Genomic DNA, 71,192 nt, shown 5'->3' on the forward strand with positions numbered 1-71,192 from the left:
ATCGGGGCCTGGAGCCTGGGGCTCGCTCGGGCCACTTCGGAGGTGGGGTGCCCCCGGCCTCTCGGCCTGGGGCTCGGTCACTCAGGCGCAGCTGGCTGCCGGCGGAGCTCACGGGCGCGTCACTGCAACTCCCCCTGGCTTCTGCTCCGCGGCTGCTGAGTGAGCCCTCATCTGGGACTCTCCTCAGCTCTTTCCGGGACAGTGGCGCAGCTGCCCCTCTGTTGGTCTTCCTTGGTCTCTTGTGTTCTGGGGGCCTCTGGATGTCTGGAGTTTTGATCTCCACACCTGCTTCACGCCCTGGAGGACGGGGCTGTGGCCCCCCCACACCCTCTAGCAGATTATTACATGAAGGAACCTTTTAAAAAAACAAAAAACAAGCGCATCCATGCTCACAGGTGTACACACGGGTGATCACACCCACAAACTACACCCTTTTTGGCTCCTACCTCAAAGCACACTGTGTTCTGTTGATCTTATGTGCTGCACAATAATGTTTAACATTTAGTATTTACTGTCATATTCCCATATATCATTGTGATGTTGTTTATTCTATTACTCTTGTTCTCTTCTGCTTGCTTTCTTTTTTCTTTCTCAGCAGGTGATCCAGGTGATTGATATATGCATTTTTTTTTCTCTGCCCGTTCTGTTGGTTTTTGTCTTTTGCCCTTCTCCCCCGTCCCTCTTCTCAGCTGTTTCTCTTTCCCTCTTTCTTTCTCCCCTTCTTTCCCCCAGTCAAGTCTGTCCCGTATTCATTAAGTGAAAATAAAATAAACAATAAAAGGTGAATCAAATGGACCATTACGGCAAGGCTGGGATGGTCAGTTTGGTAAAGTAAATCCGTTGGGCATCTTTCTTTGCCTTTAGACAACAATTCTGATGGCAAAAGAGCCAAACGGGACAGGCCAAAAAAAAAAAAAAAAAAAAAGAATAATAAAAAAAAAAAAAAAAAGGTTTTGCCCGGGAGGAAGCGACGATCGCGCCGTCGGCGCGTCGCCCCACAGCTGGAGAGTGGGACTTCGGAACTGCCGGAGAACTCACCAGAACAGTCTCGGCTCTCAGCACCCCCTGAGAGTTCAAGTGAGTTCACCCGTCCGCCTCAGTCCTCTGCTGAGTCTATTGGGGAACACTTTCAGCCCTCTGAGGACTGCATCCCACTGTTGCTGCCTGAGTCTAGCCACTGTGCTGCTCAGTCCCAGCCAGTGTCCACACTGGCAGAGGTCTCCGTACCTGCTGCTTCAGAGACTGGTTCCACTGGAGGGCCTGAGGAGCCTGTCCAGTCTCAAGTCATGTTAGCTGGGGGTTCAGGTGAACCCAGCCAGCGTCCTGCCTCGTCGGCTGGAGGGCCTGAGGAGCCCGTCCAGTCTCACGTCATGTTAGCTGGGGGTTCAGGTGAACCCAGCCAGCGTCCTGCCTCGTCGGCTGGAGGGCCTGAGGAGCCCGGCCAGCCTCAAGTGTCGTCTGCTGGGGGTTTAGGAGAACCCAGCCAGCCTCATGTTTCGTCTGCTGGCGGTTCTGGAGAACCCAGCCAGCCTCATGTTTCGTCTGCTGGCGGTTCTGGAGAACCCAGCCAGCCTCAAGCCACGTCTGCTGGAGGGCCCGAGGAGCCCGCCCAGCACCACGCCTCGTTAGCTGAGGGTCCTGGAGGACCCAGCCAGCATATCCTCACATCTGCTGGTGGTCCGGGGAAGTTTGTTCAGCTACCATCTGCTGAATCATCCCCTGTGACTCCTACACCGTTGCCTGCATCCACATCACCGCCTGCAGCATTCACGCCACCGCCTACAGCATTCACATCATCACCATTCGCATCACTGCCTGCAGCGTCGCTGCCGTCAGGTTCCGCAGCCGTCCCGCTGCCGTCAGGTTCCGCAGCCGTCCCGGCCTCCGTGTCTTCAGCCACGCCTGGTCCGGCCTCCGTGTCTTCAGCCACGCCTGGTCCAGCTTCAGCTCCGCCTTCGTCTGGTCCTGCCTCGTCTGGTCCTGCCTCGTCTGGTCCTGCCTTGTCTGGTCCTGCCACGCCTGGTCCTGTGGTTGCCACGCCGCCGTCAGTGCCAGCTCGACCCGTTCCGCCTCGCTTCTGCCGGCCGTTTTCCGGGCCTCTAAGATGGCATCATGGCCTTCGGAGACTGCCTCCGGAAAGAGTTCGTCGCCGCCGCTGGCATTGCGGCCGTCCTCCGGACCTGCTCAGTGGCCGCCACTACCTTCCAAGCGGTCGGCCTCCTGAACTGTTTGCCCGTCGCCGCCGTTGCCGTGTGCACGGTCAGCCCCCAGAACTGTTTGCCCGTCGCCGCCGTTGCTGTGTGCATGGTCGACCCCCGGACTTTACTGTGGACTCGTGAATGGTCTTGTTTTGTGTTGGCCTGTTTTTGATTTGGTTCTGGACTCTCGTGCTCCTGGTTTTTTGTGTTTCGGGCCCTCCTTCCTGGGCCAGTTTGTCTTGTAACTGGAAGATTGCCGGTTCGAGCCCTGGCTTGGACAGTCTCGGTCGTTGTGTCCTTGGGCAAGACACTTCACCCACCGCCTACTGGTGTTGGCAGCCTCGCTTTCTGTCAGTCTGACCCAGGACAGCTGTGGCTACAACCGTAGCTTGCCTCCACCAGTGTGTGAATGTGAGAGTGAATGAATAGTGGAATTGTAAAGTGCTTTAAGGGTGTCAAAAAGTGCTATATAAATGCAATTCATTATTTAAAAAAATTTGGTCAGGGCCAGTTTTTACATAAGTGGATTTTTTTGCGTTACCTAATGGCACACCTTCCAAGATGACAATGTCAGGAGAGACAGAGACAGACAGACAGACTTTTATTTTTAACAACACACTTTTTACCAATAAATAAACATCAAGACATCACAAGTTTTGTCACAAAGGGAAAAGAAAACAAAAAACAAAACTGTCACATGAACATAGATCTGAAGTACAAATGGCCATCTATAACAATGCCACTACTCATTCACTCTCACACTGGTGGAGGCAAGCTACAGTTGTAGCCACAGCTGCCCTGGGGCAGACTAATAGAAGCGAGGCTGCCATATCGCACCATCGGCCCCTCTGGCCAACACCAGTAGGCAGTAGGGTAAAGTGCCTTGTCCAAGGACACAACAACCAGGACAGAGAACCCGGGGATCGAACTGGCGACGTTCCGGTTACAGATACGCTTCCCAACCCCCTGAGCCATGGTCGCCCCAGCCATGGTAGTTTATAATCTAAACCCTCCCTCTATATGACATCTGGGGTAATAACCATCTCCACTTCCCTAATTTCCCCTCAACTGTCCCCAACACCCCTTCCCAGTTCTTGTTTACCATATCCTCATCCCCCAAGTACACACCCAAATACTTTAGACCACCCCTTTTCCACTTCAAACCACCTGGAAGTTGCGGGAGTCCAGTGCGCCAACCCCCTATTGCAAGAGCTTCGCTCTAACAAAAACAATAACATCATCAGCATGCAGATAGGTTAAAAAGCATGTTAAAACCTGCTAAACTCATACCAGCAATAGAACACCTAACATTATGTAACATCGGTTCAATAGACAGAGCATACAACATACCAGAGAGCGGACAAAGGAGAGGGAGAGAGAGGTTTCTGCCCGGATGGACCCTACTGTTTTCTCGCCCCTGACTGTCTTCACTACTGGTGAACTAACTGCTAACTGCCCGTTTCTGATTTCCCCACTAACAAACTCATTGGACTCGTGAGTACTAACTGGAACTAAAGTGCACATATTTTGTTTATTGCTCAGCTTGAGTGAAACGGCCAACAGTTTTAAGCCTCACCGCACCCGAACTTCGAATCAGGCCTGTAACAAGCACTGTGCTACCGGTGTAGTGTGGACAGGTTAAATATTCAAATGTACACTGTCTCCTGACTGTGCGCAACAAGCTTGGTTCCTTTTAGAGTTTTTCTTTGACTTTTAACTTTATGACTGTTGTGTTTTTTTTATTAAAGTGCACTGAGGACACACCAGTAGCCGTGGGACCTTTGGTGGTGGTTATTTTCCACACTTCCTTTGCTGTACAGCACCTGGGGTGTAAACTTAATTTTTGTGTGGTTTTCAGCTACTGGTAAGTCCAGTTCAATGTATGGTTTTATGTAATCCAGGACACTGTTAAAGAATAGGCGGTGCCACAGTCAGATTTCATCTTTTTTATTTGTTGTTTAATTGTGATAAATACAAATAAATGACATATTAATATTGGAGCCAATCTGCCTCGGTGTTGAGTCCTTAAACCTGTATCTTTTCTAGTTTTTAAGGAGATTTTATATTAACTGGGGGTGAAATACCCCTTGGTGGCATTGTCATTGTATTATTTTGATATAACCCTTGTTGACCACTTGGTCACATATACTTGTGGCCACACCACCATGAGCACACCTGATCTCGATGTTATGTTGCATCACCATGTTGCATAAATGTTCCCACTGTAAACCTTCACCAAAGTCCACAGAAGCAAATTTAACCACTCAGCAGCCAAACTGGTAATACCTGTCTTAAATATGGGCTACCAAACAGAAACTGGCTGTGTGCAGGCAGGCAGGGAGAAAGGACCCAAAATCTAGGACTCGGAGGCAAAAGTAAACTCAACAAGACTTTATTGCTGATAGCAACAGAACAGGAACTTCACTAAACTGAGAATCCAAAACCGAACTAAGCAGGCAGACAGATCACAGTTAACGTGAGAGTACGATGCGACACCGAGCAAAGGCAAAATAAAACAGGAAACAATACACAAAGACGGAGACTAAGAAACATGGACTTTAAACGGGCAGAACTAAACCTAAACCAGAATAAGCTGGAACATACTAAATAATACTAATCATCGTCATCATCATCATCTCCTGACAATAGATCAAGAAAATAACTAAAAATACAAAATCAAACCAAAACATGAGAACTCGAAATGTTGGGTCAATTTGACCCAGAACCGTGACACTGCCAGAGCCAAAAAATGAACTGGAAAAAAAAGTGCAATTACTCTAATGTCCACTTGAGGCTCCAAAAGCGAATTGGTTCCCACAGACAACCACGTTGTCCAGTGCAGTAAAACAACAAGTACACGGACCATCATCTTTACTATGATAACAATGAGCTGAAACTGTCTGACCCTCATCTTTGACCTCCCCACCCCCATGAAGAAAACACAACATTACCTGTGCTTCGTCTGTCTGGTTGTTTTTGATGACTGGATGCTTTGATGTTGTACTTGACATGAGTCAGGATGTCATCTTCTCCAGTTTCCTCTTGATCTGCTGAAATGATCCAACATAAAAAAAACTGTTCAATTAAATATCTAAACAGAGATTACATTTAAGAAAGCACAGACACTGTGCTCCATCCCCGCAATTTGGACATCACAGAGTTACTCGATAAACTGAGATTTTCATCGAGCATGGTGCTCAGACTTAGCCAGCATGTACTGTACATGTTTGGTTGTAAGATTGTAACCCCTTTGTAGTGGAGACCTGTGTTTGGACATTGAGAAGAGGTAATTTCTACATCTCTTAGTACTGTTTTGCCTGCGTTCTGCCTCTCTCTGTATGACCCACACACAGAGGGATTCAGTAGCTCTGAACATGCTAATAAGCAAGACGTCTGGGCAAAACTGCTTTCCGCTGATTCTCTGCAGCTTTATTTCTCTCTGTGCAACATTTCCTGGCATTTGGAGGTTGTCTGTTAAGTCTGCCTCTTTACTCGGAATCAATGAGATGTCACGGAGGTTGACACGCAACATGGCGCCTGTGTTCGGCTTGGCCGCTGTTGCTGCTCCGTGTGTTTGTCGACTGCTTCAGTCGACACCAAAGTCCTTAGAAGCAAATTTAACCATTTAGCAGCCAAACTGGTAAAACTTGTCCACATATGGGTGAGGTTCTGTGCTATAAAGTTTAATCAAACTATCAAACAAACTTCCAGAGATGGAAAAAACTGACAAAAAATGCAATTACTCTAATGTCCACATGAGGCTCCAAAGGTGAATCAGTCACCACAGACAACCATATTGTCCAACCCAGTAATCCAACAAAACAACAAGTAAAATGATCCCCATCTTTACTACGATAACATGGAGCTAAAACTGTCTGAACCTCACCATGAAGAAAACACAAAATTACCTCTGCTTCGTCTGATTGGTTGTTGTTGATGACTGGATGTTTTGATGTTGTACTTGACATGAGTGATGATGTCATCTTCGGTTTCTTCTTGATCTGATGAAATCATTCAACATAAAAAAATTGTTCAATTAAATATCTAAACAGAGATTACATTTAAGAAATTTGTTACTGCACAAACAGAAAACTCCATGGCTGCAATGTCACATTTTCAGAGAGGTAAGTAATTGATAAACTGAGCTCCATGCAGCACAGTGCAGAGACATATTGCTCACATACCCTATATCCACTGTTTAGGTGGTGGTAACCCCTTTGTAGTGGAGACACGTGTTTGCTCATAAGTAAGAGAACATTTATACATTCCTTAACTCTGCTTTTCCTGAGTTCTCTCTGTATGACCCACACAGAGACATCCTCTGATGCTTTTTATCTCTTTGTATGACCCCAATGGGATTGGGTAGCTTGGAGATCATTTGGAATGCTAAATAGTAAAGTGGCAACACTACCGTGTTTGGAAAGACTAGATTGGGCTTAGTTCTAAAAATGAGTCAAGTAACATGCAAGCATGCATCAAGTAACGACCGCACACATAAAAGTGCAGGAAGTTTGATTCTCACCTTCAGGTTTTCTGTGAACACATTGTTTCACCAGCAGAACCAGTAACACCAGTAGAACCACAGCACAGACTGATCCAACACATGACAACACAGGTATGAGAGGGGAACCAGGGCTAGCAATGGAGGCAGGAGGAGAAGTGGATGTAGGCGGAGGTGTGGATGTAGGTGGAGGTGTGGTGGTGTGTTTGCCTAAAATAAAGCAAACACAGTCATTAAGTTGTCGTCACATTGTGAATGTTGAAAGCTGCAGAAACACAGACAGGTGAGTGTGTCACCTGTGACAGTGATCCAGCTGGATGGAGACTCTCCATGACCGCTGATGTCACACTTGTAGAGGCCTTCATCAGACCTGGAAACATGCTGGATGGTCATGTGACCTGTAGGCTGCTTCCTGATGAGGGAGCCATCTTTATAGAAAGCAGCTGGGAGGTTGGAGGGAGTGGTCTCTGTTTTACAGAGCAGAGTGACGTCATCTCCCTCCATCACAGGGAGGACAGGACTCTGCAGGATCACTGATCCACCTCAACACAGAGACAAACTACAGCATTTCATCCATTTACACACAGCTTCATCAACACTAACTCCACACACTCAGCTTACCAGTGACTGTCAGGTTAACCATGTTACTGATGGGACCCTCTCTGGACTCACACCAGTAAACTCCACTGTCCAGTAGGAAAACAGTGATGTTACATGAAGAACCATTTACTTCTCCCCACCCATCTCCACACTGAGTCCTCTGTTGTTTGCTTGTGTTTCTCCTCAGAGTCCATCCAGCAGAGCTGTCGTCCTCCTCACAGCTCAGAGACACAATGTCTCTTTTAAAGAACTGAGAGCTGCTGGGACTCACAGTCAGACGAGCTGTGAGGGTTACAATGAAAAACTTATAATTTTATATGTGATAAAATGGTAAAATCAATGTTTTGCAGAATCCTCATTTCATCACTTTATATGTGAGCTACATTGTGAAACATGAACCCAATCAGGTCATATCAGTGAGCATTTATCAGGTTTAAACGGTGACAGAAGAAGGTTACTGACCTCGGTTTGTTGTGCAGCTCAGCAGTGAGATCAGAACTAAAGAGAAATGACACTCAGGTTGATTCGAGGTGAACATAAAGAACAACTCCACACAAACAGCTGACAAACACACAAACAGCTGTGTTCATATATCGAGTGAATGATTTGATCTTTTCACTGCCTGCTGTGTTTCCTCGACTCCTGAGCAAAGATAAAGAGTCAGTTCAGACCTGCAGTTGGTCCTCGTGGTGTTTTTAACGCTGATAGAGCCTCTCAGTCTCGCTATTGTTCTCTGAAATCTATAGAAGAACTATGGATTTGATCAACTGGTCCCTTCATGCAATTGACACTCTATTGACAAGAAGCCTAGGTGCAGGAGCGCCTGAGTATCCTGGAGGGATGTTCCCTGCTGGATACATGATGAACAGGTGTCAGAAGTGATGTGTTGTGTTCCTGGCGGGACTGTCTATCAAGGATACTGAAGACATCTACCTATTCGGCACCATGATAACGGGGTTCTTCCTGTTTGGAGCTGGCTTGGCTTATCAGAAATTGAAGAAAGCTGTAACTACTGTTGAAAACCCACCTGGCTTGCAACTATGATCGAAAGTGTGGGAAGAGTGGTGAGAGCTCAGACTGTTCTTACTGAACGAAAATATGGGAAAGATCTTGGAAGAGCTCACAGCTCTTAATTCACTAGCTGGGCCAACATCCTCATTTCTGTTTGACAGCGTTTTAGTAGGAAAAAGTGATGCTTTGACATGAAATGAGCTGTGGTTTGGGGAAGGGCTCAAAAGGGGACTGGCGATGGCTCCCGGGCCTGGCAGATCCACATTTACTAAATAGAAGTGAAGCAGTTGAAGAATGGAGACGAAGGGAGGGAGGGTGGGGCACGTAAACGAGAACGATCAGCTTGCAGAACTAGGGGAGCCTATAGAGATGACAGCCGGAAGGAGCGTGTTTGGAAGCGTGGTCCTGCTCCTGAAATTCTGATACATGCTCTCCAAAAGAGAGATACACCTGAAGACCAGTGATGGACATTAAAACGACTGAAGAATTAATGCAGTTTGTTCACCCTATTTCACATAACCAACATCTCTCATGCGGATACACCTCCACCCCAGATGGCACCAGCTGCTTAAAGGTTGACAACAACATTCTTCCAAAAGATAGGATAACGAGACTGAACTGACTCTCTGCCCTATTCCTCAAGGCCGCCTGCGTAGGCCGTGGACTTTTGGTCTTTGAGTAATAGGCGAAAGGACACTTTCTCAAGCTGAACTCAGGAAACAAACGCACAGTAATACTGATACGCCCTCACCATTGCCCTCCCTTCTACGGATCCAATGCCTCCTCCCACGCTTACCTTACATCGCGCCTCCGGCTGAGCAGCTGTCCAGCTGCTCAGCCGGAGGCGCGATGAGGTAGCAGCGTCCATGATATCTGTGCTTCTTTGTGTGCTATGGAGTGGGTTTTTTTTGTTTTCTGCCAACAGGGGAGTCATTATGAGCAGAAATCCTTATTTTTTCTCCTGAATTGCCCCTATGTGTTACATATTTCATTGTCTATCCTTTTTTGCTACTTAGCCAGGCCTGTCTCCCCACCATAGCTGGACTGGCCATCGGGCATACCGGGCATTTGCCCGGTGGGCCGCTGGCGATTTTTTGTTTTTATGGGCCGATGGATTATTATTATTATTATTTTTTTTTTAGGAAGGGTATATATAATGAAAGGTGTTGGATTGGCCAATTGGTCATGATCGACTCTGGGCTGGACCAATTACAGCCGAGGAGGCTGGATGCACCCTCCCCCTTGTTTAACAATCACGTGATTTTCGCGCATTGCATGCCGGGAACTCGTGGCAAAACAATCCAAGTACCGCATCAAATGCAAATATTTGCAGCACCGCAAAACGTTCATTCTCCGGTTCCAATACCTTCTTTTTTTTTCTTTGCCGCACAAAAAAGGAATGTACAAAACAAAAGGAGAACAATGCCGGTCCGTACAAAGACAGACTCGACGAAAAGACAAAGAAAAGATACGAGGAAAAAATCAAAGGAGTGAAAGAGTGGACAAAAGACGTCAGCGTGCTGCCCAACTTTCACCACGCTCAGATTTATAATTATACGGTTCTTGGAGTGAGTGCATACACTCATGAAGTTTAGTAACTTCAGGTCACTGCAACAAGCCCAGGTACAGTTTACCGACGGATGGGTGCAGGACCTTGAAATGCACCGTGTAGAACGAAAGACTATTGTACGTATCATAAGTTTACCAGTCTCACAAATCGTCTTCATAAATACACATTCATTAACAGTTTATTAATAGGACCTTTGAGCTCAACGGTAATTAATTAGTAGTGGAAATAATTTCTGGTAGTGTAACAGTGTTTATGTGGTATTATTCCACTTGCCACAAATATCAGTGTAATGGGGAAACAGCGCCCCCCTCTCGGTGTGGCTGGCTGCAGTAATCGCTGCCAGTCTGCCGTAGCCATACGAGAGGTGAGTTGTATTGTTCCGCACACAATATAGCTAAGTAGTACAGACACATAAAACATGTTTGATTATCTGACGAGCACCGAGTGTAATAAGTGCTTAGTGGACACATGTCCAACACCAGTTTTATGTACTTTTCATTTGTTTATTAATGTGTGAAACTGTATGCTAAAGCGGAATGCTAATGAGATGTTCTGCCGTAGTGTGCTGTGCGGAGTGGTGTGTGGCGAGCCTGTGCACTGATAATACACCGTTGTTTCCATTCAGGTACATCATTTGTTGTTGCTGTTATTTTATTGTATATTAGAAATTGTAATATTGCTGCAGTAATCGCTGCCAGTCTGCCGTAGCCATACGAGAGTGTGCTGTGCGGAGTGGTGTATGGCGAGCCTGTGCACTGATAATACACCGTTGTTTCCATTCAGGAAATAAAGTGGCAACGATCGATCAGAGACTCCTTGTCTTTTTAAAAACACTACACAACGCAGAGTCGAGGAGTCTGTTTGGGCCGAACTGTTGCAGCGGGATGAAGCAGAAACCGGTTACAGTAGCATTACAGAAATGTAGCAGTGACAATAATATTGTATGTTGTAATCGCAATGGATAATTAGTGATACAAAACAACTGTTTTATCCTGTGAATAAAAGTATATGGTTTTGTCAGTGTACCATGGTAATAACAGAAGCGAAACGCAATATTGTGTCAGGACAATTCACTATTTATGCACAATAAATAAAGGAGCATAGCGCCACAATTTCTGTTCAGCGCCAGACTTGCTTGTAACCTATATCACCAATTATGTTAAGAAAAATGACGCATTAACTACTACAAAACTCTGACCTTTGTGGGAATGCTTGGAGCAGACTAACATGTGAGCTGGAGTGTTCTGAGATGTTATATTTGGTATATCCAGACCATCCGTCGGCTCTTACTTCGGAAACATGGCTTAAAAAATTTCACTTCAACGACGTAATCCGATAAAAAAAAAACGATCTCTTTACCCGTCGGCTTCCCGTGGCTGTCATGCGACCGACTATTGCAGTTAATAATACAACAGCTTCTTGGCATTTTTTGGGTTTCTTTTTATCGCTGTGTAACTGAGTTCAATTGAAAGCCTGCGTGCGCTAGTACCTCTTGCCACAAGTTCCCAGAATCCTTTGCGGTTTTATCCCTGAATGACGTCACATTTTCAATCTTTATCCTGGTGGGCCGGTCTCTAGTCAAAATGCCCGGGCCGATTTTTTGTCCCAGTCCAGCCTTGCTCCCCACTGTTTGTATATTGTATGTATGGTTGACTAGGTCTGTCATCTCAGCTGCAGGCAGCTGCAACCGACAAATGCAGCTTATCCTTATTTCCTTAACTTGAATTCAGCCTGATTTGTTTTTCATGTCTTCTCCTCCATCATCAGTTATCAGGAGAGCAGACAGTCAAAGTACAAGAATTCAAACAAACACAGAGATTCTACTTACAGAGCAGACACAGCACAGATGTTTCCTTCATCGTCCTTCTCACTCATTTGAGCTTCTTTTCATTTCTGTCACTGACACCAAGTAAAGCCCGTCCTCTTCCTCTGAGCACCAGCTTTCTATTGGTTCAAACACTGAAGTACAACACAAACATTTTCCTTTGTGTAAAAAACCCTGAAATTAAAAGATAGTGGCTTAAAGCTTCTATGCAAACAAAGACCAGGAAAACACAAGTGTATACAGAAAATCCACTGTTGTCTATAAAGCAAAACATATATACATAAGAAATGTTTTCACACAGTCTGATTATATTTAATATCAGTGATGCTCTCTATCATTCATTATTTCACATAAATGAAAATGAAGAATTTCAAAAAGGAAAGAGAATGAAGTCCTTTCTGCTCTCAGTGATCTGTAGTTTGGTTGATGAACAAATCCATGTCCATGTAGTTACGTCCCCCTCAGTGAGAGAGGCAGATGTGAGCTGAAACACAGGAATCAAACCAGGGACGCTGCTGTTATGGAGCTGAACTGGAACCATTCAGACACTGAGGCCCTCTGAACACATTTTAATTACAGCTGTGCAGAGACACATGAACAGACCTGAACCGCAGACTACAGATAGTGACACGGTATGCTGGTCGAGTATGACTGAGCTATGACTGTTTTGGATTTCCAGATCAGGTTGTAATAACTTTAATAAACTAAAGAAGAGCTGATCAATTTTCCAACACAGTGTTGACTTCAGTTTGATTGAACCAAAGGTTAATTCATCTAAACATTACAAAAACAGACAAAAACATTCATTTTCCTTTATGGGTGATTATAAATTAATGAATAATGAACGAATAAGCCTTTATTTGTCACATGAGAACAGTTTGAGAACAGAGAAAAACAAAACACCTCAGCACAGAGAGCACGTGAATCTTCACACCTTACAACATATAAAGGATGTGCATTGGAGGTGTTTTGAGAGGGGTAGGAGGGTGTGTGTGTGTGTGTGTGTGTGTGTGTGTGTGTGTGTGTGTGTGTGTGTGTGTGTGTGTGTGTGTGTGTGTGTGTGTGTGTGTATCCTGTGTCAACTGAAGAGAGTGTCATTTCACCCACTTTTAAGAAAAAGTCAACAGGCCTCCATGTTGCGTTCTGTAGCAGTCTGAGTACTCACAGCCCGTCCACAGCAACACTAGATGGAACAGGATGATAGAATCACAAGATGCAATGGATATGTGCAAAATGCTGAGTATTGTGCAAAAGTAACTTAGTCTCTCTCTCTCCCTGTGTGTGTGTGTGTATGAGAGTGAGAGACTGCAGTTAAGTGCTTGGTAGTCATGAGTATGGAGGTGTGCGAGTGTGTGTATCATTCCAGTCACTGAGTGTTCAGGAATCTGACGGCTTGGGGGAAGAAACTGTGTGTGGGGTCCTCCACAATGCTGGTGGCTTTGCCGATGAAACAGGTGCTATAAGTATCCGTGATGGAGGGAAGAGGAGCTCCAATGATCTTCTCAGCTGCTCTCACGATCTGTTTGAAGTATCTTGTCTTCAGTGTCTCCATCGAGAGTGCCGCCAGGCACACGCCACTCCCCCATCCAGCCAGCCTAACAACCTGCATAACAGACTATATCAGCTTCTGTGTGGATAACACTGTATTGACCAGGAAAGTAGACCAAATTAAAACAGTTTAACAGGTTTGATTCAGAAGCCCTTCCCTCCCCATCCACCAGAGCTCTTCACACCTCTCTGCAACCCCCAACTGACTATATTCCTGAGGCTCATAGCTGGACTGGGCATCAGGCATACCGGGCATTTGCCCGGTGGGCCGCTGGCGATTTTTTGATTCTACGGGCCGATCGATTTTTTTTTTGGAAGGGTATAAATAATGAAAGGTGCTGGATTGGCCAATTGGTCATGATCGACTCTGGGCTGGACCAATTACAGCCTAGGAGGTCGGATGCACCCTCCCCCTTGTTTAGCAATCTTATAGATGAACTAAAGAAAATGGAGAACAAAAACAGGAAAGGAGGTGCAGAAAAGATTAGGGCCAAAAAGAAACAAGCCCTTCAGGCAGACGCTGCCAAATGTGTAAAAATAAGTGAATTGTTTGGCGGTAGCTATGGCATAGCTTCCACAGATTTAGCAACATCAGCAAGTGGTGGAGGCCAGCAGGTGGATAAGGGAAAGGGGAGGCAAGAGGAGGAGAGACCCGAGGCGGCCGGTCATAGTGGCAGAGTTATGACCTGCTGTCTATCTGTGTCACATATGAACCAAGTTCAGTTGTAGTTTGTTTTCGTTGTGTTGACTTTTTACAGTCGCTTAGAATAACTGGTACTGCGTACTAGCTAGCATGACGGAGTTTATATACTGCTGGGCGGGTGCTATGAAGTTACTGATAGTAAATTTTATTTTATGCTTAAGGTTAGTTTCTCAAACTCCTCAAAATGTTAACAAATTGCACCAATCCTTACATGTTGCACCAGGCTGATTTATCATCAAAAGTGGAGAAGTCTGTGACAGAGGAGACAGAAGAGCAGCAGAGAGAGATGGAGAGATGACTTTATGTCATCCATGAGGGATGCATTTGACATATGTTTCACATATTATAGCCCAACAAGTTACTTATAGCAATTTAAATACGAGCAATCAGTTTTTGGCAGACAATCACTTTTTGGCACAACACCGGCTATTGCAGTTAATAATACAACAGCTTCTTGCCATTTTTTGTGTTTCTTTTTATCGCTGTGTAACTGAGTTCAATTGAAAGCCTGCATGCGCTAGTACCTCTTGCCACAAGTTCCCAGAATCCTTTGCGGTCTTACCCCTGAATGAGGTCACATTTTTGGTGGGCCGGTCTCTAGTCAAAATGCCCAGGCCGATTTTTTGTCCCAGTCCAGCCCTGCTGAGGCTCATTTACTAATTAAGTAGTACTTCCCACGGGTCACATCTATACCAACATATTTTCAAAGTACAGCTGCAAAATGTCAGATATCAGTATCAAACACACTGAAGCTTTTCAGTGTCATTTGAAACTACCGAGTGACACTTCTGCTGTCTTTAGTCTCACACTTTTCTGCACTGAATAGAGGTGTGTCAGTTAGCCAAAGCAAACTCAAGTCAGATTTTCCATCTGATACCTCGGCAAAACCCACAGAAACACACATGGAAAATAAGTGAGAACAAACATTTATTAATCTTGTAGAGGAACTAAATTGCTACTTCAGCAACAAGATCAAGATGTAACAAACATGAATAAAATATAAATAACAGTGATCTTACTGAGGACTTAAAAACATTTGTAACCATACTGTTGATTTTGCAGCAAAATACACTTTAAAAAACACAGATAAAAGATAAGACATTACGCAAAATACACACAAATCTGCATACAAATCTATTTAGCATGTACATATCCTGTGTCTGTGGTGCTGGGGGGACCAGTTAGACACCAGCGGTTGGACCCGTGGACTACTTCATTGAAGAGTAGACAACGTTGGGCTCTCGGTTAAAGTCTGAGTACAAAGACACACACACACACACACAGTTTAAACAACAGGGAGCCTAAGGAAAGCAACAGAAAATACTGAGAGAAATAATAAACTAATATGATCAATAACTAAAACTAAGGACTAAAGACTCAAAATACTAAGGAAATGCATGAAGATATAAATGTAAATCATAAACAAACATTTAAATACTGACTCAATAATAATCAAAAATTCACAAGTTCAACTCAGAACCATGGCTACAAAACCAGGACCATGCCAATCCCAAATTATTTATTTCCACTTACACCTGCCGTTTTGAGTGTACAAGTGCATTCACACTTAAACGTACGGCTACTTGTGATGCACGAAATATCTTCATTGTTTGCTAATAACTGTTTTTTTTAATGTGTGTGTGTGTTGGAGTACGCTGAAATGTTGCTGAACTAATCAAGTTAATGTCTGAAAAGACAATTGCTATAAACTGTGGCAACATAAAAATAAAACACATGAACTCTGACTTTGTGTCTGGAATTCACGCTAGCAACATAGTACTACAGTGGTGCCCAACTTCACCCAACACACAGAACTAGGTTGGACTGAGGCTGTTCAGCCAGTGCAAGCCCTGGCCGAAATCACGGCAGAGCATCAAGAGTAGGCAGTAGCACATTGTATCCCTGCAGATTACCTACAGTGATTTCTAGGCTTGTTTGAGGCCATGCAAGTGGCATGTAAATGTCTGGAAGCACAATGGGCGGTGTGGTTACTTCCTCTGCTGTCTCGGGAGGCCCAGATACCAGTGCTCAGCCTACTGTCAGTATCTTTTGGAAGTCCATAATGCTGTGCTGGATCACTTTAGCTATTCTCAAGAACTACTGTCACCACCTTTGCAGCTCTTGTCTGAAAGTGGGGAAGTGACCCTTCTCCTACAAACAAAAGATGAAGAATGTAGCAATCAGGGAGCTGCAAACGGGAATGGCTGAGGAAGGAACGGACATGCTACAGTTAGATCCTGGAGCAGGTGGTACTGTGGCTTCTAATTAGAAAGGTGGAGTCGATGGACTGCCACTGGCCAGTGAGTGTGAAGACAGCCAAGACCTTCGTAAAAGGGTGGATATGTTGGGACATCCAAAGGGATTGTGGGCATTCTCACAGGAGGAGGCAAGCCAGTGCTGGCCCCAAGAAAAAAGCCTTTTGGCCCTTCATAGACACATCCATTGAGGTTAAATGCAAAATGTAATTCAAAATCCTGCTCCTCACAGTCAAGGTCTAGAATGATCTGGTCCCGTCTTATCTTAATGACCTTATAGTACCACATAACCCAGTTAGAGCACTTTGCTCTCGCTCTGCAGGCCTACTTGTTGTTCCTAGAGTATTTAAAAGTAGACTGGGAGGGAGAGCCTTCAGTTTTCAGGCCCCTCTTCAGTGGAACCAGCTTCCAGTTTGGATTCAAGACACAGATAGCATCTCTATTTTTAAGGTTAGGCTTAAAACTTTCCTTTTTGCTAAAGCATATAGTTAGGGCTGGACCAGGTGACCTTGAATTCCCCCGTAGTTATGCTGCAATAGATGTAGGCTGCTGGGAGATTCGTATGATGCATCAAGTTTTTCCTTTCCAGTCACCTTTCTCACTCACTATATATTAACAGACCTCTCTGCATTGAATCATATCTGTTATTAACCTCTGTCTCTCTTCCACAGCATGTCCTTTATCCTGTCTTCCTTCTCTCACCCCAAACGGTGGCAGCAGATGGCCCCGCCCCTCCCTGAGCCTGGTTCTGCCGGAGGTTTCTTCCTGTTAAAAGGGAGTTTTTCCTTCCCACTGCTTGCTTTTCTATTTTTCTCTGTATGTATAATTGTAGGGTCTACCTTACAATATAAAGCGCCTTGAGGCGACTGTTGTTGTGATTTGGTGCTATATAGATAAGAACCTGTGTGCAGATAAAGATAGTGTTGGGAAGGTTTCTTTCTGAGATTAGAAGTTTAATATCCTGAGCTTGAGTCAGGCTGGCTTAGCTACCAACTAACATTCAGCACTGTTCAAAGTTAAAGAGCAGCCGTACTTCTGGGCCTCTTTGATCTGATGTGTGTTTGTCCATAAGTGGTGCCTTCCTAGTTGCTGCAGATACAATAGTAGTAGTAATGGAATAGTATTAAATAGTTGCTATAGCAAAATGTTATTTATACTTGTTTATGAAGAAAATAAGTCCCAACCTTTACAAACATCAGAAGCTTTTCACAGTTTTTTTCCAACTTCTTAACACCTCTGCAGAGAAACGCTAACAGATGACAACGATCTGCGTGATGTTTGTGTGAAAACTGAAGGTGAGCAACCACAAAGCTGCCATTTTCTCTCAGTGCAAAGTGACACATTTCACCACAGAGCACAAAGCAAACGTATTCTAACAACAAGCTGAGTATTCTTCATCAAACTAAAGAAGGCTTCCTATAGATAATTGGAATCATTAAAGCGTGGACTGTCATGCAGAAGTTTAAAGTGAAAATGATGAAACCAAATAAGCTGTTATTTTTGGGGGGAGGGGTGTCATTCATTTTGGCATTTAAGATATACGATCACTAGTCACAAGTCAAGGTAGTGCTGATTACACCACTCTTTTGGAACATTGTAGATTTATTATTATAGCAGTTGTCTATGTGACGAGAGAACATGTAATGATCTGACATATCTGTCATAAAGTCTGAAGTGGAATGAATAACGATGGCTCATTCAGCACCAACAAGCTGCATCTCCTACGGACACATGTATAGTTGTCCATGGATGCTTCCTGTTACCTGTAACAGTGACACATTCAAATAACGTTATTTAGAATAAATAAAAACTTTTGTCCAACCACATACTAGTAAGCTGCACAAAAGTGGCTGGTGAATGTAAACTGGAACTCCTTACATGTCAGGCCATGTGTCATGGGCTGTATCCCAATTCAGGGTCTGCAGCCTTAAAGTACGCATTTCAAGGCCGATTGCATCACAGCGGCGTGCGACAAAGGCTGTCCCGATTCAAAGGCTGCTCGAAATGCGGCCCTGAAATGCGTCTTTCATTTCCCTGAATTTTAAGGCTGTGGCAGTGTAGACTTTGTGGCCCAACATATCCCAGAATGCATAGCGCGGCAGTGGGTGTGGATGATTTTACCGGAAAAAAAAACGGTGGATGAGGGGCGGCCGAAGAGTAAACTTTAAGTAAGTACTGAATATTATGTCACTTATTTATGTGCAAATATTTAATAACGAAGAACATTAAAACATTACTGTTGGCCACATGTCGGCAAAGTTATGTGACATTAGTGACGTTTGTACTAACTTGGTTTTAAAGCCTTTACTTTAAAATATACGCCGTTCAATCGCTGAGCTTAATCCTGCAGAGAATGATCAAAGCTCATGTAGAAACAAAGAAAGAAATGAACAAAAGATTTTCTCCTTCATTTCTGTCAAACAAAGCTGTATGACACGTTTCCAGCTGTTAGTATCATGGTTGCTAGGCAACCTGGGCAGCGCAACGGAGGCTAGACCGTCCCATTACACAAACCTCGCACTTCCGGCCTTAGCGATCCTCAAGTACGCGGCCCTTGAGGATGGTTGAGGCTGTACGTACTTTAAGGCTGCAGACCATGAATTGGGATACAGCCATGGTCTCCATGCCTGCCCGGCCGGCCCCACAAGGCTATTGGTTCTCTCTCTCTCTCTCTCTCTCTCTCTCTCTCTCTCCCTCCCGCCCTTGGCCCACACACCTGACAACAATCAGCTGTCATCACCTGGAGCACTATTTGAGGCTGGAACACAGATCTTCTTTCTAGTATCTGGAATATATATTTTCCACAGGTTTTTTTTCCACTCTTCCTCTTAAAGCTGTTTTATTGTGTTTGAGCTTATTGATCATCCACCTCAACAGCGTCACTTTTAACTGGGTTTCCTAACTTTGTGACTTGTATTATTAAAATGGGTGAAGTGATTCTAATTGGAGGTTTTAATTTGTACACTGATGAATCCCATGAGCTGCCCAACCACGGACCTTCTTAATATCATCATATTTAAGCAACATGTTTCCAGTGGGTAAACACTGGCCCTTGAGGTAACTTATTATTACTTAGTTATTCCAGTTAAATAAATTGATCTGTCCTCCTTTTAGAGAAATCAAACCTAGATGTTTCTGTTCAAAGAAGCTGGGGACACCAAGTTTGACTGGACCATGTTCTGTATCTTCATTGCTAAGTTGGCTGTTCCCTTGGAGGCTTTGAGACCTTGGAATAAACTCAAAACATGGTGGAGAGATAATTTCTCTGTGAGAGATTTTGTCTTTCTGTTGGCTTGGCTTGGAATTCCTTTACAAGAGTTAAAGGAGGTGGCTCCAGAGAGAGAGGTCTTGTTATCTTTGCAGTCTGGACCAAGAGAAGCAGGAGAAAATGGATGTATGCCAATAAATGGTGCATGTACGAATTCTCTTGTGGACACACAATTATAATTGTTTGCGACTTTGTTCCGAAACAAGGTTTAAAAACAAGTTTAATCGTTCAGTTATGTCACATTCTGTTGCATTTCTAAATGCAATGACAATAAAGGCTTTGAACTTGTGGTATCACATCAAGAAATTAGTTGGTTATATAAATATATGAGTATGCATAATAGTTATTATTCATAGATACCTACATCCTAAGTTCCTGTTATTCATCTGAAAGAAGCAGAATGAGAATGAGTGTGTCGTTACAATGGTAATGCCAGGAGAGGCAGTATTGGTTCTGTGTTACATTAATGTTGTAAGGAAGTGGAAGAAGAGTGTGTCCTGTAGGAGGCAGTAGAAAATGGATACTGATGTTCTGTACATGCGCTGAAAAGAAGGTTCAGTAAACCATTTGCAACGATACTCCATTGTAAGTCTCAGTTATTTCATTTTTAATTTTTGAAGATGCAACAGAACTGAATTGAATAAATGTCAAATGTTCACAAATGTTAAATGTTCACTTGAGGCTCCAAATGTGATGTTAAAATGTGTAGGCTTACTTCTACTTATGAAATGGTTTTCTACTGTTCTAGAGTAGAAAAGTAGCAGTGCTGCAACTGTTGCAGGATGGAGTCAAAATGATCTCCCTTTGGTGGTTGTCGTGTTGTAGTGTGTGGACTACCTCCTGAGTCACCCAGATAAGGAAATCCCAGAAAGATTTCAAGGTTTGCCTGCTATAATTACATTAAGGCTTAACGTTTGCATTATTAGGGGGCGTGGCCTTTTGACTGGCAGGGAAAGCTGCCTGTAGCTGCTAGCTGTCTGTTAGCCTTCACCTCAGCTCATTATCCCAAAACTGGATCCCTGAGACTGTGGCTGTGCTGTTGGAGGTTTTGGGGGCATTTTAATGTAAGTCTGTACAGTAATATGGCTGCTTTGGGGTAAATTGTACAAGAACACTGAGCTCCAGTATTGGTGAGTTAGCATCTAGGATGTTTGTGTCTCTGTGATGCTCCCATACAGTTCACGGAAGCGGATTTAAAACCAAGCTAGCTAACATTAGCTGATAACTTTACAAAAAGCTGAAATGGTCATAATGTTGCTCATTTGTTTCCAAAAATAACTGTTGATTGAGAACTATTTAAAAACATTATTTAGATTTGTTTCATAGTAATAGCTTTCTCAAAATGTCTTTCTTTCCTTAGTGGAGTGGTTAACACAGTGTCTGGGTAAGTGGAAGACAATTGGTTTGATTGGGAAATGGTATCCCCTGCAACACTTTGAAAACAGGTGGAGGTACCCACTTGTGACAAAGAAATGGCAAAAATAGTTTCTTTATTCATTATCTCATGTCTTCACAGTCTCCTGAAATTACGGAATATTTCAATTTGTATATACTTCAAAAACCAAAGTAATCTTGTCCCCACCCCGGAAGCTACTACAAAAACAAACAAAAAGAAGACGAGACCAATATTACCTCTGCTTTGTCTGATTGGCTGCTGCGGACAGTGTGATGTTTTGATCTCACTGTATATGATGTCATCAATGACTTCATTTTCTAAAGTGTTTTCTTGTCCTTCTGAAATTATTTTTAAAAAAAGAACAATTTACTGTATTTAATGTACTGTACAGAATTTAATTGTTAAAAATGTGAGGAAATTATTTAGAAAAATCATTTCTACATTTTACAATGTCCAGAAATAATGACTGTGCACATTATTCAGCAAAAGAAAACCATGGATGTAAGATCAGGAAGTACCTACAGTACATTGCTGTGCTGTCTCTGTGTAATCATGATGAATGTGAACTTTATTCTATTAGTCTGAGACTCACCTGCAGGTTTACTGTGAACACATCGTCTTACCAGCAGAACCAGTAACACCAGTAGAACCGCAACACAGGCTGATCCAACAGATGACAACACAGAGAGAACAGCAGGAGAGAGTGATGGAGGACGAGTGATGGAGGTGGAACCAAGAGGAGGTGTGGATGTAGGAGGAGGTGTGGATGTAGGTGGAGGTGTGGATCCAGGTGGAGGTGTGGTGGTGTGTTCCCCTAAAACAAAGCAAACACAGTCATTAAGTTGTCGTCACATTGTGAATGTTGAAAGCTGCAGAAACACAGACAGGTGAGTGTGTCACCTGTGACAGTGATCCAGCTGGATGGAGACTCTCCATGACCGCTGATGTCACACTTGTAGAGGCCTTCATCAGACCTGGAAACATGCTGGATGGTCATGTGACCTGTAGGCTGCTTCCTGATGAGGGAGCCATCTTTATAGAAAGCAGCTGGGAGGTTGGAGGGAGTGGTCTTTGTTTTACAGAGCAGAGTGACGTCATCTCCCTCCATCACAGGGAGGACAGGACTCTGCAGGATCACTGATCCACCTCGACACAGAGACAAACTACAGCATTTCATCCATTTACACACAGCTTCATCAACACTAACTCCACACACTCAGCTTACCAGTGACTGTCAGGTTAACCATGTTACTGATGGGACCCTCTCTGGACTCACACCAGTAAACTCCACTGTATGATTGGTAAACCGTGATGTTACATGAAGAACCAGCTGGTTCTCCCCACCCATCTCCACACTGAGTCCTCTGTCGTGTGCTTGTGTTTCTCCTCAGAGTCCATTCAGCAGAGCTGTCGTCCTCCTCACAGCTCAGAGACACAAAGTCTCTTTAAAGAACTGAGAGCTGCTGGGACTCACAGTCAGACGAGCTGTGAGGGTTAAAATGAAAGTTGTATGATCTGTTATGTTTGTCTTATGATGAAACAACAGTGAAAATAATGTTGCATTAAAATTAGTTTGTATTTAGTTATTTACTAAAAGTAAACAACTAAATACTTGAGACATGAGAACAATTACATAATGTGTATGTGTGTGTATTTGAGGTTTTGGGGTGAATTATCAGTCCTGATAAAAATTTTGCCTGCCACCAAGGTGCAAGGTGGTGACATGGCTCACTGGCCAAAGTGCTCATGGCTAGACAGAGTCTACCATCATAACAATGTTACCGAGTTGCAGTGTCCTTCTGCCCTGAATCATCATACACCTACGATTTCCACTATGTTTCCTCAGAGGCCCACTGGGCTTGTTATAGGATCTCTGTTGCCCAATATTCAGTAGAGGGGAGAAAGTAAGTGCTGCAAAACTTTGGCTTGGCATGGATTTCTGATTCTTTGGAGCCACTCTTAATCATGCAGTTAGATATGAGGCATCTACTTGTCTCGCATTGGTCTTCTCTACACATAAAAGCAACTGAGCTGATATAGCAGTCAGGGAGGGATATCTGCTTTAGGTGTTCTAACTGCCTTCAAGTCCACATCTGCAGCTCTGCTTCTGACAGCACTGGACAATCCCAAGTTCTGGGTCTCCTCCACATGTCTTCCACTGAGATCTTGGCCTCAGGGATAAAGGGAAGGATGAAGCCCAGAGATGTGAAAGACCTGTATAGATATTATTTAGTGCATGTAGGTACAAGGGGATCATGTGGGCAGTATTTGTATCCAAAAGTGTCTGAGTGGCAGAGTCCATCCACTGAATCCAACACTTTGCTTTGGGCCTTGCTATTGGTGATACCAAATGGAAGAACCTCCAACTCATAGATGCAGGTAGAGGCAGATCTGTTTGCCTTTATTTATGAAAATAAAATATTCCCAGAAGGATAATAGCACTCCAGGATGCACTATCAGAAGAAGGCAGTGATGCTTAGGGCCAGTTTATCCTGGGAAACCTTGGGTTATCCCATCCCTGTGAATTTTACTTTAACATGCACTGACCTAAGACCCTGTTAAAGACTAACGGGGTCTTAGGTCGGTGATGATGTTATTTTGTTCCTGTCGAATCCTGAGCGATCTGTTCCTGTACTTTTAGACCTGGTGAGGTCATTTGGGGAAATCTCAGGTTATACAATTAACTGGCAGAAGAGTGAATTTGGGACTTTAACTGCAAACCTGAATGTTGACTTTTTGAAAACTTTAACTTTTAAAATTATAGACAGTGTGAAATACCTGGGTGTTATTATGCTTCTAATTAGTTATTAGTTCCTTGGTGGGACGCATCAATGCAATTAAAATGGTTTCTCTCCCTAAATCTTTTTGAATAAACAGTTTTTCAAATTGATCATCTCAGTGGTATTATCATTTGTCTGGGGCTTGAAAACTTATAGAATATCAAAAGCTCATCTATGTAAGTCTAAAGATGAGGGTGGATTTGGTCTGCCACATTTTCAGTTTTGTTATTTTTGTTATTTTTTTTATATTTTTATTTTATATTTATTATTATTTTATTATTGGGTTGCAAATTTGCACTGCTCTTGCTCTTGATGAAGGCGGTCGCACTTTTCTCTGGAACATTCTCTCACAGTCTGTTCTCTAAAACCTAAAAGAGGAATTGTGGATTTGATCAACTGGTCCCTAAATGCAATTGACACCCCTTTCTCAACGAGAAGTTTGGGCTTGGGTGAGCCTGAGTGCTGAAGATATCTACCTATTCGGAACCATGATTGCTGATCGGAGCTGGCTTGGACCTGACTTATCGAAGAATTAAGAAAGTGGAACCGGCTGTTCAAACCCCCACAAGGCTGCCCGCTGGGATTAAAACGATGGGAAGAGGCGTGAGTTTCTCAAATGGGCTCATTGGGTGCAGCACGGATAAGATCTTGGAGAGGCTACGGCTGCTGTGAATATTCAGAATAAGATCGCTGACTGCAGACTGGATACATCTCAGAAGGGCTAGCCCGGAATAACATCTCTGGGCACAAATTGGATGACATCTCGGGGAGGCACACTGCCGTGAGTTCTCAGAAATCGGCTCCTTGAGCACAAGAAATGACAACATCACAGAAGGCAAGTATGGCGAAGCTCGCGGCTCTCCAACGGGAGATTGAGAGACCAGTGTTGGACTGTAGAACTGCTTTGAAATTCATATGAGCTGTTCACACTAAAGTAAAAAATACCATCACTTATGCGGATACCCCCTTTGGCGCCAGCTGCAAGGCTGGAGCTGAACAACAACACCCTGATAACGACTGTGTTTAGTCTGTTCCTTCCCATTCCATGCAAGGCCACCTGGGTTGGCTGGAAGACTGTTTACTTAGCCTGGCAGGGTGAAGGACACTGTCTCAGCTGAACTATGGACACGCACACACATACACTGATATGCACACACTCATCCCCCCTCCCTTTCCAAACGCCTTCGATGCTTATTCCCTTCCGATGCTGCACCCTTTACCCACCCCTGTTGCTTGTCATGTGTTTCTTTGGTGTATTAAGAGTTTTTTCATGTACTATGTGCAGAGGTGTTTTTTTCTGTTCTCAAACTGATCTCCCTGTTGGAGCTCAGTCTGGGGGGAGTTATTTTTCTCCTTATCTTTCCTCATGTGGTGCATTTTCCATTGTGATACCTCTCTGACCTCTCTTCCCCATGTGATGTTTGTGTAATGTATGTATGGTCAGAGGGTAAGATGGCGCCACCATTGCGTGCAATAGGTCGGCAGCCTTATGAAATTTCCCCTTGTGGGACTAATAAAGGTATATCAAATCAAATGCCAAAACGTTTGCTTATTGGCAGGAATGGTACAAAAAGGTCAAGTCTGCTAATACCCTCCCTTGGGTGGTCATAGAGAGTGGTGGGGTTGATAATAGTTCCATTCCAGCTCTTCTCTTTTTATCTTCAAATACACGAACCAAGGTCAATAATTTTATAGCTTCGAACTTCGCTAAAATCTTTAGTCAGATCAAAAAAAAAGGCTGCGCTCTACCAGAAACTTGATCCATACTCCAATATATTGTAATAATGCATTTCCACCCTCATGTTTAGATCAGATAAAGAGAGATATTAACAGGAAATTTGTGTCATTTCCCCAGTTGCAGAACAAGCTCTCTCCCTGCGTCACATTTTTTCTTCATTATTTACAGATGAGAAACTATGTTCGACATCTGTAAATTCAAAGTTTTATTTGTCACGTACACAGTCATACACAGTACGATATGCAGTGAAATGCTTAGACAACTGCTCGTGACCTAAAGAAAAAAAAAAGGAAAGGGCTATGAATAAGATAGGAAATAAATATGAAAATTAAAGTGTAAATTTAACTAGGAAGGAATAAAATATAAAAAATTAAGGTTAAAAATGAAATAACTGTACAACACAAAATTAAATTATCTTTTCAGGAAGAGGGACCAATTTTTTCATTTCTTTGGTTTCCCGGGTTCTAGAAAGTTGGTTTCTGGCTTTGTGAACGCTTTTTCAGGATATTTGAATATTAAATCTGACTGTTTGAAGACGGCATCGGAGGAAGAGTTGGGTTTGCAAATTGGAGATGAGGTGTGAGAGAGGAATCTGTGTAGGATCCACTCTTGCTCTATAAACACCAGTAATTTCAATTCAAAGTGCTTCACAGTCTTCAATATCCAAAAACTAAATTGCAGAGTGTCTGTGAAGGTTCTCAGTCATCCAGGTCATAAATTGCAGAGGATTTTTCCTTCTATTGGTCCGATACGTGATCGTTGTAAACTTGAAGAAGGCTGTCTTATGCATCAATTTTGGACATGCCCCAAATTGTATAATTACTGGCTGGATATCTTTAAATTGTTCTCTGATATGTACAACTGCACATCAGAGCCGGACCCAGTAACTGTGTTGTTTGGCTCTTCCTCTTCTCTTCTATAGCTCTGCTGCACAAACTACAGTTTTGTTCAGAATGGTAATTGCTACGAAACACATATAATAATTCTCTGGAAGTCTGTGTTAGATTTGTGTTCTCATGAGTAAATATATTAATTTATTTTATGTTGTGAAAGACGTTTTCTGATTGTCATTTTATTTTGAAAATAATTTTATTGTGGTGATTATAGATTACTTCACTTCCTGTTCCTGTTGTTCCGAAGCGCGAACTGCTGAAGTAATGTATGGTTTTCCCTCCTGTGTTGTTAACAATTAAAGAAACGGGAAAAGTAATCAACCACCAAGTGTGTGCATTATTAAGAGAACATGACCGAAGAAGAAGAAAACTCTTCGAGCTCAACAGGTTATGGGCCCAGGCGTGACACAACAGGAGGAAGATGGCAGAGGTTAGTTTTCAATGGAGACGAAAACAGTTACGAACTTTGGGAGACAAAGTTTCTCGGCCACATGCGGATCATTGGCCTAAAGGACACTATATTATCAGTCTGTCTGTGAAGGTTCTCAGTCATCCAGGTCATCGTAGTCAAAGGAGCTTGCAAAGAAAAGCGTCTGGACTTCTTTAAGTGGCTTGAAGACGTTTCACCTCTCATCCGAGAAGCTTCTTCAGTTCTAAGGTCTAATGGTGGAGAGTCCCAGATATAAACCTAGTGGGAGTAACCCCCCACAGAGGGACAAAAGGACCCCCTGATGATCCTCTAATCGCCTGAGCCAAGGTGGGAAACTGGGCGTGGGTCCCAATCAGCCAGAGTTTCGGGTGTGTTCATTGTGAAACCTGGCCCCACCTTATCATGCGAATTCCTGAGGTCAGATGGCCCAGGATGTGAGTGGGCGTTAAGGCGTCTGGGAAGGGATCTCAAAACTGGATTATAGATGGCAGAGAGTTGGTGTCGTAAACCCCCGCCTCTGTTCAAAGATGGTCGCTCACAGTGGACATAGATGGCTTCTTTCACTCCTCTTTCAAACCATCTGTCCTCTCTGTCCAAAATGTGAACATTGGCATCCTCGAAAGAGTGTCCTTTATCCTTAAGATGCAGATGGACTGCTGAGTCTTGTCCTGTGGAGGTGGCTCTTCTGTGTTGTGCCATGCGCTTGTGAAGTGGCTGTTTGGTCTCTCCAATGTAGAGGTCTGAGCATTCCTCGCTGCACTGTACAGCATACACCACATTGTTAAGTCCATCTGCATCTAAAGGTCAAAGGTCACTCTTTCGAGGATGCCAATGTTCACATTTTGGACAGAGAGGACAGATGGTTTGAAAGAGGAGTGAAAGAAGCCATCTATGTCCACTGTGAGCGACCATCTTTGAACAGAGGCGGGGGTTTACGACACCAACTCTCTGCCATCTATAATCCAGTTTTGAGATCCCTTCCCAGACGCCTTAACGCCCACTCACATCCTGGGCCATCTGATCTCAGGAATTCGCATGATAAGGTGGGGCCAGGTTTCACAATGAACTCACCCGAAACTCTGGCTGATTGGGACCCACGCCCAGTTTCCCACCTTGGCTCAGGCGATTAGAGGATCATCAGGGGGTCCTTTTGTCCCTCTGTGGGGGGATACTCCCACTAGGTTTATATCTGGGACTCTCCACCATTTGACCTTAGAACTGAAGAAGCTCCAGATGCAGAGAAGAATGCTGAATGCTACGCTGAACTGATACAGTTTCTCGATGATAAAAGTCTGTCACTGGTAATGAGAGATGCGACTGACGACGGAAGAAAAGCTTTAAAAATACTACGTGACCACTACGATAGTAAAGGCAAGCCCAGAATCATCGCACTGTACACAGAGCTGACGTCTTTACAGAAGAAACCAGATGAGACAGTGACAGATTATATTATCCGAGCTGAAAAAGCAGTGACCTCCCTAAGAAATGCAAAAGAAGTCATCAGTAATGGACTTATTATCGCTATGATTCTAAAGGGGCTTCCTGAAACTTACAAGCCATTTGCTATCCACACAACTCAAAGCAGTGAAGATTTAACATTCACACAGTTCAAAAGCAACCTACGAAGTTATGAGGAAACCGAGAAATTCGACAACAAAGTAAAAGCAGATAATGTGATGAAGGTTGATTTAACATCAATCACCTGCCATGGATGCGGAAACCGAGGACATTTTGTAAAAGATTGTCGCCAAAAGGGAACACCTAAGTGGTGTAGCTACCATAGAAGCTCGACACACAGTGATGAGACATGTAGAAGAAAAACCAAGTACAGAGATGATGCGAAACTAACTGTAGTAAAACAAGAGGACAAGAAAGAAGAGCAGACTTTTGTATTTAAAGTTAGTCAAAGACTTCTGCCTACTGACATAATAAGAGAAGGACTAATGGTGGACTGTGGTGCTACTTCACACATCATTACGGAGAAGAACAAGTTCATAAAGTTTGATGAGACTTTTGATCCTGAGAAACCCTACATGGAGCTCGCTGATGGATCCAGGACAAACAACGTCGCACTCAAGAGGGGAGACGCCAACGTTTCTCTACGGGACATACAAGGACACTGTACCACCATCACACTGAGAGATGCCCTGTTCATCCCATCCTACCCTCAGAGCATATTTTCAGTGAAGGCAGCTACAAACTATGGAGCACAGGTGATCTTCAAGAAGGGACAGAATGAACTGGTGAACAAAGATGGGACAGTCTTCTCCATTGAAGAATACAACAGACTCTACTATTTGAAAACGGTAAACAATGAAACATCATACAATGACATGATGTCCTGTGACACTGTTAATCTGGCTTGTGATGTGAAAACATGGCACGAAATTTTAGGACATTGTAATGTTAGTGATGTGTTAAAGCTACCCGATGTTGTAGATGGCATGAAAATCACAGGCAGTGGCATGTTAGATTGTAATGTGTGCACAGAAGGGAAATTCACTAACAACAGAAACAGACAAAGCGACCCAAAAGCGAGTGAGCCATTACAGTTGGTGCACACTGATCTAGCGGGCCCCATTGAACCAAGTGGCCAAAGTGGTCATAAATACGCTATATTATTTACAGATGATTTTTCAGGGGCAGTGTCAGTTTACTTTCTAAAACAGAAAAGTGACACCACAGAGGCCACAGCAAAGTTTCTAGCTGACTGTGCACCATACAGCAGTGTTAAGTGCATTAGATCGGACAATGGCACCGAGTTCACAAGCAGTTCCTTCCAGTCTCTTTTACGGAAAAAGGGCATAAAGCATGAGACATCTGCACCATATTCTCCCCATCAGAATGGCACAGCTGAGAGGCAATGGAGAACTCTCTTTGAAATGGGGAGGTGCCTTTTACTAGAAAAGAGCTGCCAAAAGAATTATGGCCTTACGCCATTCAAAATGCAGCACACACCCGCAACAGATGCTACAGTAACAGGACTAAAAGTACACCATATCAGATGTTAACAGGGAAAAGACCAGATCTCTCAAAACTGTGGATATTTGGGTCAGACTGTTATGCATACACACATAACCACAAGAAACTTGATCCCAGATGTGAAAAAGGAATATTTGTGGGTTATAGTAAAAATAGCCCAGCATACCTGGTTTATAACCCTCACACAGGAAAAGTGTCAAAACACAGACTCGTGAGATTTATCAAGAAGAACACTGTTGAACAACAAACACAGACTGATGAATATAACACAGAAATTCAGACTTATGAACATGTAGTGCCTTTAAAAGAAAGTACAGAACAACAAAATGAAAATGCAGCAGAGAACAGACCTCCTAGAGAAGAGGAAACCAACACAAATGAACCAAACCCTGACATAGAAAGAAATGAGGGTGATGAGCAAAACCAAACTGAGCGCTATCCTAACAGAGAAAGGAAACCTCCTAAATATTTAGAGGATTACACATCTAACTGCAAAGATTTAGCGAATGTAACCTCTGTAAGTGTTGATTATTGTTACAGAGCAACCTGTGGAATCCCCCAAACCTATAAAGAGGCGCTGATGTCACCAGAGGCACCAAGGTGGAAACAGGCAATGACAGACGAAATCAACTCTCTGAAAGAGAATGACACATTCGAACTGACTACTTTACCTACTGGTAGAAATACCATTGGAGGAAAATGGGTCTACGCCCTCAAAGAAAATGAACAAGGACAAATATTCAAAGCCAGGTTTGTAGCAAAAGGTTACAACCAGACACAAGGAATAGATTACCAAGAGACATTTGCACCAACAGCAAACATGACATCTGTGCGAACCCTAATGCAAATAGCAGTCCAGAATGATCTTATTATCCACCAAATGGATGTTAAAACTGCATATTTGCATGCTCCCATTGAGGAAGAAATATACATGGAACAACCAGAAGGTTTTGAGCAAACAGAGTCAGGAGAAAACTTGGTGTACAAATTAAAGAAATCCCTTTACGGGTTAAAACAATCAGGTAGAAACTGGTGCAAACTCTTGAATGACTACCTTGAACAAAATGACTTTGAAAGAAACCTTTCTGATCACTGTGTATACAGAAAGAACATTGGACATGAAACTCTACTGGTTATCATCTGGGTAGATGACTTGATCATTGCAGCTAGCAATACTAACTTGTTAAATACATTCAAAGAAACAATGAGGTCAAAGTTTAACATGAAAGACCTGGGGAAAATATCCAGTTTTCTTGGGATACAGTTTATACAAAAAGAGAGTGAAATCAGGATGAATCAGAAGAGGTACATTCAAAGAATGTTGGAACGCTTTGGGATGTCTGAATGCAAACCCAGATCCACACCGTGTGAACTAAAAATGGACACCACTACATGTGGAGGAAATGATGCAAATGAGACTGTTAACTCAAGAGAGTACAGAGAAATAGTGGGCAGTTTGATATATGCCATGACGTGTACGAGACCAGATATAAGCTGGGTTGTTAGCAGACTATCTCAAACACTAGCTCAACCCACGAGAGAGGACTTAGTAACGGCAAAACAAGTCCTCAGATACCTAAAAGGCACAAACGACTTCGAACTGATCTTTAAGAAAAGCAGTGAGGATCTAGATCTAATTGCTTACAGTGACTCTGACTGGGCATCCTCTGTAAAAGACAGACGCAGTACAACAGGCTACTGTTTTGCACTTACTAAAGAGGGACCAGTAATATCTTGGAAAACAAAGAAACAGCCTACAGTGGCACTCTCAACATGTGAAGCTGAATACATTGGTCTTGCAACCACTACTCAGGAAAGCATGTATTTAACCCAACTGTTAAACGGCATGGACAGAAAAAGGTACACATGTACTAAACTGTTTGGGGACAACCAAGGGGCCATTGCATTGAGTAAAAACCCAGTGAACAGACAGAGGTCAAAGCATATTGATGTGAAATATCACTTCATTCGTGAAGCGGTAAATGAAAGGAAAATCTGCATTGAACACTGTCCATCAGAAGAAATGGCTGCAGACATACTAACAAAACCAGTTACAAGAGTGAGACTCAGAAAGTTTCAAAAATGGTTCTTTGGAAATGCATGAGATGCTATGGGCTAGCAGCATGAGAACAAGGGGGGGTGTTAGATTTGTGTTCTCATGAGTAAATATATTAATTTATTTTATGTTGTGAAAGACGTTTTCTGATTGTCATTTTATTTTGAAAATGATTTTATTGTGGTGATTATAGATTACTTCACTTCCTGTTCCTGTTGTTCCGAAGCTCGAACTGCTGAAGTAATGTATGGTTTTCCCTCCTGTGTTGCTAACAATTAAAGAAACGGGGAAAGTAATCAACCACCAAGTGTGTGCATTATTAAGAGAACATGACCGAAGAAGAAGAAAACTCTTCGAGCTCAACAGTCTGACATTGTACCTCAATTAAAATGTGGCTAAGAGAACTGACTGCTCTGCTGCACATGGAGAGGATCAGCTATATATTAGAGCAGGTGTCGAACTCCAGGCCTCGAGGGCCGGTGTCCTGCAGGTTTTAAATGTGTCCTTGATCCAACACAGCTGATTCAAATGGCTAAACGACCTCCTCAACATCTCTTGAAGTTCTCCAGAGGCCTGGTAATGAACTAATCATTTGATTCAGGTGTGTTGACCCAGTGTGAGATCTAAAACCTGCAGGACACCAGCCCTCGAGGCCTTGAGTTCAACACCCCTGTATTAGAGGATAAACTTAATAAGATCTTTGATGTGTGGCAAACTTTTTTAGATAAAACACATTTATTTTTGATTGATTGTAAACAACTTGAATAACTTAGTCCACCACCTAAGCGTTGTATTTCTGTTTATTACCAGTGTTGAAGACTAACAGGGTTTAAATATCTGAGACTCTTCACCTGCTGGTTTTTATAACTTAAGAAGCCTCTTGGATGAGAGGTAAAATGTCTTCATCTAAGTCCAGTCACCTTCTTTCCTAGCTCAGGAAAGCTGGAGCAGACCTATATATTCCTGGTCTCACTTGGAGCTTGATGCTGCCATGTCACTTTGTAATAACAACTCAAGCGGACTCCGGCAGGACCACAGTGGATTTACGCTGGAGCCATAAAGCGTCGGGGTGATGAGACGCAGATATTTAAATTTAATTTGGACAACAAGCTGTTGTCCTAAGAGAGAACAGGTCTTCATGTTATGCGTGCCGAATACTGGATTACAGTCAGTGCTTTGGAGTACTCCGGTGTGGCTACTAGAGCTCGCTCAGGTCTCTTGCTGATACTCTCTATGTAATCAGAGAGCTCATCATGTTATTCATCTCTTTTTCAGCCTCACTAAATGGTGTACTGATGGATTGCCACCATTATGATAAAGTAAAGGGAGACTAGCACCCGCTGATGTCCTTAATAAAACAGACTGGGATAGCACTGGGGGTGAGGTCAAGTGCTGTATGATGCCATTTCTAGTGACCTTTCTTGACCTGCTTAATCACATTCAAATTCTCCAGTGACTGAAAAAAGTCATTCCGACTTCAGTCGGCGGCTCTGTTCTCTCAGCCACAGGATGCCCATGTCAGCAACATTACCACACTCACACCCTGTTTGGCTGAATGAGTTGTGCCATTAGGCATGCATGCACCAAGAGCATGACCCAGTGACAGCAAAGGGGATAGTGATGTGCACAATTTTGGTCTGCAATGTCAGTGCTTCATAAAAGGTTGTTTCATTTTTTTACTGACCTTGGTTTGTTGTGCAGCTCAGCAGTGAGATCAGAACTAAAGAGAAATGACACTCAGGTTGATTTGAGCTGAACATAAAGAACAACTCCACACAAACCGCAGAAAACCTCTATGTGTGCTCTATTAAACATATCTGCTAATGCTTTGCATTCTGTGTTTTTTAACATTTCTTAACACATATAAGTTGTTTTTTTCACCACTAACTTGATATTAATGACGCTGCTAAGTTACAGTGTTTCCTCGACTCCTGAGCAAAGATAAAGAGTCAGTTCAGACCTGCAGTTGGTCCTCGTGGTGTTTGAACTTGAATTCAGCCTGATTTGTTTTTCATGTCTTCTCCTCCATCATCAGTTATCAGGAGAGCAGACAGTCAAAGTACAAGAATTCAAACAAACACAGAGATTCTACTTACAGAGCAGACACAGCACAGATGTTTCCTTCATCGTCCTTCTCACTCATTTGAGCTTCTTTTCATTTCTCTCACTGACACCAAGTAAAGCCCGCCCTCTTCCTCTGAGCACCAGCTTTCTATTGGTTCAAACACAGAGGTGGGTAACTGACTTTTTTCCTTTTTTAAGAATAGAAGTTATAAAATAATGTAAACATATATCTAAAGGTACACTGTAACACTTCAATTTTATTTCAGAAACAAAAAAGAATGAATCACAGTTCTGTTCTTTTAAACTTATGTACGAGGACTTGGACATGTAAAAAAAGTTTAAGTTGTGCACTGTTGTGACATAATCTAAATTTGACCAGTGAGATTACAATTCATGTCTATGATGCCCAAAAGCATCATATTCAACTTCATTGAATAAATCAGATGTCCTCTGCTCTCTGTGATCTGTAGTTTGGTTGATGAACAAATCCATGTCCATGTAGTTACGTCCCCCTCAGTGAGAGAGGCAGATATGAGCTGAAACACAGGAATCAAACCAGGGACGCTGCTGTTATGGAGCTGAACTGGAACCATTCAGACACTGAGGCCCTCTGAACACATTTTAATTACAGCTGTGCAGAGACACACTGATGACTGACTGGAACACTATGATTCACATTTTACATGAACACCATCCTCACACATGGTTTATATTTGGCCACTAGAGGGAGATGTTGCACTTTGAATACCAACACAGATACAAGCAGATCACCAGTGATGCTTTCAGAGTTTCTTTTGGCATGCTGTGCATGTACTGTTCATAATAAAATGGTTGTTTACTTTATTTCAAATATAGTCAGAGTTACAATGAGATCTGGACTCTTTGACTGCAGAGTTCATTCTACTTTCTGATCAGGCTGTAATATTTCTACTATAAGCTGTTTATTCTAGAGACAATGAATATATTTCATAAACACAGTCAGCAGTAAAAGTACAGTTTGATTACAGTCTGTACTTTGCTGATCCACAGACCAGCCAAGTTTTAGGTTTCCAGAGTCTCTTGCTCTTGCAAAAGCTGTCAACCCAGCAAATGTATTCATACAGAATTTTTTTTACATAGTTTAAGACATACAATACAGATCAAAGTGATGCTCATGAAATACAGCATGCATATATTTCCCATTTTTAGTTAGAAGGAGATTTTGGGAGATTTTGTGTAGTAAAAAAAAAGGTGCTGACATACAAACTGAGAAATGGAGGTTATCTGTCTTGTACAGAGTCTATGTACAGTCTGTGGGTGGAGGATGACACACAAAGATAATCACCATTAGCTGATAAGTTAGCACTCTCACACTCTAATTCTCATCCCACGGGGACAGTCTCAAAGTTATTTGAATGTTTTGTTACTTATCTTCCTGCCTGTCCATAAGTTGCTTTGGACTGATTCTACATCACATAGCATCAAGATCAGCTGGTTAAACAGGTCCAAAAACGTTTATAGCCACATTAATCAGCTGAATAATGATTAAAAACATTGAGTGCCAGTATATGCAAATCTTAAGTATTAGGTAATTGCATTCAAAGTATGCAACGACGACAAGGATAAACAAAAGAGGGGGGATTGAAGACTCAAATAAAGTTTCATTGATGCAAGAAAGGAAACGTCTGACTCTGCAGCTACATTTAACACATTTGTGTGTTTGGTTTTATGATACTGCACTCTAACACTCAGTGTTCATGATCCATTTGTCTGCTGTAACTCAATGAGTATCACATAGAGTACTGCTGAGCTATAATTCATAGTATTTTATACGTTCATCATCACATAAAGTGTTTCTGTTGTCAGTTGGCTCAGTATCTGTAATTATTCTGTAACAAACGCACTCACTGATTAGGATATCATGAATCAGTGAGAACACTGAACTTCATGAACAACAGTTTTGTTCTTCCTTTAAACTAATTTCATGAAAATCCTGCCGATGAACAGACACAGCAGCTCCCAGAGTGACACTAACACAGTCTGGACAGGTGTCATGATGATGCTTCAGACAGCAAGCAGCCCACAGGCTCAAGAGCCAGTTCTGTGAAAGTATAATAAAATGGATAAACAGTGAGACCAAAGTTATTAAGGTACTGTTAGAAGAATTCTCTTATAAAGTGAGACACTCAGAGTAATGAGCTTCAACGCATTTATTTACTTGCAAGGAAGCAAAAGCATTCACAGTGAAAGACAGCTGAGTTCTATTTATGCACTTCTTACAAAGTTATCCTGGGAACAGATGTGACACTCTCATAGAAAGCAGTTACACAGTGTCCACGAGTCTAACTGTGCTTTGGATGACAGATAGCACAGGGACCACAAGACCTGAGAGGAAGAGATTAGAGGGAAAGAGAGAGCGATGCATTCAGCTTGCTGTAAAGAGTGCTGCGTAGCTCTATTTTCAGAGTGTTGCATAACTGTAACACTTTTCTAGCACTTAGCAATTAATCCATTCACTCAATAATCGACAAATTCACAAGAAAACTCATATAAACCAAAACATTCCACAAACAAAAATGGAGTTTCATACATCATTCCTTCAAAAGCAAAACAATGCAAATCATTTCAAATGTGTGGGCACATTTCAAAACAAATAAACAGCTTTGCTTGTTGTAACAAAAGGATCCTCATAACTCACGTACTTGATACTGTTTGGTTGAAACACCCTAAAACCTCAGGATACACTTTGACCCAGGTTAGCAGCATAACAGCAACTTTTATTAATGTGTGGATTAAGACATATTTTTAATGCTAAAGTATAATTATTGTTGTTATCCATGAAACTTCAAATTTACTGCTTTACAACAAAAGCAGAAATTTTAACAAAACTAAGTCACATTATTTTTTGGTTGATTAAGATGCTAAAACAGGAAACGTTTGTTTGTTTCCCTGACAACATTGGATGAAGATGTAGATGAACAAACACTGTAGTTCACATAGTCTGCAGGAGGTTGGATCAGACCTGCTCAGTGGTTTGTTTGCACTGATTCCAGGTCAGATCAGCTCTGCTTCACCTGTATGGGCTCAAATTGTGGTCATAAATATTTTGTACTTGTAAATCAGGATTTGTATGTGTAAAAACAATTTGTATGTGTAAAAACAATTTGTGTGTGGACTTAGCCAAAAAATACGTGTGAAACTCTGCACTCAAGTTTCATGTAACAAGTATAAATTTTGACCCTGTTTTTCTTCCTTTCATCTGATTGGCCAATGTCAATCACAAATTTAACTATCCAATCAGAGAACAGATGGGTTTGGCTGTCGGAGGGGCGCTTTATGGAGCTTCAGGTCCTTGAAGGGTGATACAGTTTGAAGCTGGAGGATCTCTATATAAATATCTGATAGCAGCTAGGTCCCCTAACTTTCAGCAGCTGTTGAAAGGATAAAGTTGTGGTATATCAGTGGTTAGAAATACCATTATTACTTTAGGATTAGTTTAACACAAAGTCAGGGCTGACCCAGGACCATTGCTGTGAGTCACAGTGCGCAGCATAAAGGTCCTTTCACATCGGACGCAGGATGTGCTGCTAATGCTAACTGCTAACTAAAAGCCAAGGATCCAGAATTTGTTGCTGGCTGCTGGGCTCTGTGGGTGTTTTCAGCAGCTCTACCTGTACTAGATGCACCTGCTTCTTGTCTTTTCTATCTCTGACTTTATGTGAACTACAAGAGTTTGTTTTTTTTTGCTGGTTCTTTAAATGTTCAATAAAAACATGTATGCTAATTCACAACGAAGAAAGCTTTGTAACCATCCCCAATAGTGAAGACTGTCATTTCCACAATACTGCCCCGCCCCCCCACCCTAGGTCCACAGCGCTGTTGAAAAGGCTCTGGAGGTCCCTGTATTAAGCATGTAAACCTGTGACACATAAATCACCAAACTTAGACACCACAGACTGTTTTCCTTCGTGGTGATGAAGGAAAACGCTGGGCTGGGATGTATAAGGGCATTTATTCCCTTCTAGGACCTGAAGCTCCATAAAGCACCCCTTCAATAGCCAAACCCACCTGTTCTTTGATTGGAGAGTTAAATTTGTGATTGACATGACATTGGCCAATGAGATGAAAGGAAGAAAAACAGGGTCAATATTCGTACTTGTAACTTGAAACTTGAGTGAAGAGTTTCACACGTATTTTTTGACTAAATCCACACACAAATCTTTTTTACACACACACACACACACACACACACACACACACACACACACAAAAATCCTGATTTACAAGTACAAAATATTTATGACCACAATTTGAGCCCATACACCTGGTTCAACAAGTCAGAAAACTTCAAATGTAAATAAAGCTCCACAGACAGAAAACAAATGAATCAAGACTGAATTAAGAAAAACATTCAGTAATACTGTTTGTAAAACAATGAACAAACACATTTGCCACATAAGACAAATCACTTCACAGGCTGAAGTGATGTGTGAGCGGTGTTGTGAGAGAGAAATCTGCACCGCTAAGGTAAATAAACCAAAGTGTCTGAGGACAAGGAAAAAGCACAGCTTTCTGAAATGTTTGCGTGATGACTGATATCATTACTTCATCCTGTGAGACTCACTGTGGCTCAAAGTAAGAAGGAAACAGCTGGAGAACAAACTGAACCTGATGTGCAATCGACATGGCAAACAGACAAGATAAGATGTGTTTGAAATAAAATTTTATAAAAACTCTGAATCATTTCATTTAATATCTTATTGTTATGTACTGACTTTATCGCTGCCTTACAGTTTTTGAGTCTCTGTAGTTCACAGAGTGTCTGACAGACAGAGACACACTGACACAGTCTGAACAGCTTTGATGATAATCAGAGGGATTTAACATCAAACCAACTCTGGGCGTGTTTGATGCCTGTCTGCTGGATGATCAGATCCTCTGTCCGTACCTCAATGTTCACTGACAACACAGAGTCTGAACAGCAGCAGGAGAAAAACTCTGAGACATTTCAAACAGGCTGCAGTTCATCAGGACGCTGCCTCTGCTGTTGTTTATGTTTTCTGTAGATCAAAAATCCAACAACAGCAACAACAAGCAGCACAGCAGACACTGACACACCGACTTTCCATCCTGATTGACCTGCAGGTAAGAAACAGATGTTCAGAAAAAACAAGCATAAAAAACAAACAGGAATAGAACAGAACAGAATAGCTCTTTTTAGTCGTTGAACACGTAAAACCAAATGTGCTGGAATAAAATATAAATAGCTGAGAGCAGGAATAAATAGCAAACGGGAGAAATATCTATAACAACAAGATAAAGGCACATATTAGAGAACAACATAGTTGCAGCAAAGTGCTTTAAAGTAGTGCAAAGAAAAGACTTTGTCCGAATAGAGTTCATGTGTGTTTGCCTGAGTGATGATGGAGGTACTCAGACCATGGCTCAGATCGGTGATACGGGTCTGCAAGAGTGGGATGTGGAGGGACAGTGTTGGTTAACAGTGCAAATGGCCGAGAGGAAGAAGCTGTTAGTGAGTCTGGAGGTTTGGGACTTGATAGACCTGAGGGGTCAACCAGAGGGCAGCGGGTCAAACAGGTGGTGGGCGGGGAACAAAGGGTCACCTGTGGTGGTCCTGGTCTTCCTGAGACAGGAGGATCTAGTGATGATCCCCAGGGGTTGCAGAGGGCAGACAATGACTTTTTGGGCAGTGGTAATTACCCTCAGTGCAGCCTTGTTCTCAGTTGTGGCCCTGTGTAGCAAACACCCAGGCAGCAGGAGAACACACTCTCCACTGAGGAGCAGCAGAAGGCCAGCAGCAGCTTCTGGTCCAGGTTATTCTTTCTCAGGACAAAGAGCAAGTGCAGTTGCTGCTGGGCCTTGGGAGTTGATGTCCAGGTGAGATCAGTGGAGTTATGGGTGCCCAGAAACCTGAAGGTGGTGACAGATTCCAAGAATCCATCCATTTTCTTCCACTTATCCTGGGCTGGGGTGCGGGGGCAGCAGCTTAAGCAGAAAAGCCCCGACCCAGCCACCTTCTCCAGCCTTTCCAGAAGAGCACCAATGCATTCCCACGCCAGCTGATGGATATTATCTCGCCAGCGTGTCCTATTTCTACCCTGGGGCGTCCTCCCTGTGGGACATGCCCAGAACACCTCACCCAGGAGGCCTGAAACACCTCAGTAATAAGTAAATAAAAGTTTATTTGTATAGCACCTTTCAAGATAAAAATGACACAGGCTGAGGAGTGTGATCCCCTACAGATGGTCGGTCAGACTGACTGAGGATGCTTAGGAAGTCTGTGATCAAAGAGCAGGTGGCAGAGGGGATCTGAATCCTAACATAACTCTTCCTGATCTCCATTTGGCTCAGTGCTCTGTGAAAGGTGTTGATGCCGGCATCCTCCGTGGACCTACTTGCTCTGTAAGCAAACTAGTGGGACAAGATGGCAGTTCGTATGGTAGTATGCAGTGGCACAGAACTCCCAACTACTGCGCACCTTTTTTGTATATTTGATACCTTTTTCTTACATTTTCCTGCAACACACTGATCACTTTCAGTTGTTAGGAACTAATAGAAATTGCCCACCACCGGAACTTGGACTTTGGACGGACAGTATCCTACCCGAGATTGTAAAAGCACCATGTGCTGTGTGGGTGAGTTTGGGAACAGACGGCACAGGGAGAGAAAATAAAAGCAGGATGCAGAGCTGGCTATCATATCCAGCTGCGATAACAACATAATCACTTCCAACTTATAATCAGTAAACAGCAACCAGGAAGCAGCTTCACCTCTGATCACACACACACTCAACTCTACTCACTCACCTGGAGGATCAACATGCAGGTAGACACTGGTGATGAGACTTAAACTTTCTCTCTGTCTCTGAACACGACAGTCGTATGTTCCAGTGTCATTAATCATCACATCCTTCAGAATCAGAGACGCGTCTCCATCCTTCGTCTGTCTGTCCCGTAGATCCACTCGGTTCTTAAAAGATGGATGCTGGCCATCTGGATCGAACCTTCCATTCTGCTGCAAAAGGACATGTTGTGGCTCCAGGTCAGCTCGGCTCCACTCTACAACTATGATCTTGTTGCTGTTTGGAGCTCGACATGTCAGAGTCACGTCCTGTCCACACTCAGCTGTGATGGTTTTCTGGTCTGAAAGAGGAAACAACACAGGAGAAAGGTTAAAGGTCAAATTACAAATTACAACGGTTCACTTCTACAGCAGCCAAACAAACAAAAACACACCAACACATCACTTTTAATTTAAACATTTGATGAGCTGGGACAACATCCTCATTTGGATTTGACAGTGGTGGATGGTTTCTCAGTTTAGGTCATGCTTCATAATAAGTGCCCAAATGCAGGACTTGTTTCTAGAAGGATGTTAGAGTCACCAGTTCAAGCAGATGATGTTCTTTAGGATTATTTGTCACTCCTGCTTATATGTTGTAGATTGTAGCTGCTTTAATCCACAAAGAGCAGAAAAGCATCAGAAGCAGCAGCCTGATCACAGCCTGAACACAAAGAAAACAAATCTACTGGAGCTCACAACACTGGTTATTATGGGACTCTTTTAGAGGACACTCTTTCCCCACACTGCACAGCTACACCTGAACTTCAGCTTCCTCCACCTAAACCTCCAAATTTGACCCTTATTATTCATAACAGTATAACTGTGCATGACAGTAGCTGTGTTTTGTATAAACACTTATACAGTGAAGCGTGCTGATAATATGAATAGTATGAAAATTGCTCTCAGGGAAATATTTTTAATATGCAGCCATTACTTCCTGTTTTATGTCAAAGTTAAATCTCACCTGCAGACACGAACACGGCAAACATCAAAGTGAATGACGTAATTACAGCGGACATTTCCGGTGTTCTGACTCTTAGTTTGTTCTAAATGTCTCAGTCTGTCCTGGGATTAAAATTTAGGCTGAAAGAAAGCAATTGGATCAGTAAAGTTTGTTTTAAGGAAGTTGTGACGATTGGTACGCTGCACTGCGGGGTCGAGTAGAAACAAGCGCGTCACACCAGAAGAGGTGAAGTCGAAAGAAAGTTTTATTCTTTCTGTTCTTGAACCATCCTCGCAGGAAAAATTTGAACCTGCTTCATGTGTCAGTCGTCATGTATGAACCGTTTTTGTCTTTGAAGCAGAAGTTTGTTTTGTCTCTGCACCGAGTTTGTTTCCCACAGCAAGTTTCGAGCTCACATCCTGCTGCACCTCTTCCTGCTGCGATTTAGGCTTCAGCTCCGAGATCTGTGTCTGCCGAGCAGCTTATCAAACAACACCGCGACACAACTCTGACTAACCTGAGAACCAGCAGCAACTTGCACCAGTTTACAAAACCAGTAGCCTGTAAATCACCAGTCCATCCAGTGCTGTCCGATTAAAGAACAAAGACTCATCAGTTTTAGAATTTGAGGTTTTCTGCTAAATTTCCTCCTTTTCTATGGAGGTGAATTGTAAAGTGAAACCTTCAAACTGATTTTTTTTAGCTTTTCTTTTAGCTTAAAAGACTAAACGTGAGTTTTAGAAAAAGAAAGAAAACACTTACTGTTGTTCTGAAGGACGTCTGGAACCCTCGAAGGCCTCTGTGGTCATCAGGGTGGAAAATCTGAAAGAAAATAAAACACACATTAGATTTCTTTGTCTCTGTCACACAGACACGGACGTCCACACAGCCCCACTAGGGTTGCCAACCGTCCCTTAAAAAACGGAATCGTCCCGTATTGAGCTAATAAGGGACGCACTTTGTCCCGTAATACAGTGAGAATCAAAAGTAGTCTATAACCTTTAATGGAATTAACGCTTTGTTTGAAAACATAATTCCCAGCCCCTCTCCTGCTTTGTGACCAATGAGCTGACAGCACACTTACGAGTATGACAATTCAGATTACCGCTCATCTCATTGGTCAAGGAAAGGTCGCTTACGGAGAAAATACCGGAAGACAACAGATGACCACAACAAGAAGCATGGCCAACAGGGAAACAAACGCCGACACTGCGGTGCAAGTCTCGGACGACAGTACACCTAAAGCTGGGCAGACACTGTGCAATTTTTTCAGTCACGTTATTCAGCTCCTGCTCAAACTGCACGATTGACTCGCAGGGGTTAGAAGTTGGTAGGTCACGATGCAGGTCTCACACTATACCGCCCGATGCTCTGATGCGACCTGAGTGCTCACACTGTGCGTCCATAAAATGAAGGTTATAACAGAAAATCTGTCGCTCGCTCTCTCTGTCTTTCACTCACACAGACACACCACCACCATCAACTTTGCTAAATTGCTAATGAAAAACATGATCAGGCAGCTGTGATTGAGCAGCAGTGTAGATCCAACTATTTTCACGGTTGTTGTGGTCGTGATAATTTCTGAGGCCACATCGAAAAGGCTCGGATGAGCTTTCCAAAGTTCTACAAGTTGTACCTCCATCGCTTGTGTCCAGATCACACGCTGCACAGCCGTGCTGCTCCGTCTTTTTCGCCGACATTTGTGTTTGCGCGTGAGCAGTGTGACAAACTGCGGTGACACCCTCCCGACCAAGCGATTGACGATCGGGAGCTGGTCGTGAGGTGTTAATCGCGTCTCGTTACCCCACGTATACTACACGATACACGACGCACGATGAAGGCCAAAATCGGTCCGATCGCCAAAACGGTCGCACGACTCAAAAATCGGCTCAAAATGGGCCAAAAATCGCACAGTGTAAGCCCAGCATTACACTCACACAGACACACACACCACCACCATCAACTTTGCTAAATTGCTAATGAAAAACATTGATCGGGCAGCTGTGATTGAGCAGCAATGTAAATCCAACTATTTTCACGGTTGTGTGCCTCCATCGCTTGTGTCCAGATCACACGCTGCACAGCCGTGCTGCTCCGTCTTTTACACCAACGTTTACGTGTTTGCGCGCGAGCAGTGTGAGCGGCTGTGGTGACACCCTCACGAGCGATTGATGATCGGGAGCTGGTCGTGAGGTGTTAATCACTTCTCGTTACCCCACGTATACTACACGATACACGACGCACGATGAAGGCCAAAATCGGTCCGATCACTCAAAAATCGGCTCAAAATGGGCCAAAAATCGCACAGTGTAAGCCCAGCCAAATGTTTGTTCCCCTCAGAGAAAGGGAAGAATGGGAAAAGGAAAACACCTGGCTGGAAAAAGTTAATATGGGCATGTGCAGTGAATATCAGCGCTATGTGGCCAGAAGTGTGATAATATAATTTATTTTGTGTAATAAACAACTGCAAGGATAGATGATTACAACAAATTGATGACTAATACATAAAAGTAATACATAGATGAATAATGATGATGAGTTAAGATGCGTAATCATGGGAACAAGCGGGTTTACAAACAGGAGCAGCTGATTAGCATTAGAAAAGCTGAAATAATACCTCAGCTGAAGCCAATTGTACTAAATGCACTAAATGTGCACTGTTACAAGAATATTTTTCTTTCTATTGTTTTCTATTATTTTAAGTTAAGCAGGACAGAGTTCTTTTAAAGAAAGATTTACTTATATTCTCAAAAGTTAAGCAAGACAGGCTTCTGTTTAAGAAAGAGACCTGTTTTACTGTGTTAATGTTGTCATTTTGAGCTAAAAATAAATGGCTAAATGATCACTTGTTTCACATGTGTTCATATCACAAAGAATAGAATATGCATCTACTTAAATCAAATTCAAGTCAAATGGTTAAAAAAATAATTTCACACACAAAAAAAAAGCTAGAAAATTCACCACACTGGGAAGGGTGAAGACAATTGGGTCGCCCGGCCCTGGCCACGAGGTGTCCCTTATTTATTTTTCAGGGAGTTGGCAACCCTAAGCCCCACCCAGCCTCGTGTCTCCTTCACACACACAGACAAACTAAATCAATATAAAAACAATTCTTTGAGAAACATAACAAATTTAACCAGAGTGACACTCAGTTTGTTTTATAACAGTTAAATCTCACCCGCAGAGACAAACATGAAGCCTCATCGAACATCAGCAACGTGGAGCAGAGTGACGCAGTTACAGCAGACATTTCCGTGTCTCTGCTGCTGCTGATCTGACTCTTAGTTTGTCCTAAATGTCTGAGTCTGTCGGTATTTTCACCGAATAACTGAACCTGAGTTTAAATCTGACGACACAAGTTTAAATTTAAGGTTTAAAATAAAGCTGAAAGTCACTGACTGTTAGAACAGATCTGTCGTTCAGCCGCTCGGTCTAACTCCACACTTCAACGGTGTAACGTCTCGTACGGAAGTTAAGTTGAAGTGACGTCGACCAATAAAATTATCGAGCAATGATTTCATGGTTCAGGATTTACAGGTTTAACGTCCGCTAGAAAGGAAATGACATTTTAAATGAAGTCTCACTCAGTTTTGAAACAGTTTTTCTGTTTAAACATTTTTGTGGGTGGATGTTAACCAAACTGTAACCATGACAACTGAAACTTTTTACCTAAAACACTGAAAATGATGTTAGAAAAAGACAGCAAACACTTACTGTTGTTGTATGGAGATCTGTTAAACCCTTAAACACTCTTCTAATCATCAGGATGCAACAAAAATCCATATAAAGATAAAAAATGTGAGGTTGGTATAATCCATCTGCTTTCTCTGTAGGTCAAAAGAAACCTACTGAAGGTTTATTCAACACAAGCAATTAGAAAAAATAGTAAATTAAAATACTGCGTGGGTGAACTCGACTGTGTACAACCAGCTGAACTAACCTGTCGATCGTTTTGCTTTGACTTCCTGTTTTGCAGACATCTGCTTAGCAAAACCATTCAACCCACAGTCGACCACAATTGCAAAGTGACAGACGAATTAAAGTAAGAGGAAATGAACCTGTAGAGAAAACCTTTCACTCTGTCTGTCAGTTAATTGAAATAAACTTGTTCTAATGAATAAAGTCAAAGGTCATGACCTCCTGCACAGCTGTTCTGAAGAACTTTGTCCACCTTTGATTGTCTTTAAGTTGTGTTGGAGCCACAGAGAGCAGATCTTTGTTCTTCATGGAGAACCAGTGAGGCTGTTTGGACTTTCCTATGAAACATCAGTGCAGGAGTCTCTCAGTACATCTGTTTACAGTGAGGACGAAGAAGCAGCAGAAACACACACAGAGGAAACATGTAGAGACAGGCAGCAGCAAATAGTCCGCAGGGAGAGAGGGCATGCATCAGCTGCAGCACTTCCTGGAAATCACATGATTGTAATCACTAAACAGCTAAAAGAGGTCATTAACACTTAATGTTGTTCTGAAGGGTCTCTGAGACCCTCAAACACTCTTCTGATCATCAGGATGGAAAAACAGTTTTGGAAGTTTTATTCCACACAAAGAAAAGTTTTTAAAAAAATAAAAACAGTTCTTTAGAAAGCAACAAGTTCAAATCTGTGGGTAAACTGCACTGTGCTCCAAGTAAGCACAGACCAACTTCCTGTTATCTCCCTTTGATGTTATGTCTATACAGACACGTCTTATATCTGCAGTGCCCATCACATATCTGAGTAAGAAATCTTGATGAATGTAGCTGAAATATGTGTGTGGGTTGCCATGACAACAGCAGAAGAGCGTCTGAGATCGTTATAGTTTTTCTATTTGTTTTCTTTATTTGGTACTCATGTTTATGTGTTATATACTTGTGCACTTTGTGAAAAGAAGTAAGTGGCTGAGATGGATGTCATATTGATAGCATCTTACCTGTTTCTAGTTTTCACGGTGCGCCGTGATTGTGAGAGGAATAAAAAGGAATTGTGGACGTGAAGCGTGGATTCTTTTGACCAGAGTAGATACACAAAGCAACAGGAAGTGAACTTGTTTCCATAAAACAGGTTGAACAGATGTGCAGAGACAACGCCCCACTCTGTTTGTGAATTTAGATCATCTTGGTCTGATTAATAAAAGGTCGTGACCTCCTGTACAAACACAAAATAGAAAAAAGGACAAGACTCTACAGGCCTCAGTGATCAGGGAAAATCTTGAAGTTCATGACACACTTAGAAAAAGACTGCAAGCTGCACTACATGAGAGAAATCTCCATTGGCAGGTAAGATAAAGAAACTATATATATATATATAAACTATTTTACATCTTTATAGTGAAAAAAAGAATATAAACAATACTTGTGTGTGCACGAATATGTTAAGAAGTATATTTGATTGTTTGTTCTACTTTTTAAAATTTGTTTATACAGTAAAACGGTTAATTTTCATTTGTTGCCTCAAGGCCACACTGTGCAGTTAGCTTAATTTTTTTCATGACGTCACCACGTTGCGGAGCGTCATTTACCTGGCAGTAAACACGGCGCCTAACGCTCAAAAGTTTGGTTGTACTTTACGAGAACAGATCACAACAGGGCATCTTGCAATACTTGCAAAGTAGATATTTCATTTAAGGAAGGAAACACTACATATACGCAAAAGCATTTGCTCACAAAACACGTGATGACCTTAAATTAACGTGTTTCTAATTCCGCTCCGGACTCGTGAATCTCAACCCAGCAGCAGCGGTAACGTTTGCACGTCCTCTCCCGTTAATGCGGCAGGTAAATAATCAACTAACAGTGCATATTATGTTAGCGCGATCTGCCTTATTACAAAACCTGCCATTACTGTGCATTTAGGTGACTGTTAGGTATTTTAGTACCATGGTAGCATTTACTGGATATTGTTTTATAGTGACATTATGCAGGAAAACTCTGTCATTCAATAAGGCCCCTTTTGTTTTAGTTATTTTTCTCTTTGACCCAAGAATTGATGTGTGAGAATCACAGGCTGGTACAAGGTTGAAATACCACAGAGATCACTCCCTCAGCTACATTAGTTCCTTAATCTTTTAGACGCCTGTTGAAGGCCAAATGGTTTGTTTCAGATTTCACTAATGAAAGAACTCTTCGTTTTGTGCCTTGAAAATATGTCGCTGAGATAATCACAATTGTAGCTGAACTAATAAACTACACAAAGGATGCTTCTTCACCCAAGGGCAGGAAGACGCTGCCTTATCTTGGTCTGTACTGGTTTAAACTGATAAATCTGCTGTCTCATGAATTTTACCCTCTATATAAACTGTTGTACTTGTGAATAAAGTTGAGTCACTTTGGGAAGACAATCTAAAGCAGTCTCTGTTTTCTTGTTCTCCCAAGCTGCTCCCGAGCTGCTCGTACTAACACGCTGAATGGCATGCTTGAATATTACTTGAGAATATATTTGACTGTGTTACAGACTAAGGGACATTCTCTGCTGATAGGTGAAGGTACATTCTCTGCTGATAGACGTCCACGCCTCGGAGGAAGCCGATCCACGGAGTAGGCCCTGGAAACAGTTTCCTTCAGTGACCATGATGAGAGAGACAGAGTCTGGCTCAGATGCTGGCAGTTCTCGCTGCAGTCTACCGGTAGCGTCCAGTGTTGGGGAGTAACGGAATACATGTACCGCCATTACGTATTTAAAATACAAAATATGAGTAACTGTATTCCGTTACAGTTACCGTTTATAAAGGTGGTATTTAGAATACAGTTACTTTGTTGAAATAAATGGATTACACTGCGGTACTTTCCTGTTTCATTTTGTCGCGGGTCAGGACTGTTTGGGTTTGTTTGACAGCTACGTTCTTTTGTTCCAGGCGGCAGCGTTACGGTTGCCATGGTTACAGGGCGACGCTCTCTCTCTCTCTGCGACTGTGTGTTTCCTGGGTGAGAGAGCGCCTTTTTGTTGTTGTTGTGCTAAGCTAACAAGCAGAATGCTACAAGCATAGCTCTAAAGAATGTAGCATCATGGCCAGTGTAGTCCGTGTTGCAGGGAGAATGGACTGCCATACACGTTATGTGTCTGTGAGCGCGAGGAGGGAGAGAGAAAAAGGGGAGTGGAAAGGTACGAGTTGTCATCGAGCAAAAACGGGAGCTGGAAGCATGTAAATATAATAATAACCACTTCAGCCAAGAAGAGTGCCTGACGAGCCCAGCTGTAAGTAAGCTATTAAGACTCGACTGTACACCGTGTTGGTGTTTTCCTCCGAAACAATAAGTTCCGTTGGAGCAGTCTTTCAACGCCTCTCTCTGTCTCTCACAAGCAAAGTTGACCCACACAACAAAGTAAAGCTATTTTTCGGCTACGAGCCGACAGGGACCCCGCCGTATTAGTCAGAGGTCCCTTTACTACAGTTCGGAGTCGCGGACCTTCAGTAATAGTAATAAATCACACAGCAATAGTACATTCACGTTGTTGTAAAAAGCATGATAATATATTAAGTAATCCAAAGAATTCAGAATACGTTACTGTCATTGAGTAATGTAACGGAATACGTTACAGAATACATTTTGGGGCATGTATTCTGTGTTCTGTAATGGAATACATTTTAAAAGTAACCTTCCCAACACTGGCAGCGTCTCTTTTCAGCATAGACGAATGTCACCGAGCAGCACCCATCGAAGAGCTGTGGATCTCTTAAGATCTCACTGTTGGGTTTGTAAGGCCATGATACTCCTAAATTTCTATCTTGTTCAAAGAGAAGATACAAAACAAAGTTCTAAGCTAATCGACCTTAGTGTTCTCCTTTTTTAAAAAGAATCGATAAAGAATCGAAAATTGAATCGAATCGTGAAAATCTTATCAATACCCACCCCTGGTTGTGGGGACACAAATCTGGTTACACAGTCACATTGTGAGGTCTAGCCTACTAAATCATTCAATGTTATTACAAGCTTTTTTTTTTGTAAAATAACAAAATATTAAAACAACTTAAATATTCTTTATAGTGCTGTTTTTCCTTTCTATAACATGTTAAACACAATATTGTGCTACACTCACTGGTGCAGAAAATGAGACTCACTGAGTCTTTTTTTCCTGTGGATGGATAATCTCAGGGAAATCATATAAAATGTTGATCTGATCTGCATGCACCTCTAAATGCCGACAATGACTTCAGCTGAACTTTGCTAAGGAAGACAACAGAAGCAATCAGAGACAAAGAGTCTGCAGTCAGTGATGCTGTACACAGTTTATCTTTGAGTTACCATGGTAATTCAAAGATGAACACACCATTATTCCCAGTTCAGTTTCAATGTATTCTTCTTTTTTTTTTTTTACTCGAGTGTTTTTTTATGATGTTTTTTTACAAAATAAACGAAGAGCTAAATTATGATGATTGTTCCAAACTAAGAAAATGAAACGATGGACAGAAAATTCAGCAGCAGCTACTAAATTACCAAAGTGTTTCCAGCAGCCCTCCTGTGTGGCTGCAGTTACAGCCACACAGTTGTACAATCAGGTTTTGTGTGCTTTATCCCTTTTTGTGTTTTTGTGGGCTGATCAGCCACTATTTAAGGTTCCCCTTTGTCTCTTAGTTAGGTCCGTTTGTTTGAGTTATCAGCATTGTTTGTTGTCAGCTTTGAGTAGAGTTCTGTTATTTTGACCTAGTGATGGCCAAATAAAGCTTCCTGAAGCACGAAGCTTGTGTTGAAAAAGGGATCATTACTAGAAGCTTTAAAACACAGCCCTCTCTGGTGACATCTGGTGGCCAAAAATATGAAGAGCAGCTTGAATCTACAACAAAAACACCAAAACAAAAACGAACTGCTTCACTATGACTCTTCAGAGTGGAGTTCTGTTTGATATTGGGCCACCATTGTGTTGCTTTGAACATGTATTTTTGGGGTGTGTGTGTTTTTGGGTGTGCTCTTTCTTAACTTCTTGATTTCGGTAAATACAATCATTGAAAAATACAGATAATAATGTACAACACATGGAGCATGCTTCTGCTCTGAGGTCCCGCCTCCAGGTATTTATGCAATTAATTACTGGACAGGTATGTTTATAAATAATGTATATTAGGCCAATTTTCTTATACATATTTTTGACCTGGAGTAGAATTGATTGTAAACTTTAAAGGGAAAATGCTTCTGAACTTGCAAAGTAAAAACACGATGCATTTAAGGTAAGCCTGTTTCATTTCTTTTAAGAAGAGGATTGGCCGACTCTGTTTCTTTTCATGGAGATAATTTCTCCAGCTTTAAAGAAAATCCTCTCACATGGGACAGAAGAGGCTGGAGTGCACAGAAATGCAAGGTGGTAGAAGTGCAGTTATACAGTTGTTCTGGGTCCCACAGACTATCAGCTAAAAAGAATATACAAATTAAATTGCTGCACATTTTGTAGAATAACATTTTAAGATTATTTTAAAAATACACATGTTTTTATTATGTTATTGTTTTGTCAAGTGGAAGTGTTTCTAATGTGAAAAGTAGATTTTTAACACTTTAAGTTTTTCATGTTTTTAGATAAAATAAACACAAAACAAAAGTAAACAACAAGAACTGAACTGAAACACTGACCAACATCAACTCAAAATACTCCCACATGACAGAACCTCCTCTCTTCCTCGCTGGCTCCATATCTCTCAGTAGAATGATCAGTGGTTTGCTATCTCTCACCATCAAAACACTCCAGAAATCCCACAAATGGTTCACTTCCCTAAAAACCACTGAATCAGTTACGTTCTAAACGAAGCCTCAGAAGTCACTGGTCACGTGACTCTGGCCAAACAAATGCAATGTCTGTTCTCTACGCCATGTCAGATCATTATTGTAATGGAGGGAGGTGGGAATGGTAGAATTTGGCACCTCTGGCTCCAACTCACCTCTTTCCTTAAGCAGACTTTTTTTAATGTGTGCGAGACATGAATGATGGGCTCTGGTCAGTCAGTGTGTTTCAGGCTGACAACTTGGAAGATGACCTGAAACAGCGCCTGCACCAGACTATTTGCTGAAATGGTGCATACGGGCACTGCTTCAAGATACGTGTGCATTCCAGTGAAACGGCCCGATGGGGTCCATCCCAACATGTTCAAACCTCCATTTTTTTGTAGGGGTGCAAAAGCGCTTTTAGAAAGACACTCCGGGCAGGACGCACGCCAACAGTGTGCATCCGCTCGATTGCCCGGTCAATAAATCAGGCCTTTACTCACTCCAGAGTTTTATTATATCCCGTATGCCTTTCCAAGGGGTTATCATGAGGAAAATCGTTGTCCGGCAGCTTTTAGGCACCAAGAATTGTGTGTGCTACTCTTCTGTGCACGTGTCACAACTCAGTTGATGAAGCCTATCTTTCATTAATACAAATTTGCATTTGCAGCACTATGGGATATTTATAAATGTCTCCCTGCACACATCTGACCTCCACCCACTCTGCCTCGAGAACTGCACCCAGCCCAACCAGGTTTTTGTGGAGCAGAGTCCGCTTGCTGCCCAAATCCACCATGGCCTGGTGTATAATATGTCAGCAGGACAAATGTGAAGAAACACATCAGAAGGGAAGAGAGGAGGAGCAAAGTGTGACCAAGAGGAACCATCAAATGTTCCCTTTATTTAGGTGTGCACAAGACATGTCTATGGTCATCAAACAGTCAGCAAACACTAGAATCAGTCAAAGGAATTAAAGGAAAGAAGGAAAACGGTTGGATTCTGGAATTTCTTTCACTCATTTGCAGTCGGGCTGTGAGAAGTAGAGGTGCTGAGGCTGCAGCAGCACCCCTGGTGGCTGTTAGAGGCTGTGCATGAACTCAAACCTGCACTTCCTCTGTCATCCACCAGTGGGATCTGCAGCTCCTCAGCAGCCATACTTCCTCTGACCTGGTGACCTTTCAGTGTAAAGATGGCTGCAGTGTGAACAAAGCAGCATGCAGGCCAGAAAGACTGAGGGCTGGTGGGATTTAAACAAATGAGGAACAGCTGGAGAAATTTAAGTGTCAGAATTTTGTATTTAGGAACTTGACAAACTCATTTAGATGAACGGATTATACAGAATCAGGACATTTCAGCAACTCTACATCTAATTTTACAGAACATGTTGATCTCAGTTAGTTTGAAGTGGAGACTTTTCCATATAAACATTACACTGAGAGAAAAACACCTTTATTTTATTTTATGCATCATTGTAGACTTTGTTGTTTCTGCTTACAGGAACAGACTCAGATGTCAGGTTGATCTCTCAGTCTGCTGCAGACAGACTGAAGGCTGAAGTGGAGAAAGCAGCATGATGCCGTGACAGAGAAGTCTGCACCTCTAAGGTAAAATAAACTGAACTGTCTGAGGAGGAAGCCAGAAAACGCAGAGCTTTCTGCAATCTTTGCACTGGAGTGATGACTGATATCTTTGCTGCAGCGAACATCATCCTCACTGTGGCTCAGAGTAAGAAGGAAACAACTGGAGAACAAACAACCTGATGTGCAATTGACAAGATAAGATAATGCTGGATGTATTTGAAATTAAAGAAAAAAAACCTCAGAATCTTTTAATTTAATATCTTATTGAAATGTCCTGACTTTATCTCTGCCTTACAGTTGTTGACCATTGACCTTAAATAAATTATTATAAATAATAACAATAACAGCCAGTTTAAATTTGTGTGTTTAAAGGTTCGTCTTAATGGTTCCTAAACCAACTCTGGACGTGTTTGATGTCTGTCTGCTGGATGATCAGATCATCTGTCTGTACCTGAATGTTCACTGACAACACTGAGAGTCTGAACAGCAGCAGGAGACTCAGAGTTCATGTGGAAAAAAACTAATTTGAAACAGGCTGCAGGTCAACAGGAGGCTGTTATGAATCCTGACTCTGTTGTGGTTTATGTTTATTGTAGATCAGAAAACCAACAACAGCAGCAACAAGAAGAACAGCAGAAACTGACAGACCAACTTTCAGTCCAACAGATCCATCCTCTGTGTGTGTCGGACCTGCAGGTGAGAAACAGGTGTGAGGTGTCAGCTGTCAGGTAGGTGATGAGTGAAGAACAGAACAGAATCCATTTCCTCTTCAAACTGCTGTCAGACATTATCTACTGCACTCTGATCACATCACTCAGACCAGCTGCTTTCTACAAAGTCTCATCAACAACATCTTTAGAAACAAACATCAACAACCAGGAAGCAGCTTCACCTCTGATCACACACACACTCAACTCTACTCACTCACCTGGAGGAACGACAACCAGGTCGGTGCTGTTGATTAGAGTCATAGGTCCTCCCACTTCCTGGACAACACGACACTCGTATGTTCCAGTGTCATTAGTCGTCACATCCTTCAGAATCAAAGACACGTCTCCATCCTTCATCTGTCTGTCCTGCAGATCCACCCGGTTCTTAAATGATGGATGCTGTTCGTCTGAGTGAACGTGCCCATCCCGGTACAAAAACACATATTCATCTCCCAGGTCAGCTCTGTTCCACTCTGCAGCTCTGATGTTGTTGTTCGGAGATCGACATGTCAGAGTGACGTTATGTCCCGACTCAGCTGTGATGGTGTTCTGGACTGAAAGAGGAAACAACACAGAACAGAGAGGTTAAAGGTCAAGGTACAACTGTTTGACCAAAACACCTATTGAGTGGACTCTACCAAGTATCCAACATCATGGGGAATTATTCATAAATGACAGGAGTAATCTTTTTCTTTAACGTCTCAAACTCTACAAGCCTCATCAGCACAATATAGGTTGAAGTTCAGTACAATTAGAAAAAGGCTGAAAAATGCAAAGTTGGATCTGAACAGACAACAGGGGCGGAGACTGTCAGCCAGATCCCTAGCTACTGAATTCACTTACATCCAAGACAACTGGGCGTTCGTGGGCCAAGAGTTGGGAGTTTGCCTTGTAATCAGAAGGTTGCCGGTTCGAGCCCCGGCTTGGACAGTCGTTGTGTCCTTGGGCAAGACACTTCACTCTGTGGTGGTTAGAGGGCCCGGTGGTGCCAGTGTCCGGCAGCCTTGCCTCTGTCAGTGCGCCCCAATGTAGCTTGCCATGACCAGTGTGTGAATGTGGGGATGACTCGGTGTGTGAAGCGCTTTTGGGTCCTTAGGGACTGGTAAACTATACAAATAAAGGCCACAGTGTTGTTGATCCTCCAGGTGAGTGAGTAGAGTTGAGTGTGTGTGTGATCAGAGGTGAAGCTGCTTCCTGGTTGTTGAAGTGTGTTTGTGGGTGTGTGACAGCAAATGGAAAAAAAAAAAAACAACGCGCCTGGTATACTACTGATTATTATGGGACTCTTTTCTAAAAACCAACATAATGTGTGAGAGAAAGCAGCCTCTCATTATAAGACACTGTGAGTCTCTGCATGCTGCCTTTATGGAGCTACAGCTGTTTGTATACACTGAACTAAAAGCTTTGTAGCTGCATACTGACTCCTGACACTACAATATTTCTAATTGCAGCAACCACATTTTTCACTGTTCACTCTTTTATAGCTCTTAGATAGCTTTTCCCACAATCCATCAGACTCTTGTGTGTATATATTCTTTTGTTGTCTTACTATTGTGTCTCCCCCCACCCAAAACCACCACACACACCCAAACAAACCATTTACTAATTGACTGTATAACCCTCCACATAGCACTGCCTTTGTAATGCAGATGCTGCTCTATGAACAATCCTACTCACATGTCTAGCTCATGTTTACAAGCTGCTACGTTTTCTGGTCACTTTCAATCATTCAACCTGTAAACTGCAAATTTATTGATCCTTTTACCTTAGTCTTAATGGCATATAAATTCTCTTCTTATATTTATTGTTGTTTTTTGCACTCAATGGATCTCTATACACACTGTACTGTATATTGCAAAAGTGAAATTTTTGTCTATATACTATATACGATTTCTATTTATTCATTTATTCTTTAATTTATTGTATATTTATATTCTTTTTTTTTTGTCTTAATAGTGTGTCTTTTTCCTTACACTGAACAGGTTTGCATACAATTTTCGTTTTTCTTAAAGCTCAATGACAATAAAGAGTCTGATTCTGAAAAATTTGACAAACTGAATCAATATGAAATCCTTTGGTTAAATTATTAATAATATTTCTCAGAGTAATACTCAGTTTAGTGTCTAACAGTTAAATCTCACCTGCAGAAACAAACATGAAAGTGGAGCAGAGTGACACAGTTACAGTAGACATGTCTCCCCACTTTTGCCAAATGCCCACACAGGCCACATGACATCTCCTGAACACAGCAATTCCCTCCAGGTTGCTGCAGGCTCCAGGTCAAAAAGGGTTGCACTGTCAACCAGCAGCCTCATCAGGCAGTCCCGGTTGTCTGACCAGAGCCGGGACTGTGGCAGCCAGAGGTGGGGGCGTGCCACCCAAAATGAGGCTAAGAAGGAGCTATGGCTTGCTCCTTCATGAGCGAGGCTAGGCGGTTTGGAAGTAGGAACATGAGGAGTGGAGAGGGCACGTGTAGAGCCAAAACATCGAGCACGGGCCTACTCCACTCTGTGTAACAGTATACGTGATAAGCAGGGGTTTCACTGCCTAATAAAGCAAGTTGAGAGCCCAAGCAGAGCAGACATTGATCACTCCAATCCTCTAAAGGTATGGAAATGCCACACTAAACAATTTTGAGATGTAGGGGCTGCCATACTGCATGATCAAAACAAAGGGGCGCAGTGACCTACACCTGTTTTCACACCTTGGCTCATGTGATTGTGTAGAGGAACATTAGGGGGTCCTTTGTCCCTCTTGGGTGGGGATATTCCTACAGGGCTTAAATCTGGGACTCTCCACCATTTGACCCTTAGAACTGAAGAAGTTTCTTGGGTGAGAGGTGAAAGATCTTCAAGCAATTGAAAGAAGTTCAGATGCTTTTCTTTCAAAGCTCCTTAGACTACGATGCCTGAACGATGCCCAGAAGTAGCAGAACGACAGTCTTGACATGAAAGAGAAGTTGCATTAAAGTGATGTTTGATATGTTGGATCAATAAAATGTGAATTTCTTTAGAAATTATTTCATGGTTCAGGATTTACGGGGTTAGCATCCACTAGAAAGGAAATGACATTTGAAATTAAGTCTCACTCATTTTTGTGGGTGGATGTTAACTGAATTGTAACCATGGCAACTGAAACTTTTTACCTAAAAGACTGAAAACGATGTTAGAAAAAGACAGCAAACACTTACTGTTGTTCTCAAGAGATCTTGTTAATCGTCCAAAACTCTTCTGATCATCAAAATGGAAAACAAAGATTGATATAAAGATGAATATAAAAAACAATGTGAGGTTGGTATAATCCATCTGCTTTCTCTGTAGGTCAAAAGGAACCTACTGAAGGCTTATTCAAAACAAGCAATTAAAAAACTAGTAAATTAAAATACTGCGTGGGTGAACTCGACTGTGTACAACCAGCTGAACTAACCTGACTCTTGTTTCGTTTGACATCCTATTTTATAGACGCATCTCAGACATGTCTGCTTAGCAAAACCACTCAACCCACAGTCGACGACTGCAAAGTGACAGACGTATTACAATAACAGGAAATGAACCTGTAGAGACCACCATCCACTCTGTCTGTCAGTTAATTGAAATAAACTTGTTCTAATGAATAAAGTCAAAGGTCATTACCTCCTGCACAGCTGTTCTGAAGAACTTTGTCCACCTTTGATTGTCTTTAAGTTGTGTTGGAGCCACAGAGAGCAGATCTTTGTTCTTTATGCCAGCGGTCCCCAACTTTTTTTGTGCCACGGACCGGTTTATGCCCAACATTATTTTCACGGACCGGCCTTTAAGGTGTTGCGGATAAATACAACAGAATAAAACTAGTACTGGTACCAAAAAAAAAGAAGATTTATTCATAACACACGTGAAAAGACCCAGGAAAACCGAGTTAACACTAAAAACGATAACAAAATAACGCTGAACACCGATAAAAACCCTGAAAACCATACATTTCACACCTGAGCCTCAACTCTCACGGCCCGGTACCAAACGACTCAAGGACCGGTTGGGGGTTGGGGTTGGGGACCGCTGCTTCATGGAGAACCAGTGAAGCTGTTTGGACTTTCCTATGAAACATCAGTGCAGGAGTCTCTCAGTACATCTGTTTACAGTGAGGACAAAGAAGCAGCAGAAACACACACAGAGAGGAAACATGTAGAGACAGGCAGCAGCAAATAGTCCGCAGGGAGAGAGGGCATGCATCAGCTGCAGCACTTCCTGGAAATCACATGATTGTAATCACTAAACAGCTAAAAGAGGTCATTAACACTTAATGTTGTTCTGAAGGGTCTCTGAGACCCTCAAACACTCTTCTGATCATCAGGATGGAAAAACAGTTTTGGAAGTTTTATTCCACACAAAGAAAAGTTTTTAAAAAAATAAAAACAGTTCTTTAGAAAGCAACAAGTTCAAATCTGTGGGTAAACTGCACTGTGCCCCAAGTAAGCACAGACCAACTTCCTGTTATCTCCCTTTGACGTTATGTCTATACAGACACGTCTTATATCTGCAGTGCCCATCACATGTCTGAGTAAGAAATCTTGATGAATGTAGCTGAAATATGTGTGTGGGTTGCCATGACAACAGCAGAAGAGCATCTGAGATCGTAATAGTTTTTCTATTTGTTTTCTTTATTTGGTACTCATGTTTATGTGTTATATACTTGTGCACTTTGTGAAAAGAAGTAAGTGGCTGGGATGGATGTCATATTGATAGCATCTTACCTGTTTCTAGTTTTCACGGTGCGCCGTGATTGTGAGAGGAATAAAAAGGAATTGTGGACGTGAAGCGTGGATTCTTTTGACCAGAGTAGATACACAAAGCAACAGGAAGTGAACTTGTTTCCATAAAACAGGTTGAACACATGTGCAGAGACAACGCCCCACTCTGTTTGTGAATTTAGATCATCTTGGTCTGATTAATAAAAGGTCGTGACCTCCTGTACAAACACAAAACAGAAAAAAGGACAAGACTCTACAGGCCTCAGTGATCAGGGAAAAGATGAAGGGAGATGTGTAAAAATAACTCAGTTGTTTGGTGGCTATTGCGGAGCTTCCACAGATTCAGTAACATTAGCAAGTGGTGGAGGCCAGCAGATGCAACACGCTGTCAGGTGGATGACAGAAAGGCAGGAGGAGCAGAGACTATTTTGAAAAGGGTCTTGTGTTCTGTGTTCATGTGGTTAGTTTTATTCTTTCCTGTGCATCGTTATGTTTATCCTAATCAGCGGATTCCTCATGTGTCTCCACTTCCCCTGATCGCCTCATATTTAGGTCCCCTGTTTTCTAAATGTCTTTGTCAAGTCGTCTGTTATCCCCACCATTGTCTTAGTCATTGCTATAGTCACAGTCCTAGAGCTTCATAGTGTTTGTTTCGTAGTGTTTTTTAGTTTGCTTAGGGTTACATGTTTAACTCCTGCCATCATCCAAATAAAGGATTGCTTTTGTTTAAACCTGCAACTCTTCGTCCACATCTACTTTTGGGTCCTGTTTCAAAAACACACCGGCGCACCCCGCCGTGACAGATTGTCCCGTATTTCAGCTACAATGAAAAAGACACAAAGCTGGAGTTATTCTGTGTTTACGCTGCACAGCTGCCTCTTCTTCTCTCATTTGCCCTGCCATGCTGTTTATTGATGTGGTAAATGAATGGTTTATGAAAATATATCTAAATCTGTCATCAGTAATCAGTAATGGTCATGTCTCACCTCTAGTCTTCTCTGTCTTAATTTCAGGTTTTCACCATGTGTTGTAGATAGTTCAGGAGGTTAACTTGACCAAGCAGTCTACTTTCAGGTACTGTTTAGAATACCAGGATAGGGAGGATGGTGTAGGTTTAAGTTTATTAGACTGATGCATATGTACCAACAAGACTGTACATCACTGTGACAACAGCGTTTGTTTTCATTCAAAGGCTTTATGGTTTTTCCTATAATACCTGGTGGGCCGGTCTCTAGTCAAAATGCCCGGGCCAGTACAGCCCTGTGTGTGTGGACGGGTATTACTTATTGTCCTGGGTAGGGATGGGTATCAAAACCTGGTTCTTGTTGAGAACCGGTTCCCACTGTTTCAATTCTTTGGAATTGTTTGCCTTTTTTGCAATCTATTCCCTTATCAACTCCAGTCTACCTGAATGACGTCACCACGTTGCGGAGCGTCATTTACCTGGCAGGAAACTTGGCGCCTAAGCGGCTCAAAGGCTCAAAAGTTTGGTTATACTTTACGAGAACAGATCACAACAGGGCAACTTGCAATACTTGCAAAGTAGATATTTCATTTAAGGGAGGAAACACTACGAATATGCAAAAGCATTTGCTCACAAAACACGCGATAACCTTAAATGAATGTCGTGTTTTTAATTCCGCTCCGGCCTCGTGAATCTCAACCCAGCAGCAGCGGTAACGTTTGCACGCCCTCTCCCGTTAATGCGGCAGGTAAATAGTCAACTAACAGTGCATATTATGTTAGCGCGATCTGCGTTATTACAAAACCTGCCATTACTGTGCATTTAGGTGACCATGATGAGAGAGACAGAGTCTGGCTCAGATGCTGGCAGTTCTCGCTGCAGTCTACCGGTAGCGTCTCTTTTCAGAATAGATGAATGTCACCGAGCAGTGACTAAGTTCGTAGTAATAGGCTTGCACCCCTTTGCACAGCAGATGCCCCCGATTTGCGGTAAGTGAATGTGTTCAATTGTAGGCAGGGACATTACTGGGTATTCTTGTATAATGCTACTGAATAATTTATGTTATTATTTTACTTTTTTTTTTCCTGGGGACCCCGTGACACCCCATCGAAGAGCTGTGGATCTCTTAAGATCTTAAGATGTTAGGTTTGCAAGGCCATGTTACTCCTAAATTACATTACATTACAAGTAACGCGTTACTGCCCATCTCTGTTTATGTCACAAAGGCACATTTGCAATGTAAACACTGTCACTAAGTAGAAAACCAGCAGAGTGATACACCTCCTGTTGTCAGGCCTGCAGGTTTATCCCTGTGCTGTTCTGTCTTTTGGTGGAAAAACATGTTTTTTACTGGCACACATCATTTGTGGGGCATCTTATTGTGACACCTGATTGTTCTCTTATTTTAGTTTTAGTAATATTTTTAAATGGTTGTACAAAATGACTTCTCTGCTAATCACAGTTTGGCCATAACGAACACCCTGTTCGAACATAAGAGTGTCCATAAGTGCACGTGGCACCAGGGTGCTCTAGGCCGTAGGTCGATGATCGATTTTGTAATCGTATCACCAGACCTGCGACCATATGTTCTGGACACTCGGGTAAAGAGAGGGGCTGAGCTGTCAACTGATCACCACCTCGTGGTGAGTTGGATCAGGTGGCGGGGGAGGACGCTGGACAAACCTGGTGCACCTAAACACGTAGTGAGGGTGTGCTGGGAACGTCTAGCAGAGGCCCCAGTCCGCGAGATCTTCAACGCACACCTCTGGCAGAGCTTCAACAGCATTCCGAGGGAGACTGGGGACATTGAGTCCGAATGGACCATGTTCAGCGTCTCCATTGCCGAAGCTGCTGCATTGAGCTGCGGCCGCAAGGTGGTTGGTGCCTGCCGTGGTGGTAATCCCCGAACCAAATGGTGGACACCAGAGGTGAAGGGAGCCACCAGGCTGAAGAAGGAGTCCTATCGGGCTTGGTTAGCCTGTGGGACTCCGGAGGCAGCCAACAGGTATCGACAGGCCAAGTGGAATGCAGCTCGGGCAGTGGCTGAAGTAAAAACTCGGGTGTGGGAGGAGTTCGGAGAGGCCATGGAAAAAGACTTTCGGACTGCCTCGAAGAGATTCTGGCAAACCATCAGGCGTCTCAGGAGGGGAAAGCGGTGCTCTACCTGAACTGTGTATAGTGCTGGCGGAGTGCTGCTGACGTCGACTGAGAAAATGGCCAGGCGGTGGAAGGAATACTTCGAGGACCTCCTTAATCCCACTGACACATCTTCCGAGGAGGAAGCAGAGTCTGGGGATGAGGGGAATGACCCGCCAATTTCCGGGGGCGAGGTCACTGAGGCAGTTAAACAACTCCTTGGTGGCAGAGCCCCTGGTGTTGACGAGGTCCGCCCCGAGTTCCTGAAGGCTCTGGACGTTGTAGGGCTGTCCTGGTTGACACGCCTCTGCAATGTTGCGTGGAGATCAGGGGCAGTACCTGTGGACTGGCAGACCGGGGTTGTGGTCCCCATCTTTAAGAAGGGGGACCGGAGGGTGTGTTCCAACTACAGGGGGATCACACTCCTCAGCCTCCCTGGGAAAGTCTATGCCAGGGTGCTGGAAAGGAGAGTTCGTCCGCTAGTCGAACCTCGGATACAGGAGGAACAATGCGGTTTTCGTCCTGGTCGCGGAACACTGGACCAGCTCTTTATCCTCTCGAGGATACTTGAGGGTGCATGGGAGTTTGCCCAACCAGTCTACATGTGTTTTGTGGACTTGGAGAAGGCATTCGACCGTGTCCCTCGAGGTGTCCTGTGGGAGGTGTTGCGGGAGTATGGGGTGTCTGGCCCATTGCTATGGGCCATTCGATCCCTATACAACCGTTGCAAGAGCTTGGTTCACATTGCCGGCAATAAGTCGGTCTCGTTCCCGGTGGATGATGGGCTCTGCCAGGGCTGCCCTTTGTCTCCGGTTCTGTTCATAATTTTTATGGACAGGATTTCTAGGCACAGCCAAGTGGCGGAGGGCTTTCGCTTTGGTGGCCTCAGAATCTCATCTCTGATTTTTGCAGATGATGTGGTTCTGTTGGCTTCATCGGGTGAGGGCCTCCAGCTCGCACTGGAACGGTTCGCAGCCGAGTGTGAAGCAGCGGGAATGAGGATCAGCACCTCCAAATCTGAGGCCATGGTTCTCAGCGGGAAAAGGGTGGAGTGCCCACTCCGGTTCGGGGATGAGTTCCTGCCCCAAGTGGAGGAGTTCAAGTATCTCGGGGTCTTGTTCGCGAGTGATGGGAGAAGGGAGCCGGAGATCGACAGACGGATTGGGGCTGCAGCTGCAGTAATGCGGACGCTGCACCGGTCTGTCGTGGTGAAGAGGGAGCTGAGTGTAAAAGCGAAGCTCTCAATTTACCGGTCGATCTACGTCCCTACCCTCACCTATGGCCACGAGCTGTGGCTAGTGACCGAAAGAACGAGATCGCGGATACAAGCGGCAGAAATGAGCTTCCTCCGAAGGGTGGCTGGCCTCTCCCTTAGAGATAGGGTGAGAAGTTCGGCCATCCGGGAGGGGCTCAGAGTAGAGCAGCTGCTGCTCCACATCGAAAGGAGCCAGCTGAGGTGGTTTGGGCATCTGACAAGGATGCCCCCCTTGTCAGATGCTACAATGTAGCTTGCCATCACCTGTGTGTGACTGGGTGGATGACTGAATGTAGTGTAAAGCGCTTTGGGGTCGATAGGGACTAAGTAAGGCCCTATACAAATACAGGCCATTTACCATTTTAAGTTGTGTTGGAGCCACAGAGAGCAAATCTTTGTTCTTCATGGAGAACCAGTGAGGCTGTTTGGACTTTCCTATGAAACTTCAGTGCAGGAGTCTCTCAGTACATCTGTTTACAGTGAGGGAGAAAAAAGCAGCAGAAACACACACACTTTCATCTGAATGAAAAAAAACCAAACAAAATTATAATGTATTTAAAAATAAACCTAATATACACCCCCTTGGCTAGCCCAACTGCAGAAACACACTGGTGATCCACAGCTAGACAAAGGGCCTCCTCCGAGTGGTGTAAAACAAAAACAAAATATACATTAAAATAAATGAATCCTTCAATCTAGAGCATGTATCCAAGTCCTCTAATTGGATGATTCAGTCCATTAATGCCTTCTATATCTGGCATGTACGGCGCCACTGTGCTCTAGAATGTTAACTTCTAGGAAGCTGGCAGCAGAAAGTATTACATATATTACTTATATTACAAAATTTTTTGTAAAATGACAAAAAAAAACCCCGCAAAACAACTTAAAAATTCTTTATAATGCTGTTTTTCTGTAACATGTTAAACACAACATTGTGCCACAATCACTGATGGATGAAATATGACTCACTGACTCCTTTTTAGGTTTATTCAACACAAGCATTTTTAAATGTGAACAATTAAAATAATGTAGCAAGTTAATCTGTAGGTGAACGGATCTCAGATGAACAAAGCTGATTCAAATTACTCCTGTTTCACTTTGACATCCTGTTTTTACAGATGCATCTTAGATATCTGTAAACCATTTAACCCACAGTCAGCCTCATTTGCAATGTATTACTGTAACAGGAAATGACCTTGTTTCAAAGAAAACAGGTCGGTGTATACAGACAACCCTCCACAGTGTCTGTCAGTGAAATAAAATGAACTTGGTCTAATGAGTAAAGGTCATGACCTCCTGTGCAGCTGTTCTGGAGAACTTCGTCCAACTCTGATTGTCTTTAAGTTGTGTTGGAGCCACAGAGAGCAAATCTTTGTTCTTCATGGAGAACCAGTGAGGCTGTTTACAGTGAGGGACAAAGAAGCAGCAGAAACAGACGAGCAGTAACCGTTTATAATGGAGGTGATTTTCTTTAATATGTTGTATCAGCTAAGGTCTGACAGTTTTTCTTGAATCTGTTTAATATGTGTTTTCACAGATGAAAGCATCCAACAGTAAAACAGGCTCAGTGTCTCTCCAGAATTTGCTGTGTAGCAGGGTTTTTCATTTTCTCTTGACTGGATTGTTCAGCCTGAATTGCTGTGTGTTGCTGACCTACAGCAGACAAGAGCTTCTGGAAATTACTCCAGTAGTTTTGTCGCCGATCTCGACTCATCCCAGAGATCTCCAGAACACCAGAGGCTGCCCACTATTCCCGGCCGGGCGGATGTGCATGCAGGTGGTGCCAAGAATGTAAACAAAGGTTGGGTTGGTGTAGAGGGCTCTGGGCTAAGCTAAAGCTAACACCACCTTGCTCCCTTTGTTCAACATTTTCCTCGCCAGTGTCCATTCTCTGACAAACAAAATGGATGAGATATAGAGCTCCCTCACCAACAACAGACAGATTATGGACTCAAATGGCATGTTTTTCATCGAAACATGGTTTAACAACAGTTGCCCGGCTGCTATTGAGTTAGTAGGACACCAGATACTGAGCTGACAGGCTAGCAGATGACTCTGGCAAGACCAGAGGTTGTTGTACCATATCACCCTATTAGAGCACTTCGCTCTCGCTCTGCAGGCTTACTTGTTGTTCCTAGAGTATTTAAAAGTAGAATGGGAGGCAGAGCCTTCAGTTTTCAGGCCCCTCTTCTGTGGAACCAGCTTCCAGTTTGGATTCAGGAGACAGACACTATCTCTACTTTTAAGATTAGGCTTAAAACTTTCCTTTTTGCTAAAGCATATAGTTAGGGCTGGACCAGGTGACCCTGAATCCTCCCTTAGTTATGCTGCAATAGACGCAGGCTGCCGGGGGATTCCCATGATGCATTGAGTTTTTCCTTTCCAGTCACCTTTCTCACTCACTATGTATTAACAGACCTCTCTGCACTGAATCATATCTGTTATTAACCTCTGTCTCTCTTCCACAGCATGTCTTTATCCTGTTTTCCTTCTCTCATCCCAACCGGTCGCAGCAGATTGCCCCGCCCCTCCCTGAGCCTGGTTCTGCTGGAGGTTTCTTCCTGTTAAAAGGGAGTTTTGGGGATATTTTGCGGGATATTTTGGCTTCACTTTTGCACAATGGTAGGAGGCGGTGTCGCGTCGTCCATCTTTTCTACAATCAATGGTCTTGACGGCTCCCTCTGTTATTTTCCCCTCAGGAGGAGCGTGGAACATCGGAGGGCAGCAGGCACGTGGTGTGTGTAGAACACACGAGAGTGGAGAACACGGAGCACGGACTTTTTGAGAAGGCACAACACGGGAGTCTGGAGAAAACAGGGGGCTTTATTGTTGTTTGGTTCCACTGTAAATAAACGCACTGTTCGCACACAGAGCACCGCGCCTGGGTCCTTCCCTAAACCCCCACGGTCTGCCAGCCAGACCGTGACACAAACATCCTTTTAATACAGTGAGTACTTTTGACTTCCTTAAATTTCTGAAACTAAAACCACAGTGGTCTTGCTGATTCTAGTTAACTAACCTCATTTTTTTCCTGTTTCGGCTAAGAACCGTCTTCTTCTCGTGAGAATGTGCTCTGTGGTAAAATGTGTCAGCGTACACTGAAAGCAGATGGCAGCTTTGTGGGTTTGGGTGTTTCCGTTTCAAACAAACTTTTGTATGAAGGCTTTTGTTTCTCATCAGAGATGTTAAGAATACGAAGTGTGGGAACCTGCTGTTTTTTTTATAAAATCTTATATATAAGAAGAAAAGTAAAAGTATTTTGATGTTGCTGTAGTATAATATTGTAGTTGTTTTAAAATTTAAAGTAAAATGTTATGGTCAACAAAGAATAATCCAGCCGTAATCTACTCAACAGAGAAATTGAAGATGTCAGTTATGAGCAAATTGTCATCAGCTGCTTGTCAATTTTGAATAGAGTAAGGCTAGCTGTCTTCATGCTGAACAAAGCCAACCATGACTTAGGTGCAAATTCCCTGCTGGCTGGGCCTCAGGATGTCAAGAATCAAGTGCACCCAAATGAGCGCATCAGTGGTCATGTGCTCATCACGTCGAGGGAGAGTGAGGCTGTGTCCCGATTTGGAGACCGCATTTTGAGTGGAATTACGTCACCGCCACACGACGATGGCTGTCCCAATTTGAAGTGTACTTCAAATGCATACTCCAAACGTGCCGTCGATTTTCCCAGATATCAAGCGTGGTCCGGTGCACGCTTCGTGGTCCCATATATCCCACAATGCACAGCGTGATGCAGCCAGGTCAGTGCGTAATGATGGCATCAGCTGCGGACGAGGTTGAAACGGTGGTAGGGGACAGCAACTACTGCAAATGTGTGAAGGAGCGAAACAAATGCCAAGATGTATAAGTTAATGGAAAGTTAATAGTAAATGTCAAGGTGAATCATGTGACACCTGTCGGGCCCACGTGACCGTAATCGCACAGACCCGCAAAGCTGTGAATCCTGTACCAGACGGAGGGCAGTATGAATAAAAGTACCACCACTACAAGTGCAATCAACTGTACTCAGTGTTGGGGAGTAACGGAATGCATGTCTTATTTAAAATACAAAATATGAGTAACTGTATTCCGTTACAGTTACCGTTTAAAAAGGTGGTATTTAGAATACAGTTACTTTGTTGAAATAAATGGATTACACTGCGGTACTTTCCTGTTTCATTTTGTCGCGGGTCAGGACTGTTGTTCCAGGCGGCAGCGTTACGGTTGCCATGGTTACAGGGCGACGCTCTCTCTGCGTTTCCTGGGAGAGAGCGCCTTTTTGTTGTTGTTGTTGTGCTAAGCTAACAGGCAGATTGCTACAGGTATAGCTCTAAAGAATGTAGCATCATGGGCAGTGTAGTCCGTGTTGCAGGGAGAATGGACTGCCATACACGTTATGTGTCTGTGAGCAAGAGGAGGGAGAAAAAGGCGAGTGGAAAAGAACGAGCTGTCATCAAGCAGAAACGGGAGCTGGAAGCATGTAAATATAATAATAACCACTGCAGCCAAGAAGAGTGCCTGACGAGCCCAGTTGTAAGTAAGCTATTAAGACTCGACTGTACACCGTGTTCGTGTTTTCCTCCGAAAACAACAAGTTCCGTTGGAGCAGTCTTTCAACGCCTCTCTCTGTCTCTCGCAAGAAAAGTTGACCCACACAACAAAGTAAAGCTGTTTTTCAGCTACGAGCCTGACACGGAACCAACGTATTAGTCAGAGGTCCCTTTACTACGGTTCGGAGTCGCGGACCTTCAGTAATAGTAATAAATCACACAGCAATAGTACATTCAGGTAGTTGTAAACAGCATGATAATATATTAAGTAATCCAAAGTATTCAGAATACATTACTCTCATTAAGTAACGTAACAGAATACATTAGAAAATACATTTTGGGGCATGTATTCTGTAATCTGTAGTGGAATACATTTTAAAAGTAACCTTCCCAACACTGACTGTACTAATATGACCCTTCCTGAGCCGCAAACAGAAATGTCAACATATACCAGGCAGGAATGCCAGCCAACTGCCACTTGTGATGCCCTCAGAAGTGCAAGTATCCAGCGACGGGCGAGGGTGCAAGTGGGGAAGCCCACTGCCGCAACATGGCCCTAGTTTGGTGCCATGGATGAGGTGCTAGGACACCTGTCCTAATCTCCTCCATCCAGTAGGACACACCAGGACCCAGTGCAGCAGTTGGCAACCCACTCCCACACCAGAAGGGGTAGGAGGGTGAGGAGCCGCCTGAGGCACGGGTGGCGAAAAAGAGGAGGGACGAGGAGGATAAGCTCTTTGCCCTAATAAAAGAGGACATGGCTCAGCAACACCAAATGGAGGAACGGAGAGCCGAGAGGATGGACAGGCTGATAGGTGTCCTCAAAAAGCTAGTGGAGCAGAAAAAGGACTGAGCCATGTCCACAGACAGCCACTGTACATAGTTGCACTTTATTTATGCTGGCACCCCAACCTTTGTTTTGTACAAACATGATTATTTCAGTTGTGTAAATAAAACAGCCAGAACATCCCAACTGTGAGTGCATGTCTGTCACAAACTACATAACACAATTTCGGGGGGGCCTGACCTATTGCACATGCCAAATTGTGAAAATATAAACAGTGCAACGTAAAACACAACATGATTGTGGGAAATGCACTGCCCTCTGTGGTCCAGGATAAACCTGAGTGTCCCAGCATGCACATACATCATCAACCAGGCCTGACATTTGCCTGAGCAGGGAGTCTTGGGCAGTGCTGCTTGGTCCGCTGGATCAGGACCAGAGAGATGAGGGAGGTGCCACAGGTAAGACCCCTGGTTCGCATAACCATGTACTGAGTGGAGCATCCCACATAGGCGTCCCCAGATGTTGCTCAGGCATGCTGGTTCCCACTGTCCACCACATCATCCACCACTTGGGTCTGCAGGGCTGGTGAAACTGACAGCTCCCATGTCCCTGGATTGTAATCATGGCGGTGGGAAAACGACATGGTAACAACAAGCATGTTAATACAGATCTGTCACGTGAAATCCCAGCACTGTGCAGATGCAACACTAAGGGATACTTGCCTGATGACAATAATCGTGGTCTGGGGGTACCTCCTCCAGGGCAGACACCTCAGCAGATAGCTGGTCCCGCCAGTGTGCACCACTGACTACCTCCACACCATTCTCCCCATCATCTTGGGCATCATCCTCGGGCCCCTCATCTGGGGCCACAATGTCACCAGCACTGATGCAGATGCTGTGCAGCACGGCACGTGCTGTTATGACCTGCGACAGATGTTTAATCTTGTGAGTACAGTGTACATGCCAGATTATACAGTGCAGTTGCCATTATGATTCGACAAACAACAATGATGCTCATATTAGCGTGATGTACATGTGGCACGAAGGTGTGGTGCACCTCCAGCGCTTGCAGGAAGATGACACGGAACCTCATCTTCATCATTCCAAAGGCATGACGGAGTGTGCCCTGGAGTGATGTGCGTCAAAGTGCTGGGCTCCCGCACCGTGGACTGGCCTCTTTTAGGTGGTGATGAGGGGGAGTGGATGTTGGAGACATGAGTACCCTCCATCTGCAAGGATGAAATGCCCTGGGGGATGGTAACGAGCCTGTCGGTACAGTGGGCTGTTGTGGAGGACACTGGAGTCATGCCCTGACCCCAGCCAGCCCACATGTGTATCGACAAAGCGGCCCTGATGGTCACATACCGCCTGCAGGATCATGGAGGGGAACAACTTCCTGTTGCTGTAGCACTGACCGACAGGGCCGCTGGGGGCTTGATGCAGACATGGCAGCAGTCGATTGCACCAGCACCCTTCACAAAGGCCCTGTGGCCTACCAGCTGTGCAAACCCATTGGACATGGCAACTCATTCTTTTCCACATGGCATCCGTGGGAGGTGGATGACCTGGTGGCGCGTGGCCACCACCTCCTCTGTGACCCTGTGCACGATGCAGTGGACAGTGGAACGGAAAGTGAAAGTAAATACAGGACATGACAGACATTCTTTTATTCTACTTATTATTCTGACTGTTGATGTTCCTTTTTTCGCAGGTAGACACTGTGCTTGTGGTGACATTATTTGGGTTTTTGGTTAATTGCACGTGTGTGGCATGTCCTGGGCTGTGCTGCTGCAGTGTGCTGGCTGCGGGCGGGTGCACTCCTATTTGGAGTGTGTGCTTCCTGTTAGTGGTTTTAAAACAAACAGTTTACTATGCAATATTTATTAGTGAGGAAATTTTATGATTGGACTCTTATCATGATACTACTAGAATTCACTGAGCTCCAATTCTTTCACATATGTTTGTAGAAGCAGTCTGGATGCCTAGGTGCTTGATTTTATACACCCATGGCCATGGAAGTAATCAGAATACCTGAATTTCAATGACTTGCATGAGTGCTTGCTTTCTATCCTAGCACAGTGTAGGTAAATGGTGAGGACATCACAGTGGAGAGCAAGTCAGGATAGGGGACTGGGAGGGGCTTAAAGTTAAGCAGCTGAATGTTTCAGTACCATTACTGAGAAAAAACAATGGAGGAAACAACTCTGCTGCCACTGCTCTGTAAGCAAAATATGTTTCTTTAACTGTGATGACTTAAAATTACCTTAAAAATCTTACCAGAGAAGTCTACTGCAGATCTGTTGTCTTTTCTAGTTTTCAGTGTACGGAGCTGATCTGGAGTTTTCAGCTCCAAGAATGTTTCTTAGAATGTTTGTGATATTCTCACATTACACTTTCTCCAAACTATGAAATCATTTTAAAACACAAATTTTGAAAAAGTTGATATTATGGTAACAAACCAAATAACCGTATATTCAACAACGTTTGCTATATATGAAATATGTCTTTGCGATAGCTATAGCTGTTCTGTGGGAACATTATTAGAATTTAAAAATCTTCTCATCCCTATGACTGGTTACAGCAGCAACTTTTTAAGTTTACTTCTAACACTTTTACTGTAACAATGATGAGCTGAGTCTGGATTAGACTAAAGAAACAAGAGCTGTATATATTTTGAGAACTATGAAAAGAACATGTTCTGCAGGGCTGAAGCTTCCTGAGCATCAAATAAATGCGCAGTGTGAAAACAAACTAACTTAGGTGTCACTTCCTCTAGTTCTCGCCTCACTGCTGAGCTGCAATGCACATCAAGGTTAGTAATTTTTCTCTTTCAAACTTTAACCCTCTAAAGCACATGTGTCAAACTCAAGGCCCGTGGGCCACATCCAGCCATTTATTTCTGACCAGCGAGATCGTTTTATATAGATTTATTATTATTGTTATGCAGAAGCTGTTTTCAGTGATAAGGATCAACAAAACAGCACACAGGAGTCGTCTCACTGATAAACACCTGCAGTCCACCCTGAGAATCTCTACAACACAAGACCTCACACCAAACTTAAACCAGCTTGTTGCCAAAAAAAGATGCATCCAGCTCTGACAAAATGGCATAAGAGCAAAGAAAATTGAATGTTATGATTTTCTGTTATTTTAACTTTTGCTGAAAAGCTGAAATTTTATTTATATATCCTTTTTTTTTTTTTTTTGCATCATGTTC

The 71,192-nt window shown here is 43.1% G+C and overlaps 4 protein-coding genes and 1 pseudogene across 9 annotated transcripts in view; 1 reads left to right on the forward strand and 4 right to left on the reverse strand.

Annotated features, from left to right (window-relative positions):
- Positions 1-4,477: 4,477 nt before the first annotated feature.
- LOC309694483 (low affinity immunoglobulin gamma Fc region receptor III-like) lies at positions 4,478-12,097 on the reverse strand. Of its 2 annotated transcripts, none has more exons than XM_082514593.1 (7): positions 11,709-12,097; positions 7,762-7,797; positions 7,321-7,581; positions 6,996-7,241; positions 6,721-6,909; positions 6,107-6,190; positions 4,478-5,248 (listed from the first exon to the last, which is right to left on the reverse strand). In XM_082514593.1, exons 1-7 carry the CDS (start codon positions 11,737-11,739, stop codon positions 5,106-5,108), a joined length of 990 nt encoding a protein of 329 aa, XP_082370719.1. In that variant the 5' UTR covers positions 11,740-12,097; the 3' UTR covers positions 4,478-5,105. The 2 variants fall into 2 exon arrangements, with proteins under 2 accessions (XP_082370719.1, XP_082370718.1); XM_082514592.1 differs by having other exon boundaries at positions 6,107-6,193.
- Positions 12,098-14,552: 2,455 nt separating this feature from the next.
- On the reverse strand, positions 14,553-33,983 carry LOC309694639 (low affinity immunoglobulin gamma Fc region receptor III-like; annotated as a pseudogene). The gene is made up of 7 exons (XR_014280831.1): positions 33,851-33,983; positions 33,439-33,474; positions 22,101-22,360; positions 21,776-22,021; positions 21,468-21,689; positions 21,112-21,213; positions 14,553-15,208 (listed from the first exon to the last, which is right to left on the reverse strand). The product of XR_014280831.1 is annotated as a low affinity immunoglobulin gamma Fc region receptor III-like (transcript).
- A 2,009-nt stretch (positions 33,984-35,992) lies between these two features.
- On the reverse strand, positions 35,993-45,554 carry LOC309695888 (V-set domain containing T-cell activation inhibitor 1-like). Of its 4 annotated transcripts, none has more exons than XR_014273255.1 (4): positions 45,319-45,554; positions 42,367-42,426; positions 40,625-40,960; positions 35,993-38,936 (listed from the first exon to the last, which is right to left on the reverse strand). XR_014273255.1 is itself a non-coding variant. In XM_082516868.1 (3 exons), the coding sequence occupies exons 1-3, from the start codon at positions 41,678-41,680 to the stop codon at positions 38,806-38,808; spliced, it is 522 nt and encodes a 173-aa protein (XP_082372994.1). In that variant the 5' UTR covers positions 41,681-41,927; the 3' UTR covers positions 35,993-38,805. The 4 variants fall into 4 exon arrangements, 1 of the variants encoding a protein (XP_082372994.1); XR_014273256.1 differs by lacking the exon at positions 45,319-45,554 and adding an exon at positions 44,783-45,070; XR_014273257.1 differs by lacking the exon at positions 45,319-45,554 and adding an exon at positions 45,004-45,068.
- A 6,705-nt stretch (positions 45,555-52,259) lies between these two features.
- The window catches only part of LOC309695629 (uncharacterized protein), a 409,672-nt gene continuing 390,739 nt past the window's right edge, over positions 52,260-71,192 (reverse strand). Inside the window, exons 2-4 of the mRNA XM_082516372.1 lie at positions 56,752-56,875; positions 53,780-54,115; positions 52,260-53,541 (exon numbers count right to left, since the gene is read on the reverse strand). Coding sequence (XP_082372498.1) covers positions 53,408-53,541; positions 53,780-54,115; positions 56,752-56,866 — 585 coding nt within the window. The 5' untranslated portion in view covers positions 56,867-56,875 and the 3' untranslated portion in view covers positions 52,260-53,407. The remainder of the gene's footprint in view (positions 53,542-53,779; positions 54,116-56,751; positions 56,876-71,192) is intronic.
- Positions 70,162-71,192, forward strand: part of LOC309695087 (Fc receptor-like B) — a 12,856-nt gene continuing 11,825 nt past the window's right edge. The window contains exons 1-2 of the mRNA XM_082515532.1: positions 70,162-70,195; positions 70,752-70,787. Of these exons, the coding sequence (XP_082371658.1) occupies positions 70,165-70,195; positions 70,752-70,787 (67 nt within the window). The 5' untranslated portion in view covers positions 70,162-70,164. The remainder of the gene's footprint in view (positions 70,196-70,751; positions 70,788-71,192) is intronic.

Source organism: Aulonocara stuartgranti, assembly GCF_965226115.1.
Source record: "Aulonocara stuartgranti genome assembly, chromosome: 3".
Lineage (NCBI taxonomy): Eukaryota > Metazoa > Chordata > Actinopteri > Cichliformes > Cichlidae > Aulonocara > Aulonocara stuartgranti.

Coding starts and splice junctions, on each gene's coding strand:
- LOC309694483 (XM_082514592.1), bottom strand. CDS start 11,739: ATGAAGGAAACATCTGTGCTGTGTCTGCTCT. Junction 7,798..11,708: donor ATCTGTGCTGTGTCTGCTCT/GTAAGTAGAATC, acceptor ATTTCTCTTTAG/TTCTGATCTCACTGCTGAGC. Junction 6,910..6,995: donor CAGCTGGATCACTGTCACAG/GTGACACACTCA, acceptor GCTTTATTTTAG/GCAAACACACCACCACACCT.
- LOC309695888 (XM_082516868.1), bottom strand. CDS start 41,680: ATGTCCGCTGTAATTACGTCATTCACTTTGATGTTTGCCGTGTTCGTG. Junction 40,961..41,625: donor TGCCGTGTTCGTGTCTGCAG/GTGAGATTTAAC, acceptor TTCCTCTTTCAG/ACCAGAAAACCATCACAGCT. Junction 38,937..40,624: donor CCTGCATGTTGATCCTCCAG/GTGAGTGAGTAG, acceptor TCTTACCTGCAG/GTCAATCAGGATGGAAAGTC.